The 72,089-nt window shown below is 32.0% G+C and overlaps 5 protein-coding genes and 1 long non-coding RNA gene across 6 annotated transcripts; 5 read left to right on the top strand and 1 right to left on the bottom strand.

The window, feature by feature from the left end:
- Positions 1-26,196: 26,196 nt before the first annotated feature.
- LOC141669024 (acyltransferase GLAUCE) lies at positions 26,197-29,786 on the top strand. Its single transcript, XM_074476068.1, has 2 exons — positions 26,197-26,745; positions 28,528-29,786. Exons 1-2 carry the CDS (start codon positions 26,278-26,280, stop codon positions 29,431-29,433), a joined length of 1,374 nt encoding a protein of 457 aa, XP_074332169.1. The 5' UTR covers positions 26,197-26,277; the 3' UTR covers positions 29,434-29,786.
- A 3,149-nt stretch (positions 29,787-32,935) lies between these two features.
- LOC141708819 (uncharacterized) lies at positions 32,936-35,198 on the top strand. The gene is made up of 7 exons (XM_074512630.1): positions 32,936-33,194; positions 33,284-33,579; positions 33,655-33,834; positions 33,918-34,051; positions 34,381-34,495; positions 34,587-34,817; positions 34,893-35,198. The coding sequence occupies exons 1-7, from the start codon at positions 32,936-32,938 to the stop codon at positions 35,196-35,198; spliced, it is 1,521 nt and encodes a 506-aa protein (XP_074368731.1).
- A 13,688-nt stretch (positions 35,199-48,886) lies between these two features.
- On the top strand, positions 48,887-50,850 carry LOC141721406 (protein FAR1-RELATED SEQUENCE 5-like). Its single transcript, XM_074524334.1, has 3 exons — positions 48,887-49,057; positions 49,641-50,504; positions 50,588-50,850. Exons 1-2 carry the CDS (start codon positions 49,018-49,020, stop codon positions 50,495-50,497), a joined length of 897 nt encoding a protein of 298 aa, XP_074380435.1. The 5' UTR covers positions 48,887-49,017; the 3' UTR covers positions 50,498-50,504; positions 50,588-50,850.
- Positions 50,851-51,051: 201 nt separating this feature from the next.
- On the top strand, positions 51,052-52,450 carry LOC141708812 (protein FAR1-RELATED SEQUENCE 5-like). The gene is made up of 4 exons (XM_074512618.1): positions 51,052-51,072; positions 51,219-51,227; positions 51,313-51,903; positions 52,148-52,450. The coding sequence occupies exons 1-4, from the start codon at positions 51,052-51,054 to the stop codon at positions 52,448-52,450; spliced, it is 924 nt and encodes a 307-aa protein (XP_074368719.1).
- A 1,432-nt stretch (positions 52,451-53,882) lies between these two features.
- Positions 53,883-54,707, bottom strand: LOC141724661 (uncharacterized). The gene is made up of 3 exons (XR_012576842.1): positions 54,582-54,707; positions 54,128-54,328; positions 53,883-53,981 (listed from the first exon to the last, which is right to left on the bottom strand). It is a non-coding gene; the product is annotated as an uncharacterized LOC141724661 (long non-coding RNA).
- A 7,973-nt stretch (positions 54,708-62,680) lies between these two features.
- LOC141721397 (protein VERNALIZATION 3-like) lies at positions 62,681-65,191 on the top strand. The gene is made up of 4 exons (XM_074524323.1): positions 62,681-62,957; positions 63,352-63,413; positions 64,587-64,627; positions 64,740-65,191. Exons 1-4 carry the CDS (start codon positions 62,757-62,759, stop codon positions 64,970-64,972), a joined length of 537 nt encoding a protein of 178 aa, XP_074380424.1. The 5' UTR covers positions 62,681-62,756; the 3' UTR covers positions 64,973-65,191.
- Positions 65,192-72,089: the final 6,898 nt, after the last annotated feature.

The following is a 72,089-nucleotide window of genomic DNA, read 5'->3' as shown; positions in this document are numbered from 1 at the left end:
TATGCTATTTGTGTAACATGTTTTGCAAAATAACACGTTTTACAATATATTTTATTTGCAGAACGTAGATGGACGCCGAGGACTCCGATAAAAGGTGGACTGCATAGTAATTGAAAAGTATTCTTGCGTGACTTGAAATAAAAGTCTTAGTAATGGATGACCCAAGGCTCAAGCATTGAAGAGAAGCGGTGTTCACATGACCCTACCGTGAAACGCCCAGGGTAAAACAAAGGGGAACTATAACTTGTATGAAAACAGACTGCCTGCTACAAATTTGAGCAAAGCCTATGTACCTAACAAAAATTCTAATTTAATTATTATCTACTTCTATATATTAGATGATAATTATGGGCAAATTGAGCCATTTTATTAGTAATAAAATTACGAATTTGTCCTTTCATTTTAACAAATTACACAAATGCCAACGCCATCCTTATATAATATACGAACAATTAGAAGAACTTGGGTACACACAAATAATCGAACATTTATCCTCCAATTGATAAATTAGATGTCTACCACTGTGCTACATAGATTGGTGAGTTCACTTTTAAAATCTTATTACATAAGTACATTATCTCCTTGTATCATTTTTTTTATTATTTTAACTTGTGAGTAAGTAAAATGTTACTTTATATTATTTATGTAACTCTCATTTTTTCACTTTTCTTAGTTTTACTTATAATCATATATCAATCATTTTGATGAATTTTATTGCACTTGACTTTTTATGATTAAATTGATATTAATTATATTATATTTTTATTTTTTTATAATAATTTTTTTTATTTTTATAATTTTGAATAGTCAAATTTTGATAGGGATGTAAAATGAGGTAAAATCGAACATTCTTTTACTCAAATTTGTCATCAAAATATTTTTTTATATCCATCTAGGGTTTAACTCCGTTTTATTCGGATATAAGCCAATATCATGTATTACACAATTAAGGTTTAAACTAAATATATGAGTCAATATCTTATTATTTTTGTCTAAATTAATATTTTGTGATCCATCTAACCCGAGTCGAGTATGATCAACTAATATATAGTACCATCTTTAGTTAGACTACATAGATAAACATTAATATGAAATTTATGAATTTTCCACTAGCTATTAATAATTACAAAAAAGCTACACCGATATTTAACAAAAAATATAAAAATATATATGCAAACTATTTATGAATAAATATGGTAAGCTAAATGATAAAATTCTATATTCTAATACTAATTAATATTTAATTCAAAACTAATGTTTTATGATCGACATGATAAACATATACCAAGTTATTATTTTTTATATGAAAAATTATGTAATACTTATATCAAATAACTCACTAGAGGATTACTCATGCAATTCATCTTTGATCATATCACACAAGTACATAACATAATTTTTTGATTAAAATTTTTAAAATATGTTTGGTCAACAAGTTATTTAGAATTAAATGTAAAAACCGAAACAACGTGCGTTCTATAAACTGACCAGTTTTCTAACATTAATACATGTTTGTTAGTCCCTTAACAATATAGCAAGAATTACAGAAGGGGGGGGGGTTAAATGGAATTCTTGAACCTTTTTCTTGAAATAAAAATGTTCAACTCGATTATGGATATATTTGTTTTGATTAGCACAATGCGAAATGTAAACTTGAATGAATCAAAACATAAGTAATTAAAAACAAGAGTCTTTAAAAACTTTCTGGTAGATTTAAACAATTCCACCAGAGATATATTTAATATATCGAGAGGACTCTGTGTGCTGAAATGCTCACAGCTGCTTACACAAATAGAACTGCTAAGAACACAGGAAATGCTAAAGATAGTGCTTACAAAGATTTCTCTGTTGTTGTTTCTTAGCTATCTCAGTTATTTTTCTATTTGCTATTCTCTTGGTTTATATATTACCAAGATTACAAAGTCAAAAGAACTGAATAAATATAAAATCTAACAGTCTTGATCTTTGCTGCTTTTCATCCTCTATTACCCTGTTAATGGGCTTCCACAGTCTACTTGTATCCAACTCAACGGCTGTGTGTCAGCTTTCACTGTTCAACTGATGTTTGAATCTTGATATTATCATCTGTCGACTTTCAGATCATCCGTCGATGACTTAATTGATCATCCGTCGACTGCTATGTTAAACATCCGTTGATAGTCATTTGATCATCCGTCGAAGCTTTGTTAAGCATCCGTTGGTAGCTATTTTGGTCATCCGTCGAAGCTTTGTTAATCATCCGTTGGTAGCTATTTTGGCACTTGACTTCATTTCACTTATACAGAATTACAAGACATTGCTTTTGTACAGTTAATCAACCTATTCTGCATATCTAGTTAAAGTCAACATGACTTATATGCTACTCCAGATTCTATACAAAGGTGCATACAATACTGTGCTACAAACTTATTATTACATAAGCTACTCACTCGATGGATAATAAGTTAATCATCCGTCGGGACTATAATGAGTTATCCGTCGGGACTATAATTCTTATCCGTCGAGTGCTACATTATTTCACTAAGTAAAATCTACTTAGATGTTTTGTTTAGGTAATCATCAAGTACACAACATATTCACAACAATCTCCCCCAATTTATGTCTACTGGAATTGTAGCCATAAATTAAGAGATACTTGATGATAACAAAACATCCTAAACATATATCTTTAAAGATAAGTAGATAAAACTGAAAGTGCTTCAATTTAAACAAAAATGTACAAGGTTTGGCTCACAGTCAGTTCAAGATGCTCCTCTAGTCTGAGCAGATTTTTCTAGATTCTTGAAGGTCTGGATCTTCTTCCAAGCTTTCTGTTGTTTTCTTCAATTTGATTCTGGAGCTGTCTGTGGAATTCTAATTCATCAGATTCTGAGAGATCTAACATTTCTTGCATTTCCAAGAGAGTCTCATTGCTAGAGATACTCAATTGGTCTTCTAATATGAAGAATCTTCTCACACCCTTGTTATCCATGAATTCCATCAGTCAGTAGGGCCTTAGATGCACTCTTCTCCCTGTGTATGGGATGATAAGAGTTTTGGGTAGTGCATCTTTGGCTCTAACACTCCTTAGCTCTTCAATCTTCTTCAATACTAATCTTCTTGCAGTTACATTGAACCCAAAGTTTTTCTTGAAGGATGAATAGACTTTGATCAACACAGCTTGGCTTTCTTGAAGTATCTTGTGAAGAGGCCACTGAATCTCCCTTCCCCTTTTGTACTTTAACACCAACCTTTCAGGTAGGTTTCTATATGCATCAATTGCCCTTACCTCATCCAGCTCCTCCAGATAAAGGTTTAGATCTGAGAATTCTTTGATGTCACACAAGTACAAGTAGTCTCCCCTGGTGACCTTGGGTTGAGCTTTGACTACTGACTTGGATTTGAGAGGTGACAGCTTCACTTTCTTGACTGCCCTTGATTTTGTCCTTCTTGGCTTAGTAAGAATTGACAAGTTGAAGTCAGGAATTGGTAATTTATCCCACTCTATTGGCTCATCCTTTGGCACAATAGGCTCTCCATGTATGTTCCTGTAGGGGTCCACCACCCTTATGTCTTCAAACACCACAAAGGGCTTTGATGCTTGAGTTTCAGCTTGAGTGGATTCCTTTGGAAATTGATCTTCCAATTCCTTGTCAACAACATCCAACTTTCTTTTTGTTCTTTTAGCCAGTTCTTTCTTTCTTGGGGATTTCTTCTGTTTTTCAATCTTCTTCTCTGATTCAGTAGCTTGAGATGGTTGAGAGGGAATTTGTTGAGAAGAATTCACAGCCTGTAGCTTGGCCAAGATAGCAAACTGTTCTTTCTTTTATTTAGACTTCTTTGCATCTAGAGCAGCTTGCCTCTTTTCCTGCTTCAATCTGCCTTTTTCTTCTTCCTTTGCATGAGCAAATTGTGGATGTCCAGCTACCACACAAATTTCCTTCCCATTTCTGAATATCTTTGCAATTCTCTTTCTTGAGGCTGAATCAGCTGGATCTTTGTAGAGGAGAATAGATCTTGACAGAAGCTTCTTTTCATCAGGCTTGGGTATCTCATACACAGAATCCATAGGGTTCTTCAAAGATAACTTTGGATAGTTTGCCCTTGGTTTAAGAATTATCTCAGCCTCTGTAGTCTTGATGCAGGAAGATTGTCCTTTCTCCAGATAGTTCATGCTCATCTCATTCACATTAATTGGCTTGACATGAGAGTGATGGATGGCTGACTGATCTGGTTTCTTGACTAATTGAAACTTTTTCTGTATTTCCTCATCAATCTTTTTCCAGTTGATCAGAGTCAACTCTCCTTTATCAGCATCTTTCAAATTTGCTGCTGCTGCATTTATAAGATCTATACCATCTGCAATTGGTGGCTTGGAGATAGTAATTGAAGGTACAATTACTTTGCTGATTTGAACTAGAAGTTTCTCCCCCTCAGTTGGACCTTTCTCCCCCTTACTTGATTCTCTCTCCCCCTTTTTGTTATCATCAAGTGGAGGAGTTAGGCCTTGTGCTTTAGCCAGTTGCATAAGAAGATTTGTCTGAGTCTGTTGATTTTGAAGAAGTAGAGCCACTGAATTCTCAATAACCTGAACTCTGTTCTCCAGCTTGGCTATCTTCTTGTCAGAATCTAATTCTCTCCTTAATCTTAGTAATAGATCATGCATGGTACCATATGGCATTATTGAATCCAGCTTCTCAGAGTTATATGTCTTTAAGTCAGCTATCTCCTTTTTCAATTCATCCACACTGAGATTCTGTCTTGAGTGTTGGATCTTCATTAAATGTAAAGAGTCTAGGTGAGCTTGAAGAACAGCCTTGGTACCAGCATCTGAAGCTTCCTGAAGGGCCTGCTGAATAGCTATTACTTGTTTTACCAAAGACACCTCAAATTGCCCTGGTGAAAATTCCTTTGCCCATGCTCATTTAGGTAAACTGAAAGCAGAACTTGGGCCTTCAGCTCCCCCTAAGTTCATGCTTCCATTCAAAGAACCAGAGTCATCATCATCAGAATTTACTCCAAATTCTTCAGATGGCTCTCCAGCTTGAGAAGGCATTCTGTTCATAGCAGCTTTATCTCTTTGAAGAGATTTTGTGGTGTGCACTAAATTCAAAGTCTGCTCTGCCTCCACATTGCCCTGAACAGCCAACAGTTGATAGGCTGAAACAGGGTGAGTAAAAGTGTCAGCATCCAAGGAAATGTTATCAATTACAGCTTTGTAATGTTGCTGAAATTGTCTTTTCTTTTCAGCATCATCCACAATCATTGACTCACTAGCAATGGCTGGTTCCATCCTTATTTCTCCAGTACCTGCCTTTCTCTCATATTCTCTCTTTTGTTGCATCAGGGTCTCACACTGGCTCCCCACCCTCACACCCTCACCTTCACCTACTAAGGTGGGACTCCTCTCACTCACTTTTGCCAATCCTGAATGAATGGATTGCTGAGATTCACTCTTTTCCTCTCCTTTTTCCTGGGAGCAACCCAGCCTCTCACTCAATGCACTCTCCTCTCTCAGTCCTAAGAGTGATTGTATTACCACCAAATCTTATGCACTTGAAATTATTGAAGTTTGAAGTTGTGCAGAGACACTCGACGGATAAGTGATATCCGTCGGGTGAGTGGTAAAGCTATCTGACGGATAACTGCTGTTAAGCTTATCCGTCGGGATACAATCACTACTCGACGGATGAGCAATATCCATCGAGAGAGTAGAAATGAATGAGGTGGGAAGAGAAACTATTGTTGACTCTATGTTGATTGAAGTTATTTGAGGCACATATGTCACAATAGAATCAGAAAGAATTGGCAAGTGAGCCAACAAATCATCTAAAAGATGATGCTCACTTGCACTAGATTTTGGCTTCCCCAACAGAGTTAAAGAAGGGGAATCAGGAATTGAAGTGTTTATCATGTCCACTTCCAGTGAGTTAGTTGGTGAGTATTGTGTTTCTGTGGCTTTTATTATGAGAGATTTTGGCTGTGACTCCACATTTATTGGAGCCACATCAATCTGAATTTGAGAAGGTGCAGGGACTGTGTCTTTAGCACCAGTTTGCACTAAGTGTGTGCCCTGTGCATCCCCAGTTGTTTTGGATTTCTTCTTTCTAGTGTAGGTTTGGTGTGAGCTTGTGTCACTAACCCTCTTGGCCTGTGCTCTTAGATGAGAGCTTTGTTCAATAGCCACATCCTTTTGGGAGGATGCAGCTAGAAGTGAGCTTTTGTCCTTTTTAAGCACTACAGTTTATTGGGAAACTGCAGTGTGGCTAGGCTGGGATTCACTCAACTCTCCAACCTTATCCTTGGGGTTTCTTTGATGTTCACCCCTTCCCTCACCTATCTTACCCTCCTTCACACTCCCCTCTTTGGTTTTGGTAGATTTTTGAACTGGTACCTTTTGAGAGATACCAGAGGGGGTTTTCTTTGATTTAGATTTAGAAATTGCAGTTGTTTTGGCAGCTTTGGTAGGCAACTGTTTGGTCATTGTCACAGTTGCCATAGCTATGCCTGAAGTCAAAGAAATAGAAGAGATTGGAATAGTTAAGGGTCTGGATGAACTTACCTCACTTACCTGAGGTGTCAGCATTACAGGAAAATAGAACATTGGCATATCCTTGTGATGGTTGGCTCTGTTCAAGTCTGCAATAATTCTTCTCTCTTGAATTCAACAAGCTAATTTGTTGTTTAGGTTCTCAAGTTCAATCTCTTGACAAAGATGGTTAGCCAAAAGCATAAAAAATCTAGCATAGTAAATATTCTTTCCTCTTTTGGCTAAGTCACCTAGTTTAAAACCTAACTCATACACAACAAGGTCACTGAAATTGTAATATTTGTCTGTAACTAGCATGTATAGTATGTTAAGCATGAAAATGTTCACAGAATCAAAATTACTGATTTTTCCAGAAAAGACTTTAGTTACTACATCACACAAGTAACTCCATTCCTTCCTAAGACCTTGTCTTCTAATTTCACTTAGTTTTGTAGTAGGAAGTGCATAATGAATGGAATTGAGCATATTGACAATATCAGTGTCAGTGTGTGGTGCAGTTATATTATCATCAGGAATCTTGAAACATGCTTTTATGACATCACTATTGATACATAAATCATTACCTTTGATGGTTAGAGTGATGGTTTTGTCAGTAGAGTTATAGATTGCTGTTGTCCACATCTCCTCAACAACTTCACAATAAATTGTGGGTGATTCCAGCATGGCAAAACTTAACTTACAGTTGCTCACGAAGTCCATCATCTTATGATAGTCTTCAGATTGCTGAATCCCCTTATTGACCAAGGCAGTGAAGTTGTTCTTCTCATAGATGAACCCAGTCTGTGACATGATCTTAACTACGGGTGCCATTGTTAGAGAAGAAAAGCTTGAAGAGAAATAGGATTTTTGCTTGAGAGAGAATGAAATAACACAGTTGAATTTGAGAGTGATAAAAGAAAATGATTAGAATGAAATAAGCTTTTATACTTTACTCAAAATCAACGGATAAAAATAATAAAGAGAAGTAAATTACCCAAAAGAAATTGCCTAAAACAGCCATTTTAAAATAAACTGTAAAAATTCTACCTATTATCCGTCATGTAATGCTTACAAACTGTAAGTATACTCGATGGATAATGTTCAGGGAATTAACGGTTAAGATTTAGACACTTCGACGGATGAGGATAAGCTGTTATCCGTCGAGCTTTAAATACTCCAGACAAGTAATTAATTTTTATTTACAATTTGTATACCGACGGATGACTCAACTCGATGGATAATGGTCATCCGTCGAGATGCAAATTTTGACTTAGCCAAAATTTTCATCTAAGACTAAAATCAGTTAAATTTCTGGCTACTTTTCAACTTGCAAAATAATTCAGATAAATTCAAGAGTAATTAAGCATACCTAACTCACATACCAACCTAGAAAAGGTGGATTCATCCAGTGGCTTGTTAAAAATATCTGCAAGTTGCTTCTCACTTGGAACAAAATGTAACTCTACAGTACCATTTATTACATGTTCCCTTATGAAATGGTACTTGATGTCTATATGCTTTGTCCTTGAATGTTGCACTGGATTTTCAGTGATGGCAATTGCACTTGTCTTGTCACAGAAAATAGGAATCCTTTCAACTTGCAAACCATAGTCTAGCAATTAATTTTTCATCCATAAAATTTGTGCACAGCAACTGCCAGCAGCAATATATTCAGCTTCAGCTGTAGAAGTAAAAACTGAATTTTGCTTTTTACTGAACCAGGACACAAGCTTGTCTCCTAAAAATTGACAGGTTCCTGTTGTGCTTTTTCTATCAATTCTGCAACCTGCATAATCTGCATCTGAATAACCAGTTAGATCAAAACCAGAATCTCTAGGATACCAAATGCCAAGGTTTGGTGTTCCTTTGAGATATCTGAAAATTCTCTTAATTGCTATCAAATGAGACTCTCTAGGATCAGCCTGAAATCTTGCACATAAACATGTAGCAAACATTATATCTGGCCTACTAGCTGTTAAGTATAAAAGTGAGCCAACCATGCCTCTATAACTTGAAATATCCACAGACTTTTCAGTAGTGTTTAGTTCAAGCTTAGTTGCAGTGGCCATAGGAGTTTTTGCAGATGTACAATCCATTAGATCAAACTTCTTTAAAAGATCAAAAATATATTTAGTTTGACTAATGAATATTCCATCACTAACTTGCTTAACTTGTAAACCAAGAAAGTAAGTTAGTTCTCCCATCATACTCATTTCATACTTGCTTTGCATCAGTTTGGCAAACTTTTTACAAAGATTCTCATCTGTAGAGCCAAAAATAATATCATCTACATAAATTTGAACAAGTATGCTAGAGCCATTCACATTTCTGAAAAATAAAGTTTTACCTACAGTACCTCTTGTGAAGTGATTTTCCAAAAGGAACTTTGATAAAGTGTCATACCAGGCTCTAGGTGATTGCTTCAGTCCATAAAGTGCTTTCCGTAGATAATAGACATACTCTGGGAAATTTGGATCTTCAAAGCCAGGAGGTTGACTTACATACACTTCTTCCTCCAAATCTCCATTCAGAAAGGCACTTTTGACATCCATTTAATAGACCTTGAAATTGGCATGGGCTGCATAGGCTAAGAAAATTCTGATGGCTTCAAGTCTTGCAACAGGAGCAAATGTTTCATCAAAATCTATTCCTGCTTGCTGACAATAGCCTTTAGCAACCAATCTTGCTTTGTTCCTTACTACTATGCCATTTTCATCCATCTTGTTTCTGAATACCCATTTGGTGTCTATTGGATTCTTTCCTGTAGGCTTGGGTACCACCTTCCATACTTTATTCCTTTCAAATTGGTTTAGCTCCTCCTGCATAGATACAATCCAATCAGGATCTAACAAGGCTTCTTCTACCTTCTTTGGTTCTTCCTTAGACAGGAAGCTGCTGTATAGACATTCTTCTTGAGTTGCTCTCCTGGTTTGAACTCTGGAAGACACATCACCAATAATCAGTTCAAAGGGGTGATCTTTTGTCCATTTTCTTGGTTGAGGTAGATTAGCCCTAGATGAAGAGACCTCAATGTTGTCTTGATGTGTGATTGAGTTTTGATTGCTAGAAACTCCCCCTGAGTTTGTGGATCTTTGATTTGAGATTGGGGTGCTTTCTATGGGTGATCTGCCTTGACTTCCTGCTCCTTTTGATAACCCGACGGATGGTGAATTTTGAGTACCGACGGATGAGGCAGGTTGTCTTCCGACGGATAATACAGATTGCCTTCCAACGGATGAAGTGTTATGTAACTCGACGGATGTTGAGTTTTGTGCTTCATTTGTAGTAGATTTGTCTGCATTATCCTTAGACACTGTTTCTTGATTATTCTCATCATCACTTTCATCACTGACCATCTCAACATTGTCGAATTTGAGGCTCTCATGGTAATCTCCATCTTTTAGTCCTTCAATCTTTTTATCATCAAACACAACATGTATAGATTCAACAACAATGTTGGTTCTTAGATTGTAGACTCTATATGCTTTACCAACAGCATATCCACCAAAAATTCCTTCATCTGCTTTAACATCAAACTTCCCATTTTGATCAGTTTGATTTCTCAGAATATAACATTTACAGCCAAAGACATGAAGAAAGTTCAGAGTTGGCTTCTTGTTCTTGAACAATTGATAAGGTGTCATGCATCTTGCTTGATTAATCAGAGAGATGTTCTGAGTGTAGCATGCAGTGTTTACAGCTTCAGCCCAAAAGTATGTTGGTGAAAGGAATATGTCCTAAGTCCAATCATGTATTAGGATTTAGGAATAACTTTTTATATATTCTGTTTTTGATTTCATTGATTTTAATAAAAGACTTATTTTGTTTTTATTATGGGCTCTATCTATTTAAGTGTTTAAATAAGATATACCATAGTTTAGAGTAAAGCTTTTTATGGATTATGATGAGATCATAATAGTGAGACCTAAAAAGATGATAACTCTAAATTTAAATAGTTCCTGGTCATAGAATTACTAACTGGTAATTAATAATCCGCAAAGATCGGTACATACTATGCTTGCTTCATTATGAAGGATGTCTGTTCTCATAGACATTTGTATGGTGACACTATAGCTAGTATGTAGGTGCTTATTATAGAATAAGTTCGCTGAACATGACTCGCACAGCTGAACAACTGATGGAGTTCACTCACGTGTCAGCAGTTGTTCACATAGTGATAGTTGTACAAGTATCCTTAGACTTGAGGTCATCATAGTCATCTTGTGTACACTGAACTATGCTTTGGTTTAGTTCTTAGTCTCCAGGAACAATTATTAGGGCTCTTCTGGGTATAGGAATTTGTACACGAAGATAGTGTATGATCAATAAAGGATCTACCCCTTCCAGTGAAGGAAGCGAATGTTCAAGGCTGATCCACTTATGCTAGTTCAGGAATCTCTGGCCAGAGTGAATGAAATTAGAAAGGAGTTTCTAATTTGCATAGAACTAAGCATAGTAAATGGTAAGCAAGTGATTGAATTAGATAGGCTTGACACGAGATCCATGCCTTGTATTTAATCGGGACATTGTAGGGTAGAAGGAGTTTATTGTACGATAACTATTCACTGAATAGGTTCTTGGTATTCTAAACAGTGAATTCATATTATCCGGATAGTCGCGATATGCTGAGAAGTATCCCTCACGATGTAGAATAAATGTGATTAATTAATTAATCATATTTAATAAATTAGAGAATTTATATAAATAATGATAAAATAGTTTTATTATTATTTATTTCTACTACCGGCTTAATATTGAACCTACAGGGTCACACCATAAAAAGAGAATGATTTAATGGTGGAGGAATTAATTAATAATGGCTGATAATTATTTATTTATGAAATAAATAATTAATTGGCAAATTTAATAATTGATTAAATGAGATTTAATTGATTATAAATTAATTAAGAAACGTTCTTAATATTATTAATTAAACGATTTAATTTTTGGAAATTAAATCAAGAGAGAGAATTATTTCTAAAGTGTTTAGAAAAAGGATTAATAATTAAAAGGTGTTTTAATTATTAATAAGAATAATAAATGGGATAATAATAATATTATTTATGGGAAAATTTCAGCTGAAAATTTTGCCTATAAATACACTATTATAGACCCTAATTTTGATTCTAACCCGAAAACCCAAAAAGTTTGGAAAACCCAATTCTCTCCACCTCCTTCCTCCTCCTTAACATCGTTTTCTTGGTGGATACCGGTGGAGTGCTTCACACTTGAGGAGCAACTGCTAAGGATCTCTGATCGTTGTCTCCGAATTATTTTAAAAGGTTAGATTCGATCCCTCGAATTTTTATTCACGATTTATATGCTTTTATTTGGATTTTGTATGTGTAAAAGTGTTTTGCCATGACTCCGCTGCGTTTAAAATCCAACAATGGTATCAGAGCACAGGTTGTATGCATATAGATCTGTGGTAAAAATTTCAGAATTTTATGTGCTTGTATGAATTAATTATGATTTTTACAAGTTATATCATGGATTAATTTTGTCTGATGAGAAATCGTTTCTCAAAATAATTTTGAATGTTGATCTGGGTTCTACAAGTGTTGTAGATCGTCTGGGTATTTTTTTTCATAATTTTATGATGTATAGATTTTTTATTATGAATTTTTGAAGTTGTTGTAATTAAAATTCGTAATTAAATGAATCATATATATATATATAAATTGTTTATAAGTATGTATATATATCTGTACAACATCTGTATGTTGTCTGTTGATGCTGTTGGCATGGAGAAGGATTGTCAGTACGGCGGCACGCAGATCGAGGAAGAAGTGACGGCTGCTGCAGAAAAACAAAAAAAAATAATAGGGGTGTCACGTATTCTGGGAATGCGTTACACACCTGTGACGCATTCACGGAATGCGTTACACCCTTAAATGGCTTAAAAGGTGTGTAACGCATCACCGGAATGCGTTACAGGGCTTGTAACGCGTTCCTGTAATGCGTTACAGCCCGACTGTTGATTTTAAAATTGATTTTCTGGGAGTTTCGTAACTCCGTTTTGGGCGTGCAATATACCGTTGGATTCGTTTTTCCGAGACGGATCTAATGGAGTGATAAATTTTAGTTTATATAAAAGTTTTGAACTGTTTATATTTCCATGAAGTGTTTTAAAGATGTTTTTGACTGTTTTAATTGCTTTTAAATGCTTCATGTGATACATAGGGATGTATAATGCTTAGACTAATGTGCTAGATGATATAAAATGCCTACCTTGATGTTTATTCATGTTGATATATGTGATATATGCTTAGTTTATCATGCGATGATAGATTTAGGTGAACTTAAATGAACATAAGGCGTTTGTTAGAAAACCTAGTATAGTGAAATTGTTTCATAACCTTAAGAATAATATTATGAATACAATCATGAGATTCTTGTATTTATGAAACACGTAATTGAATATGAATTTTCGATATGAGAGAAAGGATGATTCTGTCAACAACAGATTTCTATCTGTAAGAAAGAGTTATTAAGAGACGCCTCTTGACAATGCTCCACCCGATCTGGGAATCATCTGATTATTGATTATTGATTTGAAATATTTAATTTAAAAGGAAGAATCTCTTTATAATATGATTATGATTGTAACGTAATATAATCCCTCTAAAATTAAATAATATCAAGTAGTAATTGGCCAATGATACAACGGGCTTGTGTCGGTCATAGCCTTCCAACATGATAGAAAGTAGTTCTTATTTTTGAATCATTGTCGTTTCGTGCCACAGCCGAGGGCTTTGATTTCGAAATAAGAAATACTTGTCTATTACATAGAGATGTGTACATTGAATAAGAATCTAAAGGTCGTTACGTGCCACAGCCGTGGGCCTTTGGGGACTGATTCAATTGTACGGAATGTTGGGTTAGACTTGACTTAGAATATTGAGTTTGTCGTGCCACAGCCGTGACTCAATTATTCAAGAGACTAAAGTTTGATTAGGGAATAACATGAGATGTAATTGACAAGAGTTGTCTGCCTATTGAACATTACATGGTGTTTCGTGCCGCAGCCGGGGTTGTGTAATGGAATGTAGGATCCCTATTCCCACTAGCATTATGAATGCTTAATTTTTCACGTAGGGGGTTGAATAAATTAGGAAAACTAGTGGGAGCCACTTATGAATAAAGACCCGATTCATATAGTGTTTTGAAATGAAATTGAATATTTGCTAAGTGTTGTTATGTGTTTATCATTTACAGATTTACTTTGTACGTTATGTCTTCTGCACTATCACTCAGGAGCATACTAGATGCTCACAAATTGACTGGTCCTAATTATGCTGACTGGCTTCGAAACTTGAGAATTGTTCTCAGGATTGAGAAGCTGGAATACGTGATTGACTCACCTAAGCCTACTGAACCTGCTAGTGATGCACATAATGATGAACATGTTGTGTATCGTAAGTGGATAGATGATGCAAATGTTGCTCAATAAATCATGCTAGCTTCCATAAACATTGAGCTACAGAAGCAACATGAGCATATGGATGCTCACACTATCCTCATGCATCTACAAGAGTTGTATGATGTGGCGGGGAGGACAGCTCGATATGAGATATCGAAGGAGCTGTTCGGGTGTAGGATGTCTGAGGGATCATCTGTGAATGACCATGTACTTAAGATGATCAATTTGATTGAACGTCTTGGACAACTTGGTTTTGCCATGGATGGGGAGCTGAGCCAAAACTTGGTCTTGCAATCGCTTCCGAGTTCGTTCTCACAGTTTGTTGTGAACTTTCACATGAATAAGTTGGATGTCAGCCTGCCTGAACTCCATAACATGTTGAAGACTGCGGAATCGAATTTTCCCCCTAAGAAGAGTTATGTTCTTCTAATTGGTGAAGGTTCCAATCCTAAGAAAAGGAAGAGGAACTCTTCCAAGAAGAAGAAAGTAGGTGAGAAAACGCCGGTTCCACCAAAAGCTGAAGACCCCAGAGCAAAGTTGTTTGCTTTCACTGTAATAATGTGGGGCACTGGAAGAGTAACTGCAAGGTTTACCTTGCAGAATTGAAGAAGAAGAAGGGTAGTGAGACTACCGTTTCTGATTCAGGTATGTTCATGATAGAAGTGAATATGTCATTAAATCAAATTTCTACTTGGGTATTAGATACCGCCTGTGGTTCTCAAATCTGCAATTTGTTGCATGGACCAAGGAGAAGTAGGACTCTTGAGGAAGAGGAGGTGATTCTACTGATGGGAAATGGAGCAAGAGTTGCTGCTGAAGATGTAGAATCATTTCATTTACATATGCCTACGGGCAAGACTATTGTTTTAAATAATTGTTATTTTGTTCCCTCGATTGTGAGGAATATTATTCCCATGTTAGACTTGGCTGGATTTTCATTTATTATTGAGAATAATGAATGTTCTATTCTTAGAGATAATATTCTTTATGGACGTGGTACTTTAAATAATGGTCTGTATGTATGTGACATAATTTATTTCAGATTGAACAAACTAATAAAAGAAAAGGGATGATGAAAATCTCACTTTGTAGTGGCAATGCAGTCTCTATTTAGTAGACATGGAGAGAGGACTGCAAATTTGCTAGGGATGGTACACACAGATGTATGTGGACCAATGTCTACGCAAGCCATGGGTGGATTTTCATACTTCATTACTTTCATAGATGATAGATCTAGATTCGGATATGTGTTTGATGAAACACAAGTCTGAAGCCTTTGAAAAGTTCAAAGAGTATAAGTATGAAGTGGAGAAACAACCAAACATAGTATTATAATTCTTCGATTAGATCGAGATGGTGAATACTTGAATGGAGAGTTTCTGGATTATCTCAAAGTAAATGGTATAGTCTCCCAGTAGACTCCTCCAGATTGGTATCTGAAAGGAGAAATCGAACTTTGTTAGACATAGTTCGGTCCATGATGAGCTATGCAAATCTTCCAGTATTCCTATGGGGCTATGCATTGGAAACCTCAGCATATTAACTGAATAAGGTGCTTTCCAAAATCTGTTCCTCAAACTTCGTATGAGATATGGAAAGAAAGGAAACCGAGTCTTAAACACGTTAAGATTTGGGGATGTCCAACTTATGTCAAGTAAGTTGACCCAGATAAGCTGGAATATCGATCCGTAAAATGTAGTTTTGTGGGATATCCTAAAGAGACTTTAGGGTATTACTTTTACACCGATCATCGGGTGTTTGTCTCCCAGACATGCTACCTTCTTGGAAAAGGAGTTTATTCTTGAAGGAAACAGTGGGAGCAAAATTGAACTTGATGAAGTTCAAGAAGCACAAACTACTACAGATCGAGTGGAAACACCTGTTCTGACTGAACAACCTTTTGTGGAACAGCCCATTCATAGATCAGGGAGAGTGTCTCGCCAACCTGAGAGGTATTATGGCCTTGTCATTGAGAATGACAATGAGTTGTCGATCATTGATGATGACGACCCTGTAACCTATAATGAGGCTATGAGTAGTGTTGACTCAGAGAAATGGCATAGTGCCATGAAATCCGGAATGGAATCTATGTATACGGTATACAAAAGATAGATTATAGCAGATGGCCAGGTGGTGACCTATAAGGCCAGGCTTTTGGGAAAAGGATTCAAACAATGGCAATGGATTGACTTGGATGAAACCTTTTACCTGTAGCCCTGTTATAATCAGTTCGGATTTTGCTTGCGATTGCTGCTTACTACGACTATGAGATCTGGCAAATAGCCAGATGGTTTTCTTTCCAAGAGAAATGAAAACCTAGTGTGTAAGCTACTGCGGACCATATGTGGTTTAAAAGCAAGCTTCTCGTAGATGGAACATACGTTTTGATGAGACAATCAAAGAGTTTGATTTTATCAAAAACGAAGATGAACCATGCGTCTACAAAAGGGTTAGTGGGAGCGCGGTAACATTTCTTGTATTGTATTGAAATAGAGTTGACACACATAACAACATAGCAAACCCACTCACAAAGCTACTTTCTGAAAGTCACTTTGATCGTCATAAAGACAAGATGGGTATTAGATACCAGAGTGATTGGCTTTAGTACAAGTGGGAGATTGAAAGGAATATGTCCTAAGTCCAATCATGTATTAGGATTTAGGAATAACTTTTTATATAATCTATTTTTGATTTCATTGATTTTAATAAAAGACTTATTTTGTTTTTATTACGGGCTCTATCTATTTAAGTGTTTAAATAAGATATACCATAGTTTAGAGTAAAGCTTTTTATGGATTATGATGAGATCATAATAGTGAGACCTAAAAAGATGATAACTCTAAATTTAAATAGTTCCTGGTCATAGGATTACTAACTGGTAATTAATAATCCACAAAGATCAGTACATACTATACTTGCTTCATTATGAAGTATGTCTGTTCTCATAGACATTTGTGTGGTGACACTATAGCTAGTATGTAGGTGCTTATTATAGAATAAGTTCACTGAACATGACTCGCATAGCTGAACAACTGATGGAGTTCACTCACGTATCAGCAGTTGTTCACATAGTGATAGTTGTACAAGTATCCTTAGACTTGAGGTCATCATAGTCATCTTGTGTACACTGAACTATGCTTTAGTTTAGTTCTTCGTCTCCAGGGATAATTATTAGGGCTCTTCTGGGTATAGGAATTTGTACACGAAGATAGTGTATGATCAATAAAGGATCTACCCCTTCCAGTGAAGGAAGCGAATGTTCAAGGCTGATCCACTTATGCTAGTTCAGGAATCTCTGGCCAGAGTGAATGAAATTAGAAAAGAGTTTCTAATTTGCATAGAACTAAGCATAGTAAATGGTAAGCAAGTGATTGAATTAGATAGGCTTGACACGAGATCCATGCCTTGTATTTAATCGGGACATTGTAGGGTAGAAGGAGTTTATTGTACGGTAACTATTCACTGAATAGGTTCTTGGTATTCTAAACAGTGAATTCATATTATCCAGATAGTCGCGATATGCTGAGAAGTATCCCTCACGATGTAGAATAAATGTGATTAATTAATTAATCATATTTAATAAATTAGAGAATTTATATAAATAATGATAAAATAGTTTTATTATTATTTATTTCTACTACCGGCTTAATATTGAACCTACAGGGTCACACCATAAAAAGAGAATGATTTAATGGTGGAGGAATTAATTAATAATGGCTGATAATTATTTATTTGTGAAATAAATAATTAATTGGCAAATTTAATAATTGATTAAATGAGATTTAATTTATTATAAATTAATTAAGAAAAGTTCTTAATATTATTAATTAAAGGATTTAATTTTTGGAAATTAAATCAAGAGAGAATTATTGCTAAAGTGTTTAGAAAAAGGATTAATAATTAAAAGGTGTTTTAATTATTAATAAGAATAATAAATAGGATAATAATAATATTATTTATGGGAAAATTTCAGCTGAAAATTTTGCCTATAAATACACTATTATAGACCCTAATTTTGATTCTAACCCGAAAACCCAAAAAGTTTGGAAAACCCAATTCTCTCCACCTCCTTCCTCCTCCTTAACATCGTTTTCTTGGTGGATACCGGTGGAGTGCTTCACACTTGAGGAGCAACTGCTAAGGATCTCTGATCGTTGTCTCCGAATTATTTTAAAAGGTTAGATTCGATCCCTCGAATTTTTATTCACGATTTATATGCTTTTATTTGGATTTTGTATGTGTAAAAGTGTTTTGCCATGACCCCGCTGCGTTTAAAATCTAACAGTTGGTAGTTTTGATTCTTCAAGCATTGTCCTTGCAGCTTCAATAAGAAATCTATTCTTTCTTTCCACTACTCCATTCTGTTGTGGAGTCCTTGCTGCTGAAAACTCATGCAAGATTCCATTTTCCTCACAAAATGCTCTCATGACATAGTTCTTGAACTCAGTTCCATTATCACTCATGATTCTTCTAACTTTGAAATCAGGATGATTGTTAACTTTCCTTATGTGATTGATGATGATTTCACTAGCCTCATCTTTGGACTTTAGGAAATAGGTCCAAGAGAACTTTGAGAAATCATCTACAATTACTAGGCAAAATCTTTTCTTCGAGATTGACAATATATTGACTGGTCCAAACAAATCCATGTGAAGCAGTTGTAGAGGCTCTTCAATTGATGAATCAAGTTTCTTCCTGAATGATGCTTTAATCTGCTTCCCTTTTTGGCAGGCATCACACAGTCCATCCTTTGTAAACTCCAGCATAGGAATGCCTCTAACTAACTCTTTCTTTACCAGCTCATTCATGGTCTTGAAGTTCAAATGAGATAGTTTCTTGTGCCATAGCCAACTTTCATCTTGACTTGCTTTACTGAGAAGACAAGTTACATATTCTGCTTTAGTTGAGTTGAAGTCAGCTAGATACACATTTCCTCTTCTCACACCAGTGAGAACCACTTTGTTGTTTTGATTATTAATCACAACACAGGTTTCTTTGTTGAAGGTTACTGAGTTGCCTTTATCACAAAGCTGGCTGATACTCAACAGATTGTGTTTGAGACCATCCATTAAGGCAACCTCTTCAATGATGACATTGTCCTTTGAAATCAAGCCATATCCCACAGTATAACCTTTGCTGTCATCTCCAAAAGTGATACTTGGGCCAGCTCTCTCTTCAAACTCTGTGAGCAGTGTAGAATCACCAGTCATGTGTCTTGAACAACCACTATCCAAGTACCAAAGATTCCTTCTGTTTCCCGGCACACAGCAAAATCAAATCAAGTTGATTTTGGTACCCAAGTTTCCTTGGGTCCTGCCTTGTTAGTTTTCTTCTTCTGTTTCTTAGGTCTTAACTCATTTGACTTAGGAATTTCAGATTCTTCCTTAGTCATTTGGGTTGGGCCTTTAAAACCACTAGATGCACCAGAATTATCATGCATGTTATGGCTAACAGGAAATGGCATGCTTGGTGCAAACATGCTATTCCAGTAAGGCATACTAAATGACATTTGAGGCATATTGTATGCAGCATAATATGGATTATGTGCAAATGGCATGTTAGCAAACTGTGCATTCATGTTCTGTGTAGGCATAGCATTAACAGGCATGGGAGGCATGGCATTCATGTTAGAGAATTGAGGCTGAACAGACATGGGAGTAGGCATGGCAGATTTGCAATTAACAGACAAATGATTTACACTACCACACTTGACACAGATTTTTCTAGGAGCATATTTGTCAGGTGTGTAGTTATTATGTTTGTTAATCCCTACTTTACCATTCCTATTGTTTTTCCTTTTAGTCTCTGTTTTTACCTCTATCTTCTCAAGTCTGTCACTTAACTGTTTGACAGTCATGTGACCAACATTAGCCTTCTTCCCTTTCTTGGCTTGACTTGACTCTCCTGAAACAAAGTTCTTGGAAACAGACCCATACTTTTCATTTAGCTTGGTTAATTTGGCTTTGCTAATGGGTTTGCTCACAGCCGACGGATGAGGATTTTTATCATTCGACGGATAGCACTTTTTGTTATCCGACGGATAGTCCTCATCATCCGTCGAGTCTACATCTGTCAGCAATCCATCTACCAAAGTAGGTTCTAGTTTCTCCTTATTCTTTTTCCAGGCTTCATCACAGAAAGACTCAATTCCTTGAACCTTGGTGATTTGAGCATGAACATCTCTGGATGTTTTCCATGCTTTAATCACCTCCTGTTCACGATCGAGCTGCTTCTTTAAAATTTCTTCCTTTTTCAAGGACTCGGTTAATTCCTCCTTGGCAATTCTACACTCAATTTTTAGTTTCTCAAACTCAACAAACTGAGACTCAAGCACATTATTCCTCTCACTCAAAAACAAGTTATTTTCTTTGATTTTAGCATTTTCTTTAGTGAGGGACTTAAGTGTAACACGCAAATGATACAATTCTGTAGACATGTCATTTATTGCATCATTACACTCAACTTTAGATAAATGTGCAAGATTTGTAGTGATTACCTGATTGCTTGAGGAACTTGTCTCTGTTTCATCAGACTTGGCCATAAGGGCTAGATTGACATAGCTGACATCCTCATCTTCATCCAAACCATCAGTTGCTCAGTCATTCTCTTGTGTAATAAAAGCCCTTTCCTTCTGTTTGAGTAGATCAAAGTATTTTTGCTTATAATCCACAGACTCAAATCTTTTCTTACTGGAATCTGACTTTCTACACTCATTTGCAAAATGCCCTGCCAAGCCACATTTGAAACACTTGAATTTTGATTTATCCACCATATTTCTATTTGGCTTGACAGCTCCAAAGTTCTTCTTGAACTTGATCTTGGCAAATCTTCTTGAAAGGAATGCTAGGTGCAAATCAATGTCCTCCATGTCATCTTGACTCAATGAATCTTCACTTTCTGCAGCTAGCCCTTTACCCTTGCTTTCACAGGCCTTTGAAGTTGATTCCACAGCTTCCATCTTCACTTCCTTCTCCTTTTCCAGTTCAGCCACTAGTGCAATGGATCCTCCTTTCTTCTTTCCTCTCTCCATTCTTTCATCTTGCTCTATCTCAAGCTCATAGGTCTTCAGAATGCCATACTCTCCAAAGTAAACTCCTTATAATCTTGTGAGTTTCTCAATGAGACTGTCATTGGTTTCCATTTCTTTGGAAGAGATCTGAGAAATTTCAGATTGGAGTCTTTAGTCTGATAGACTCTTCCATGCAATTTAAGAGCATTTAGTAGCTTTTGGAATCTACTAAAAATGTCAGTGAGTGACTCACTTTCTTCATTGTGAAAATGCTCATATTGCTGAATCAGGAGCTGTATTTTATTTTCTCTTACTTGCTCAGTACCATCACAGATTATCTGTATTGTGTCCCAAACTTCCTTGGCAGTCTTGCAGTTGATGATGTTATCAAACATGTCTGCATCAACACCATTGAACAGAATGTTCATGGCCTTTTTATCTTTCCTGACTTGTTCAATATCAGGATCAGACCATTCATACCTTGGCTTTGGAACAGATGGTACATTTCCTGTTGCAGCTCTCATTGGAACATGAGGGCCTCTTTCTATGCAGTCCACATAGGCCTCATCTTGAGAAAGCATATGAAGATGCATCTTTACCTTCCAATGATGGTAATCATCTTTATCAAGAAAAGGAATCTTGACTCCAACATCTTTCTTGTTCATCTTGCTGAATTGTTTTGATCTTTAAACTCTTTGTAGATTAAGAGCTTGCTCTGATACCAATTGTTAGTCTCTTAACAATATTGCAAGAATTACAGAAGGGGGGGTTGAATGGAATTCTTGAACTTTTTTCTTGAAATAAAAATGTTCAACTCGATTATGGATATATTTATTTTGATTAGCACAATGCGGAATGTAAACTTGAATGAATCAAAATATAAGTAATTAAAAACAAGAGTCTTTAAAAACTTTCTGGTGGATTTAAACAATTCCACCAGAGATAGATTTAATATATCGAGAGGACTCTGTGTGCTGAAATGCTCACAGCTGCTTACACAAATAGAACTGCTAAGAACACAGGAAATGCTAAAGATAGTGCTTACAAAGATTTCTCTATTGTTTTTTCTTAGCTATCTCAGTTATTTTTCTATTTGCTACTCTCTTGGTTTATATATTACCAAGATTACAAAGTCAAAAGAACTGAACAAATATAAAATCTAACAGTCTTGATCTTTGCTGCTTTTCGTCCTCTATTACCCAGTTAATGGGCTTTCACAGTGTACTTGTATCCAACTCAACGGCTGTGTGTCAGCTTTCACTGTTCAACTGATATTTGAATCTTGATCTGATCATCTGTCGACTTTCAGATCATCCGTCGATGACTTAATTGATCATCCGTCGACTGCTATGTTAAACATCCGTTGATAGTCATTTGATCATCCGTCGAAGCTTTGTTAAGCATCCGTTGGTAGCTATTTTGGTCATCCGTCGAAGCTTTGTTAATCATCCGTTGGTAGCTATTTTGGCACTTGACTTCATTTCACTTATACAGAATTACAAGATATTGCTTTTGTACAGTTAATCAACATATTCTGCATATCTAGTTAAAGTCAACATGACTTATATGCTACTCCAGATTCTATACAAAGGTGCATACAACACCGTGCTACAAACTTATTATTACATAAGCTACTCACTCGATGGATAATAAGTTAATTATCCGTCGGGACTATAATGAGTTATCCGTCGGGACTATAATTTTTATCCGTCGGGTGCTACATTATTTTACTAAGTAAAATCTACTTAGATATTTTGTTTAGGTAATCATCAAGTACACAACATATTCACAACAGTGTTACATAGTGTACTTCACAAATATACAAGATTTTCAATAAAATAGTAATATTTGTAGAACATAACTTGTAAAATAATATGTTTAACACTATTTAACGTAGTATTTAACTTGACGTGTATATATGGTAATAAAAATAATGATAATAGCATAGAAATCATATGTAATAATGTGAATATCAGACACAATGCATTAGATAGAGTTTGCACAAATTATATAAAAACTCATACTTGGTGTACTATTGTGGAGTGGGCTTATATGTAAAATTAATCATGACACTAAATTAATAATGAGTTATTAGTTGGATATTGCAATATTTTTTGATAAGCTTTTCAAACATTTAGTTAAAATGCTAGGAAATTTTTTTTGGCCATTACATTTCTCAACCAAGGTGTTAAACATCTTTTGAAAAATATCTAGTTGGAAAAGGAAATCCAATTAAAGATAAGCTGCCCAATAAAATAGTAATTTTCATATAAATTAACTCTAAGAAAAATAAGACATGTATATGTATGTATACGTAAGACATGATTTATACATTTAATAGAATTAAGAATATGTGTTAAGACTTAATGTTACGTGTATGACCATTTTATATTTTACAAATGTACTAGCATTATGTTAAAACCATATTAATTAATAAATGTTCTATATTATACGTGGATGATTATACAGATATAATTATTTTCTTATACTTAATTATTTTATTTGATGAATTTGATTTCATCTTTTAAAAAATTAATTATTTTAGCAATAAAAAACCATTATGTAATTTTTATAGCAGAAATATGTATCCAAAATATATAAAATTTAATGAAATTAATAAGAAAATTATGTATCAAAATGATATGTAATCTTAGAAAATATAACATAAATAAACCATAAAATAGGAAAATTACTATAAATTATATTTTTGTTATAAAATTATAATGATATATACTCAAAATTATGTGCAAGAAATTACTTAAAAAAATTACAGTCTCATGTCTGGCACAGATTTTTAGGTTTTATCTGTAAGATTCATCTTAATACGTGAGGTACAAAAGTATACTGCAAAAGAGAAAACTCGATTGTTATAGGTAGCTTAAATTTCGGGTGGCAAAGGATTGAATATGTCACATTAATTACGTAGTTGTCAATTTGTAGGTTTTTAGACAAATCACCAGTACAGTTAGAAATTACAAATTAGTGGTAGTTGTGATTTTTAATTAGTAGTTATTTAGTTGAGTCGCGCTATCAGTTTTTATTGCTAGCCTAATAGGTTGGGTCATTAATTAATTTTGGCACAAGTATAATATTTTCGTGCAATTATATATATATATATGTATATATACTTTTGCACAATATAATATTAATATTATAGTAGCTCATCGTTGCAAGTGTTCAAAAAATCAAGTTTTTTCTATCATCATTGTTTCCAACTCTCTAATTTAATATTTTATAATGCATTTTATTTTTCATTTCATAGGGGCACTTACGTAACATCCCACACTTCCGGACTATTTACTCAAAATTAAAATTAATACAAAATACAATTTAATAATCCAAAATTCTATTATAAAAGTTCAATTACAACGCGTAGCTAAAAGCGGAAGTCCAAAAATTAATCTACTTCAATATTAAGTCCTGCAACTTCAATGCTATCTAACTCGAATTTTAGACGAAACCTGAAAACTGAAAGAATGAGATATGAAACCCAACAAGCAACTACCGTCTAACGGCTCAAAATAGTATATATTTTTTTCAAAACACTATTTAGACATGCGACAAAATAACATAGATCACATAAGATTGCACAAATATTCGATAAAAAAAATCACACAATATATTTTCTATGACAAGGATCAAAACGAATTACACAACATATACTATAGTCCACATCATCAAAAATCTTAATAGATCAATAAACCTTAATAACAAATTCTTATCTTTAGTCCCACAGTCTTAAATCACACTTTATGCCACACTTTGTCAGTAACCGGCATCTTATACTTTATGCCACACTTTTCCGGTGACTGGGTTTTTATTCTTATTCGATGGGGGGCTAGTTTATGTACCTCATCAAGTGAAACTGAAACGTGACAAGGTATTAATATGTACCGGAATGTGCGCAAACTAGTTCTAAGTTCTATGTATCACAATATCCAATAATCGGAATATACATGACTAAGATCGGAAATTATCGAAAATCCGTTATCTTATTAATCACATATCGATATCACACTTATAATAAACAAACAAATATCAGAGAACATCTTATCACACAACACATGATACACTACACAATAATACAGACTATCGAATAGTTACGCACTAAATAATTAAAAACATGTAGTCAAACAAACATTACATAATAATTTGGAGCAACAGATAATAACTTACAGAACACGTAAGGAAATAAGTAATACGGAGTAACGAGCAGTTACTTACCTCAATCACGAAAATAGATAATTCACATTAGAGCACACATACAATCCTTCGTAATCCATCAAACACGAAACATCTAAAATTTCAAATTTCTCCACGGTTCTAATTCTGATCAGATACTGACTTAGCCTTTTTGACCCTGTAAATGGTGTTTTCTTGCAAAAAATGAATGATAAAAGTTGTAGAATGAAAAGATCTTTCCGAAAAGTCCAAGATCAACGAATTCTGATTTACGATTAATTTTTTAAGAATTTTACAAGATTGTTGATTTTTATGTAAAAAAGCCTTACGAATTTTGGTTTTAAAAACGAAAAAAATGAATATGATGTATTTAGAACGCTATAAAATCCTATTTCTTAACCTACAAGTTATCGTTATTAGATCAAAATTTTAGGCCCATTAATCTAATTTAAATTATAAATATTCTAATTTTTATCTAACTATAATTTTTTTATTCTATTATTCTATTATTATTATTCTAAAAAATGGGGATATTATAACTTTTCAAGGGGACTACTGTTTTGTTTAGCCTTGTTCACGCGTTGTAGTTTAAATTTTTTGTATTTGATTTGGAGAACCTTTTTTTCTTAACAATTTTGGTGAAACGTTAATTTTAGAATCATATATAATTTTATTCAGGGAATGGTTTCTATTATTACATTGTGCTGCATGTTATATGCAAAATTAAATACAGGTCAAATTAGAAACAAAAAAGATTGTTATGACAATATATAAGATGGAACTTTGTTATTGGAAAAATATAAAAACAATTTAAACATGTACAGTCGTTTTGTAAGCTAAGAAAAATACTAATCATTTATCGGCTAACGATGATATATAAGAGAAAGGTTTGTAACATGTAACAATTATTCTTGAAAGGAAAGTAGGTAGAAGTGTATTATGTTTATGATGTTATTTGTGAAAAGACTTCTGAAGATCAATAAAAAGTTGCCAACAGTAGTACTGTTATAATGAGGGGCCATGTAGAAACAACAAAACTAATGGTACAACACTTAAACTCATTTGAAGCAAAGTAATAAGAGCCTAAATGGATTATAAATACCCTTGAAACATTCGCTTACTACTACTATATTTAAAACAAAACCAAAGTATACAATGGGCACACTTTATGATCAGAAGCACTTGGAAACTCCTGCCATACTCCAGGACCTCAAAATCACCTACCATGACTCATCCCTTATATTTCCATCTCAAGAAACTGAAAAAAGATCTATGTTCTTGTCCAACGTCGATAAGATTCTTAATTTTAACGTACAGACCGTACATTTCTTCCCTCACAACTCCAAATTCCCACCGGAAGTGGTAACACAGAAGCTAAAAGACGCATTTAGCAAAGTGCTGGTGCATTATGATTTCTTGGCTGGAAGGTTGAAGACAAATCCTGAATCGGGTCGAATGGAGATCGATTGTAATGCAGCTGGAGCTGGATTTGTGGTGGCTTCCACTGAGTATGCATTAGATGAGATCGGAGACTTAGTTAATCCGAATCCGGTGTTTCAAGGTTTTGCTGTCCAGAGTATGGAAGGGTTTAAAGCTGAGGATCAGCCTCTTTCCATTATGCAGGTAGAGTAAACTCTGGTCACACTTCTTTAAATTATCTTTACTCATGAATTCTTGGTCATATATTTTATTTTTAGTACTCTCAACTTTTTCTTCACTGTAGTATGATTCATTCAGGAGTCAACTCTCTCCACAATTAGTTGAGGTGTGAGTAGACCCTCGTGTCTGATTTACATCATTTAGAGATAACCTTTTTAAATAATGTTACACAAGTACAGTAGCTACTATAAATAGTATATATTTCACTTATGTAAACATCATATGTGTTATATATATCAAGTACTCCCTCCGTCCCTCCCAAATGTTTACATTTGGGTGGGGCGCGGAGTTTAAGAAAAATGATAAAGTAGTGGAGAAAAGTTGAAAAAGTGAGTAAAGTAGTGGGACCGATTAATATTATATGTATAAAGTGGGTATAGTGGAGGAAAGTAGTGGATGTAGTTAATTTAAAAATTATAAAAACTTTACTATTTTTGGAAAATTTTGAAATGTAAACAATTGGAAGGGACATCCAAAAAGGAAAGTGTAAACAAATGGGAGGGACAGAGGGAGTACATTAGTACATGTGTAAAGAAATGTTACTAGTTGTAATGTATAGTCGCGGTTACCGGTAATAAATAAAGCAAGGCACGGAGTGAGAAAGAAAGGTGTGTAATTTAAGAGAAACACATTCTTGGACGGTTAGAATTAAATATTAAAATTCTGTGACGAGATTACAGATCTTGAAGTATCATGCGAAACGAATGTATGTATAATTGAAGAAATTATGTAACGAGTAAATGGTGCTGGTACGTACGCCAAATATTTGCGGCCGCCATATATATGAAGTGAAAAACTATCCTAGACTCTACTCTGTATTAAAGGTGGCCTTAATACAAAATCCCCTATACTCAATGATCAAAACTAACTGCCGTTATTTTTGTACTCCATTACTCCCTTCATCCTCTTTTTTTATAAGTTAGACTAAAATAAAACATAAATTTAAAGTAGATATATTTCATGTAATTTACATAGATTTAAAAATACGAGTACTAAATGTATAATATATTTGTAAGAAATGATTGAGTATATATATAACCAATTTCTGTAAAATATAACACCAACATCAGCTGAACTAATGAAGAAAGCTTCATGTATGTATGCATTAAAAACTCCATATTAATGATCATAAGGGCGAGTAGATAGAACCGCCATATTAGGTCTTTTGACATTTACGTTTATGACAATCATCAAGACATGTATATTCATGCGAAAGAGACAAGGTAGCGCTTTATATCACACAAGGGATGAACTCCTTAAATATTCGATACATCAGTAGTGTTAATTTGTTATTTAATATTTACTGTACACGAGTACTTGACAAATATTTCAGTGTCCTTAGGAAACCCGAAATGTGTCTGTATGTAAATCAGTGAACAGCTAGCATTAAAATTTAATTAGAAACTAAGACAGGGTACTGTTAATGTTTGTACACATTGTCTGCTTGCGCCCAGCAGGAAGATCTCAATTTCATTTACTTTTTAGATTTCATTCTTGTTTACTAATCATATGGCTTTTTAATGACATTCTTCTTTTTCCACCTAAATATGTTCACACACTCACCTTGTTTTTAAAAAAATTACTACTCAGATATTCTTTAAAAGGAAGCGACGGAAATTCAATTATAACAAGAGGGGTTGGGTCTGAGTTTTCCATATATATCATTGTATTACCTTCTCTCTTCTTCTTTTTTTTTTTGATGTAGTACTGATCTGTAAGAAAACACAATAAATTTGAGATTTACAGGTAACTTCATTTAAATGTGGTGGCTTTGTCCTAGGCTTCTCAAACAACCATTGCACATCTGATGGTTTAAGTTTCAAACACTTCCTAGAAAACTTGGCTTCTCAAGCTTATGATCATCACAAACCCTTACCCTTCATCCCATGCAATGATCGTAACTTACTAGCCGCTCGATCACCGCCACGTGTCACCTTCACACACCCTGAACTCCTGAATATCAAGCTCACTGGAGGAGAAGACACATGCCCTTCTGTCTTTGACTGCTCAACTCCAGAAAACCTCGATACTAAAGTTTTTCGATTAAGCTCCGCCGACATTGCTCATCTCAAACTCATGGCTAAAATGGGCCCTAATAATGGAGCATCTAAAATCACAGGTTTTAATGTGGTGACAGCTCACATTTGGCGCTGCAAGGCTTTATCATGCAATGAAACCATGCAAAACCCTAGTAGGATATCCACCGTACTTTATGCGGTGGATATCCGGTCAAGGCTCAAGCCACCACTCCCAATGTCTTACTCCGGAAATGCTGTTCTCAGTGCCTATGCAAAGGCTCCATGCACGGATCTTGAAATAGGGCCCTTTTCGAAAATAGTCGATACAGTGACCGAAGGGTCGAGTAGAATTACGGAAGAGTATGCAAGGTCGGTCATAGATTATGGAGAAACATATATAGGGTTTCCAAATGGAGAGTTCCTAGTATCTTCATGGTGGAGATTAGGGTTTCAAGAAGTGGAATATCCATGGGGAAAGCCAAAATACAGTTGCCCTATTGTGTACCACAGAAAGGACATTATATTGTTGTTTCCTGATATTAATGAAGGGGTCAATGCTGTCAATGTTTTGGTGGCTTTACCTGCAGATGAGATGGAGAAATTTGAAGCCCTTTTCTACAAGTTTCTCAAGTGATCGTCCACATCAGATAAATATAGATATAAATATAAATATGGTTTACATAGAAAATTATACTGATGCGGTAAAATATGTCCTCAATACCCGGGCCCCTATTTCGTTACAGTGGCATACACTATGTTTTATGTTGTAAAATGCGTAGTAAATGTTCTGTTTCGTTATATTGGCATACACTATAATGAATCGGATCATATATTCATATATGTATTAATGTTTGATGCGGTGGCTTGTGTTAAGAATGTGTAATGTAATGCAGATGATCAGGACATATAATTATGTATCCACAACGGTATGATTAATGAATGATATTATTATATGTTTATAATTAATAAAATATTTTATTTTTTTAATTTGTGCGCATACATGAAAATTGATTGGGCCCAAAAAGCTAGCAGTAGCAGGCTGAGGTTTATAAGCCTGTGTCGTTGGAATTGTTTGGTTTTAAGCTAGCAGTGAAGCCCTTTTACTTTGAGGCCGGTCCAGCCCTCTTGTATATTCGGCATGACACGAGAAGGCGACTGATATCATTAACATTTAACACCATACGGGTAAGTGTTCAAAATTGGATCACTGTACTGTTTATATCGATGTACGTAAGGTCTGCACTGAAGAGTTTAGGACTTCAATTCAGTGTTATGAATTATGAGAGGAATTGTATTCAATATTCGACAATACCACTTCATTCGAATATTTTACTCGATCAATTCTTTTAGTAGACTTGCGGACGCACACTTTATATTAGCCAGTGCTACCGACGCACACTTTATATAGTTTCATTAATATTTGTATCTAAAATACTAAAAATAAAAAGAAGAAGCGCACTATACTCAAAGATAAAACACTCATGCTCATTTTTTGATTAAATTTGTTTGTAAAACAACTTTCATTTTTACCCTTAATCGTTATGTTTGCATGCATTTTTTCTAGATCCGCACATGATACGAAATTAAGTGTTTGTATTTGTATTTTAAATACACGAAACGAAAATACACAAACATAAAGTACAAGATCAAGATATAGTGTCGATTTTGTATTTACCTTTTGGATACACGACACAACACACACGACATACATGAAATAAATATATTTTTAATTAAATATTACTCCGTCTGTCCCATTAATTTCTATACATTTTCCTTTTTGGATGTCCCATTTAATTCTATACATTTCAAACTTACCAAAAATAATAAAAATTTAATAATATAAAAATCAACTACATCCACTACTTTCTCCCACTACACAACACTCACTTTATTCATTAAATATTGATTGGTCCCAACACTTTACCCAACTTTATACTTTTGTCACTAAATTACACTTTTTCTTTCTCTCTCATCCCACTACCTTACTAAAACTAATATTATTTTAATGGATTTCTTGTCCTCCGTGCCCCAACCATTTGTATAGAAATGGTTGGGACGGAGGGAGTAATATTTATTATAAATATGTGTATTTATAATAAATAAATGTAAATATTATATGTATTTATAATAAATAATTTTAAAATATTGCATAGTTTTATAATATTGTAAGTATAATTGATTTAAATGTATATATTTCATATAATTCTATAATTTTTAAAGTAAATTGCAAAGTGGTGGCTAAATTTTACCCGCTTTTACATTTTGATTGCCAAAATTTCAAAGTTGTAATATAGTGGCCAAATATTTCTTTAACTCTTCTAAAAGGTGGTTAAGCGCCATTTTTTGAAGAAGAACGGTAGTTTTTTTCTCAAAAAAGGGGCTATTATCCAATTTTTTGAAATATAAAAGTAATGTTTGGCCACTATATTGTGAAGTTGACATTTCGACCACCAAAATGTAAAATTGGGTAAAGTTTAGCCACACCTTTATGATTTACTCCTTTTTATCAAAAAAAATCCAATATTTACATTTATTTATTTCTATTAATATTTGGTTTCATTAAAGTTCTAAGCCAAAAAAGTAGTATAAATTCTGATAATTTTATGGTGAGAACTATATAATTGAACAAATTGTACATATTAAAAGAATTATAGAAACAAGAATTTTTAAAAGATTTTTTTGCACTTTGATGGCTTGTACTAATTATTTGTTTCACTTTGGTGGCCGACTTTAGAAACTGAACAACTGTTTGGCTATAAAAATAATTTTAAGCCATTTGTATGGCTCCGCATATGGGTCATTAACGCCATTAACGGCGTTTACTGTTTTTCCTTGAATTATTAATAGAAAAACTAAAAAACCAGACAAAGACACATCATTTTGCCTCCAAAACGCATTGTTGGTTTGCCCCCTTTTCAGAAGAGCCGATCAAAACCCTAATTGAAGAGGCAATCGTGTGAAGATGAGTTGGTATAAGCGATTGAAGGAAGATGAACATGTATACGCTCCTCGTGAATGCCCTGATTACAGTGGTATGTCTGAAATCTTTGTTCTTTGCATGCAATTGGGTAAATGTTTAAGTTGCTTTGAACTTCGAAGTATTTGTTTAAGTGGTAGATTATAGTTTATTTTGCCTTAATCGAACTGTTTTACTTTTTAAATGCCCCACTACATGTTTTTGCATACTTGTTTAAAGTGTAAATTATTTTCTATTGTGTGTCAATTTGCAGAAATTGAGTATTTTACTATTAAATTTCATCATGGTGGTGAAATGACTGAAAACCCTAGGTCTTATGTTGGGGGTAAAGTTGATTATATTGATTATGTGAGTTCAGATCAAATAAGTTTAATTGAAATCACCAAGAATATGTTAAAAGAAATAGGATGCATTGGTGGATTTGCCCAGTTATGGTATAAATTACCTAGTACAAATATGGAAAGAGGATGCTTTGTATTATATTCAGATGATGAGATAATGTTAATGTGTGAACTGATGCCTAAGGAAAGATATGTTGACATCTTTGTGAAATTTGAAGCTCCACTATTTTCTTCACAAAACTTAGAATTTAGGGAACCCATACCCCCTGAACATGATGAAACTGATTTGAATGGTACTCAGTTCCCTTGCACTACACAACAAGAAATTGACACTGAACAAGAGTTTAGGAAATTAGAGGGCTTAGTCAAAGACTTTTCAGATCCTGACAGTGACGAGGATTATGAAATTAGAGAAAAGGAAAGTAGTGATGAAATATTTCATTCAGACAGTTCCAATGTAGAAGAATTAGATGATGATTTAATCTTTGAGCAAAATGTGGATGATATCAATTATGATAAGGTAGATAATGCTTCTGATGGTAATTCAAGTGTGTATGCTGATAGTGAAGATGAGAGAATGGTAGGTAATTCAACTGATGATGATGAATTAAGTTATCATATTTTTAGTTGAAAAGATTGACATGATAAAACCTGCCTTCCAATTAGGAATGTGCTTTAGGGATTCCAAACTACCTAGACAAGCAGTAAAGAAACATGCAATTATAGAATGAAGGCCAATCAGTAATTGTAGGAATTTTGGAAAGAAAGTGCAGTATGTGTGTGAAAAACCCTGTGAATGAAAGCTTTATGCTTCAGCAATGCATAAAGGAAGCCCCACATTTCAGATCAAGACTTTAAATAACAAACAGAGTTGCTCACCCACATTTAAGCAGAAACAAATCAATTCAGCTTGGATAGCTGATTATTATGAGACTGAGCTCAGAATGAACCCAACATGGCCTGTGAATGCTTTTCATAGGAAAATTGTGAATGATTTGAAATGTGATGTAAGCAAGCATGCTGTTTATAGAGCTAAAAGGAGGGCTTTGATGAAAATTAGTGAACACATGAGGAGCAGTACACACATGTTTGGAAGTATACTCATGAGGTGAAAAGAGTGCTACCATCTTCAACCATTAAGATTCTGACTGAGAACCCTGAACCAGAAACAGATAGAGGTAGGTTTATGAGATTTTATGTTTGTCTGGGACCACTCAAAGAAGCATTCAGTCAACATGGTAGAAGGATTATTGGGTTGGATGGTTGTCACCTGAAAGGGCCCTATGGTGGACATCTTCTAGCAGCTGTTGGAGTGGATGCAACTGATGGAATATATCCAATTGCATGGGAAATTGTGGAGGCTGAAAATACAGATGCTTGGAACTGGTTCTTGCATTACTTTTGCCAGGATATTAAAATTGTGAATGACAAGGATTGGACTTTTATTTCAGATAGGCAAAAGGTATTTGTAATTGTATTTCCCTTTTAATTTCTTCCACTATTTGTAGTAGCACTAATGTGTAATGGTCTTATGCAGAGATTAATTAATGCTTTGGAATCTGTTGTGCCAAATGTTGAACACAGATTTTGTGTAATGCATCTTTTTCAAAATATGGTCAAAGAGCACAAAAGTGTTGCACAGAAAGATTTGTTATGGAAGGCTGCAAGGGCAAGCACTGCATGGGAGTTTAACCTATACATGGATAAGATGAAGGAGGTATGGTCAATCACCATCTATTTATATCTATAATTTATATGCAATGTCACTGAGCTATGCATTTATGTCTATAATTAATGAAGGTATCTAGAAAGTGTTATGAGTGGCTGAATCAAAAACCTAGACAACAATGGACTAGGTCTGCTTTTAGAACAACACCTTGCAGTGATATGTTTGTTAACAATCATTGTGAGGTGTTCAATAGCAGTATTAGAAAGTACAGGGATCTACCAGTGTTAACAATGTTGAGAGAGATTCATAAAGCAGTGATGAGAAGGATATAAGTGAGAAGGGATAAAATGATGGAAAAGCAACTGATTATATGTCCCAGTACACAAAAAAAATTTAACAAGTATGTACAATTCTTTATGCCTCTATTTGTCTTACATATGACTCTATATGTTTATGACTTAAAATATGGTTTTTTAGGGCCCTACATTATTCTCCTGGTTGTGTGGTAACATGGTCTGGAGGAACCGAATACAGTGTAATATGCTCTAAGGGGGGACATGAATTAGTGGTGGCATAATAAAACTTGTTTTGCAGGAAATGGGATCTGACAGGGATTCCTTGTTATCATGCATGTGCATGTATAAAATTTAGGAATGACCCTTGGGAAATTCATGTTAATGATCATTACAAAAAACCTCAGTACATGAAGGTAATATATTTCCTTCAAATTCTTTACTAATTTTTCTATACTACATTAGTAATTTCTCTATACTACATTACTAATTTCTTGAATTTAACAGCTTTACAGTTACACACTAGAACCAATAGCTGGTCCTGAATTTTGGGAAGAGGCCCCTGAACCAACGCCTCTACCACCAACTATAAGGCCTCAGATTGGTAGGCCCAAGAAGAAAAGAAATACCAAGAATGATATACCTGCAAATACAACCAAATTGTCAAGGACTGGAATGAAGATGAATTGTAAATATTGCAAGGCAGAAAGCCATAACACAAGAACATGTTATGCCAAGGTATGCTCTTCTTCTTTGTGCATTTACATATTTTCAGTATTTTTGCTAATCAAATGTATAAAATTGTTTAAATAGAAAAGTGATGAAATAAAGAAGGCTGCAGAGGAAGGAAGAGAGCCAAATATTGCCAAGACAACAGTTAGTTGCAAAACTTGTAAAAAGACAGGCCATAACTCAAGGACTTGTTCTGCAAATGACAGGGTTGAAGCTCCTGTGCAGAAACTTAAAATAAGAAGAATGACCAGACAACAAGGTCAAAATGATGGAGCTGAAGGCAGTAAAAGAGATGAAGTAACTACTTTAAGACAACTTGAAGCAGCAAAAAGAAAGAAGGTTGGTAAGAAAGATAATATGGCTGCAAGACCAGGATGGAGGATTTAAGTTTCTTTGTATGACTACTTATGTTTGTGCATTATGTTAGTGATCAAAACTTTAGATTATGGCTGATGATCAAAAATGTCTATGATCATTTTGTTAGTGACTATTTTTCTTTGTATGACTGATTTTGTATGACTGAGTTGAAGATTATGGTAATGTTGCTCTTTTGGCATAATATTTTACTAACATAACATCACTACTACAATAACACATACAACAACTTTAATAGCAGAAACCAAAGTACATCACTACATCACTAATACAAGACTAGTCCTAATACAATAACATAACATCCTTCCTTAAAATCCATATTACAACAGAAAAACATACAACAAGAGCAACACTAGATATCACCTTTTTCCTCAGCAACTGAGCTAAACCATGTATGAAAAAACATACAACATGAGCAACACAACAAATGCACGCCATTTCGTGACTTCATTTCTCAACTGCTTGATCTCCTCACTATACTCATTTCGAGCTGTCACCAACTCCATGATATAATCATTATCCTTCCTCCTTATATTCCTCAACAGACCATTAATCACACATCTGCTTCGACCATTGAACTCCGGCTCAGCCCATTTGAAGAAATTGCAGGTTTGGGTAGCACATGTTAGAAATCGACGACCCGGATTATACTCAGACCATGACGTTTTCTCCACTGCCCAATTTCTGCATAAACATTGGTGGTTCATTCTTGGTTTAGATCTGCTTCAATTTTGGAGATTATCTGATTTGGGTATGCAAAACTGAGGGTTATACTCGCATATATATATACACAATATAGCTGTTGAAATATGAACTTACCAAATATGTCCTGCCTCACCGTTAACGGCGTTAATGGCCCATATGCGGAGTCGTGCAAATGGCTTATAATTATTTTTATAGTCACACAGTTGCTCAGTTTCTAAAGTCGGCCACCAAAGTGAAAAAAATAATTAGTGCAAGCCACCAAAGTGCAAAAAAAACTTTTTAAAACTCTATAAAAAGGAGCTCCACGGGCTAACTCGGTTGAAGTGACAAGTGACAGCTATTAAGACAATTCAAAATTCGACTTCCTGGAAAGATGCTTGACACGCTTATTCTTTTAATTGTGCTTGAATTTACCCGATTATGGATAAGTACAATCCGTAATCCGAGTTTTAAAATCACGCAGGAACGTGGGAGTAGTTTCTGGTTAAAAAATCCAAATTATGATAAGAAATGGGTGTTAGTTGAACAAGGATCTGCAACCCCACATATAAAGTATAGATAGATACAGGAGAAACAAACAGGGCATTTCAGGCATTTTAACTTGTACAAAGAAATTCGTATATGGACTGCCCATATCCATATTCGAATTTCACTCCAATCTTTTTCAAATTTATCATTTATTCAAAGGGTCCTACGTAGTATTACTAGATAAGCCTTTGTGTCTGATTTGTATGACTTGCTTAGCTTCAAAGGGAATCTATACTATAAATAGAAAGTTCGTCTGCAGCCAATAGTTTCCTAAAGCTGGAAACTTTTTTCATCCACTCAGATTCGCCATCTTTCTTTTCTCTTCCATCACTATAAAAATCTTGACAACTCAACTGGGCCCCATCTGGAGAAATATTACTCCGTCACCGAAGTGTCATACAGTGTTCATAACTTGACACGTGGATGTATCAACTTATATCAGATTGTTCAATTCCGGTCGTAAATAGAGATGTGCAGTGGCTTTAGCACTGAACAACCGGTCCCAACCGGAATTGAATGAACCGAAAATCACCGGACCCATGTATACCGAAAAATCTTACCGGTTTTTTTTTAAAAATTATATTTATATATTTTTTTATTTTAATATTTTAAATTTTCCCTAACCTCGATTTTTGTTAAAAATAGCTTAGCGAAATAAGATTTCTTTTTAATAGTAAATCATTTTCATTCAACTACTTTATAAGATTTAATAAAAAAATATATTTATAAAAATGATAGAAACATCATACATCTATACTAAACTATAATAACCGAACATGGGTATAATTTGTAGTTTGGTTAACCCTGTTTTTGATTATCCCTTTCGATAACGACCGTCAGATCTCTTAACCAAATGATCATAACCGTTAGATCCGAATACTAAAAAAATACACCAACCAAGCTTACAGGTTCGAATCCCGCCAACAACAAACATTTATATTATTATTTATAAAATTACAAATAAATTTCTAGATTCGAATCCTGCCAATAACAAACATTTATATTAATATTTATAAAAAAAATAAACTAACCAAGTTCACAGATTCGAACCCTGCCAATATCAAACATTTAATTATTATTTATAAATAAGGTTAATGGTTCAAATCTCATCAACCATATACTATTTTATACTATACTATTTGATTTAACTTAAGTTATACACAACCAAATTATAATTATATTGTTATTAATTTACGTATTTAATTATTTATAGTAGAATTTCAATAAAAATATATAAAATAAAAAAAAATCTAGATATTAACGGAACTCGTACATGCACGGGTTTTAAGCTAGTATCTATAATATACTATTATAAGCGAAACATGATTTCGTTTATTCGGTTGGTTAACACCTTAGTATAATAAGTAGTATAATTATCATAAACTTTCCAAAATTAACAAAACAATACGTCTAATCTCCAAATTCTACTAAATAACTGTTACTCTTTAATTTCTGTTAACTTACGTACATATGCATACTGAAATATATAAACAACTTATAAAAATAAAAATTCCCCAAAAATAAATCTAACCACCTATGCATATAGCAACGAAACCTCCTGTACGACCACAAGACACTCCTAGACAAACATAACACAACTGCTGCTTCCGACTTCTAACTAAATGAATAAATTTAATTATTTATTTAAACACGTCTCTTTAATACTTTTTTTAAAATAGTACATAATATTTCGTTAATTTGGTTGATTAACGTCTTTCAAAAAAATAATTAACACCTTATGAAAATTGTAATATAAAAATTTTATAAATTTATTTGCAAAATTTTGTTCCGTGTATATTTAAAAACACTTAATTTCTTTTAACATTAATGTTCTATGGAAATATCTCTATTTTAGATTTCAGTATCCGGAGTCCACAATTCATGTTACGCCTCAAACAAAGCTCACCTTTGTTTTTTTTTAAATTTAGGGCAATTTTTTTTAATAATTTGAAAAGATTCGATGAGGACAAACCCATAATTGATCATACAATCAGGATGAAAAACAAACAAATGAGCTAAATAATTAGCCTCTTTGTTTAACTAAATTGATACAAATATTCTGAAAATTAAAAATAAAGATAATGGTTTCCCGATCAATCCAGCTTAAATCTCATCTGAAAACAGTAACTTCACAATTAACCATTACATTACTTCCATTAACAATAATTTTCAGAGGACTCAGTTGTAAAAACTGAGTTTAGAGGAACAAATATTTTTTGTGAGAGATGGACGCATATTTTCACCACCGTTTTAAAAGCATCCAGACTATCTACCTTCAAGATACTAACTATAAACTTGTCGAAAGTGTTGTTGATACGAGATATCTAAATCTCACAATAGATTATAAAATTAATTTTAACACAACCACAACATCGCATAAAACAAGACACGTCGTATAAAGCAAGACAATCAAATACACAAATAATAGCTCAAACAGTACGATACGAAAAAACTCAAAATTCGAAGATCTCGGGATGCCACCAAATTTTAATATATTGTTAGATAAGAGATTTTGAATCCAAAAATTAAATTTTATTATAAAATTCGAACTCTTACATTAGTAAATCTAAAAACTAAATTGAAGAATCCAAATTAATTTTTCCAGTTTTGGGGAACAAAACTCAATTTTATTGAAAAATAAGCAAACAAGTATAGGATGTTGATTGAAAAAAAATTAAAAAACAAAAGAAGAGGTGTTGTGTGGATGAAGACAGGGTGACTAGGGATTGAGATAGTATAAAAGATAGGGAATTGAGATAAGAAAAAGGGAGATGCACATGGAGAGGGAGATGGGTAGAAGGGGTGGAAAAGGTGATGGGGTGACCGATTCTCGTAAAAGGGTAAATTCAAAAATATAAACTAAATTAAAATAAAATATATTTATTTAAAGATAATAACAATATAAAGTGTATTCATTTTATTTAAAATCTACCAATCGCCTAAATACAATCTACCTTCCCAAAAATATAGTACTAAAAAATTATTTATTTTTATAAACGAATTTAACATATATATTAAAATAATATATACACATGTGCTTTGGGAGATAAATATATTTTAAAAAATATGAAAAACCTTAAATAAAATTAAATTGTAAATAAAAATATATATTATACTATAATATAAATTGTAAATAAAAATATATATTATACTATAATATCAAAAGCAAAATGAGATGTATCCCATATATTAAAGTTTTGGTAGATAGGGCAGTGGTGATACTTACACCGTGTAATGTGTCTATTTATTGTTAATTACTTGAATAATTGATTATTAAAAAAATATTTTAAATTAAAATAAATTCAACAAATCTAATTTAAAACACATATATAATATCAATTTTTAAGATGTACATTTTTAAGAGCCGGGACCCAGACATATGAATTTATTTATAAGTTTAAAATAAACATATTAATAGTAGACCTGGCAAAATGGGTCTGAATCCGAACAACCGAATCGAAATTCATGAAACCGAGATATGATCCGAGATCCGAATCATACAATCCGATAATTATCCGAAAACCGATTTAAACCGATCCGAAAAATATTTGAACCGAATATTTAACCGAAAATGATCTGAAATACAAGATCCGATTATAATTTGGAACCGGTTAAAACCGAATAATATATTACTCGAACCGAATATGACCCGAAATAAGCAAAATTATATTTTAAACAATTTTATGTTTATGATGTCATACTTATTTAATCATATTCTTTTGTAAAAGTACATTATATTACATTAAAAATACAAAATTAATTAAAAAGGATATTTTTTGAATCTCAAAAATTGAAAAAGTAAAATAAGTTATAATCCAAAAATATCCGAACTGAATTTGATCCGAACATAATTTTGTCCAATCTTAATCCGAATTTTATCCGATTTTAATCTGAATTAGACCTGAACCGAATCATATCTGATCCGATCCGAATAGTCTTCAAATATATCATAATCCGAAAGTAGATCCGATCCGAAATTGATCCGATCCGAAACCGAACCGGTTATCCGAATTGCCAGGTCTAATTAATAATAAAATATGTTATATGAAAATAACTTATATAAATAGAACTTAAATTATAGAATCACGAAACTACTAATTCTACATGTATGTATTTATTTCAACTAAAGCAAGTTTTTTAAAAGAATGAAAACCTCTTATCAAAATATTATACTATATTTAACATGAAATAATATTAAAAATAAATATGTTATGCGTACAAGAAAAAAAAACTACCAAGAAAAAACTAGGTAGTCTCTGCATCGCACGTGTCACCTTCTTAAAATAGTTGTTAACACTTTTCAAAACAAAGTTAAAATAAATATATTTTATTTAGAAAAATTAAATCATGTATTTGATATAATTACAAACTCTTTGAATGATAATTCGACTTGATTTCTAATCGCACTCAATTTCTTTTTCACCTTTTTCGTAGGGAACCAAACACTTCCAAAATTAATTTTAATAATTTAAATTTAAAAATAATAATTTATTAACAAATCAAGAACAAATTAAAAAAAATCTTTATCACATCATCCGCATACACCAAGTCAACCGCATACGCTGCTCCGATAAGCGCCCACGGCCGGATGACTTTTTATTATTTTAACTATTTAAAATTTGAATCAGTCGATAACATGATATATAAATTATTAACTTTGTTATGAATTTCAATAATACATATTTATTATCTGCTATAATTTAATTCTATATAATAAAAAATAATCAAATAATAAATATTATAATCATTCCGTGCATCGCACGGGTTATAGGCTAGTGTATATATATATATACTAATGAATAATACACCAAAATTATAAATTTCTTGAAGTTTATTATAATATTATGAATGAGAAAAATTATAAAACATGATATTATATATATATATATATATATCTATTTATTTATTTATAAACGATCTCTGTTCGGTTTTTACGGTTCTAAGATGTTAAGAACCAAACCGAACAGAACACGATAAATCAATATTTTTGAAAAATTAAGAATTGACTCGGACCCGAATTAATAAAAAATTGATCCGAACCGGAACCACAATTTCGGTTCCATTCTCGGTTTCGGGACAGGAAATGCTTACTCCTCAGTTTTTGCATTAATTGAATATTCGCTATTTTGTGATTCAAAAGTAGTGGCATGCACGGACATTTCTTAATATTCTAAAAGTTTTTTTGAAATTATTTTTAAATTGAACTTAAATATATGTTTAATAATTTAATTAATTTTTATAATAAAATGATACTAATAATTTATATCAATCAAAATTGTATCTTAAGGGAATTATAATCTTAATAATATGGTAAAAAATTAAATAAAAATATTTTTTATTCTTAGAAATAGACCTGATAGCTCTTATTTATTTGGTGAATAATTAGAGATTATGATAGTTTGTATAGTTGAACTAAATACCAATAATTATACAATATTATACAATCTTCATTTTATATATATTGGAGACGAGAACTAGATACACACTTTAATACCCTTATTAAATATAGTTATATTTAATCTTTTTTAATTCTATTTTCTTCTAAAACAAGAAAATTTTAAAAATAAATTAAAACATACTTTATAGGTGCCTTAAAATGCTATATGAAAAAAATGTAAAGTGATTAGGGGGGAGGAGATAGTATTAAACTCCAACATAACTAACAACCCTAATTTATGAGTAAATTAATTTTTAGCAAACCTGATTTATGATCTAATTTTGATTTATGATCTAATTTATTAGCTTCCAAACCTAACGTATGAGTCAATTTATTTGTTCCCCAGCCTTACACATTCTACCAAACCTAAATTTGATTTATGACCCAATTTATAAGATTTCAAACATTATTCTCCGGCCAATTTATTTGATTCCCAACCTTACACTTCTTAAACAAATATATTATTAGTTTCTGAATCTAATTAGAGGGTATGTACGAAAATGTTGATATAAAAAGAACTCGAACACATGGGACATGAAACTTAATACACCATCAACTAATCTATGAAAGTATTTAACCTTATGTTTAAATTCATTAATTAGGTATATAAATATTTACTTATTTATAATATCTTTCATGTAGACGTGAATGACAAATTTACCCATATGTTTATTTAAATATTTTCATGCATACCTCATTACTATTATGCCAATTATCCATATTAATTTTAAATAATATACTTAATATGTGTGTACGTGTGTCGTGGGTCATTAATTCATATAAAGTAATAATTGTACTCTTTTGTTTAATAATTTTAAAAAAATATATATTATTATAAAAATTGAACTTGAGTGTAACAATTAACATGCATACCTCAATAATTCCATACAATGTACCCATATTTGTTTTAAACAATGTAATTAATATGTATATGTATGTGCGTCAAATTTAATTTTTTATTAACATTTTTCTTGTCATATTTTTTTTTAATTTATTAATTCATTTTCATAATATATTTATAAAAAAATTATTAAATTGATTATATATTTATTATAAAAATAATTGGTTCAAATATGATATTAGATTGCATTTGTATATAATGATTGATTAATCGAGTTAAGACCTTAAAAATATTTAGATTAATAGTCACAAGTTATTAATATAGCATCTTTAATTATTTATAAAAAATATAGTTAGACTTTAAGCAAAAACAATGAATTTTTCAAAAAAAAGGAAGAACTATATGAGATATATTTACACAACTATTATTATTTTATAGAGTTAATTTTAAAAATTGGGCTTATTTGGAAAGTACCCAAATCTAAAAATATTTTTACAAAACTAGTGTCATTAAATATTTTTTTTATTTGAAAAAATATTATTTTCAAATTTGTTTTTGCAAAAATATGATTTTTCGCAACTGGAATCAACTAAATGCAATTTTCGACGAGTTTCTACAACTAGATGTAACCTCAAATACAAAAAAAATCGATTCAACTAGTTGCATATCTGCGTGATTTTGGTTGATTCCGCTTTTTTGCAAAAAAAAAACAGAAAATAGTAAAATTGCAAAAAAAAAATTAGAAAAGTTAGTATTTTTTGTAACTTCTCTTAAAATTTTAATTTAAATATAAAATCAAACATTATATATATTTATCACTTAATTATTTATTATATATTTATTAAATTTATAAGGCTTATTTTAAAAATTAATGTACATATATTAAATTTAGAAGAATTATTTTAAAAAATAATATATATATATAGGATTTTACTCCAAAGAGAACATATAATTTTATTAAGATATGAAATCTAATTCTAATCACTCATATGAATACATCATATTCATCTATCATCATTCATTTTAATATTTAAATATTTAACCATCTTCTTTCTAATTCAAGGATATGTCACTTTAGATCACCATAAAATATAATCGCCACCTGTAAATCTAAAATCACCAACAGAAAATAAAAATCAGCTCAGGAAACTAAAAATCACCACAACCAACTACTTTTTCTGCCTATTAACACCTCATCATCATTAATCACCTGTCACCATTCAAACCAACACTAATCACAATCATCACCAAGTAAATCATGAAAATCGAAACAAATTTCCAGTTCCTTAATTTAATCAATTTCAATTGAAATTCGACTTTGATTGATTTATATGTTTTTTTGTTTCTTTATATGTTCAACAACACTATCTATCGTTACTGTTCTAGACTAAACATGTTTAATGAAATGACTTTTCATTACGGGAGCCCAGGAACTATATTGATGTAAAATTTTAAGATTGATGTTATATTACAGATTTTAAAATATAAATATAATTTGAATTTTGAAAATAAAAATTGTGATAAATAAACTAGTATTGGAGAGATAATATTAAAATAACAACATAAACAACTATCTTTTTTATATTTATATAAAAATTTGCATAACAAAAATGGTGTCACTATAGTATACATGTTTAACGAGAGAACGGTTTTTCAAAATTATATATTCGTTATATTTATTATTCAAAATTTTTGAATAAAAAATATAAAATATAATTTAAAAAAACAATCAAAATATTAAGTAAACTAGTTGGATTCTGGTATGTAAACTTGTTCTTTTACTCTCTTTGATTTGAACACGTTCAACTTCAAATTCCTACTACTTTTTTTTAGGCAGGAAATTCTTACTACTTTCGTTTGATCAGATATTTGAAATGATCCTTTTTTTTCTTTTGTGCAAGTTGACCATAACTTTTTTAAGAAACCGTTAAGTAATGATGGGCTGTTTATTTTGTGGGATTATAATCCGAGGATAACTAATTTGATCAAAATTAGTTTTATAGATAAAATAATCTTATCATATATTTTTTTGAAAGTATTAAGTGTAAGATTATAGTATAATTTTTTTAAATTTTATTTTATATTTATTTTGAGGGATGGTCTTTGGAATTGAAATATAATCCTTAAAAATTTTCGAATCATATATTTGTTTCACAAGTATTAATAATAATGAGTGGATTATAATCATTTATAAAATAACTTATAGGAGATGATGAAACAATACCTCCTATCATCAAGTATTGGAGGGAATTACAGTCATATCATTTACTTCAACAAACATGAATAAGATAATTTAAAAGATTGTTTAAAAAAAAGATAATTTAAAAGATTATAATATTTAATAACCATTCACTATTTTTTATTAATAAAGGATTACAATTATATCCCCTGCTTAATATTATAAAACAAACACGGACTAGAATTAGAAGATGTCTCGTAGTAGATTCGACTCACTTATGTTCCCGATGGCATATAATTTGATTTTCGGTCAAACGTATTTTATTAATTAATAATATTTTGAACTTTGCTAATTATTTCGTGTTGGCTGAGAATCTTGGGGTACACCCCAACAAAAACTGGTTCTTTCCTCGACATATAAGAATATTTTCCTATAGGTCATAGGATGTATAAGAATTCATATTAATGGTGGTAGGAAATGGTAAGCCGGGCCGACTTCGTCATCTCATTCTTCTCAGCCTGACACAAATAAAATGACATTATTTTGGGCAAAGTAGTTTGTACACTTACTTCATTTTACAATACGAGAGAGAATATATTCAATAAATCTTTGGCTACCTGGTAAGACAATGAGCTCTCAGCTCTAGATACCTAGATATCATGAAATGAACGAATTTTCATAAAGGTAGCAGAATCCCAAATCCTCGAATCATAGCGTCCGGTGTGTTAACTTTGATTATGCGGACTAGGTTTGTGACAAAGATATACTGTCATACATATGCTTCCGGCACTACAAAAGTATAGATGCAGTTAGTATCAAGTTTCGTAAAAATCGAAAATCGGCTTAACTCGATGTTATTCTTACAAAATTATACATGAAAATTGCTCGAAATAAGTACTAGTGAACTGATTGAAAATTTTGTTATATAATATATAGTTATATAGTTTTTATAGTGTGTACAAACTAATTATTACTAAATTTAATAAATTTAATCATTTTAATCGATTCATATTTTTTAATAATAATGAACCCCTATATACATAAAAATTATATCAATCAAATTAAGCTAAATTTATAATTTTCGGTATTTAACCATTTAGGCATGTTCACACTAAAAAAATTCGTAGTTATATATTAATAAAATTGACTTTACAAAACATATCTTTCAAAATAACATGTTTCTACTCATTAGGGGTGATCGCGTTCCGGTTTGATTCGGTTTAAAAATTAAACCGGAACCAAACCGCATAATTGTAGTTTAAAAAAATTCAAAGCAACACGAATCTCGTAACCCAATAAAACCAAATCACTCGTTTCGATTTTATTTGATATGATTTAACGGATTTTGGCGGTTTATAACATTTCTTATTAGTGAGCTAGGAAAATAAAATAACATTTCTTCATTTTTCTTGCCATGCATCTTTTTCTTCTATTTAAACTTTCCTTCTTACTATTTACATGATTAATAATATATATTTTTTATCGTAACTAACCCGCAGCCGCTAGCCTTCGGGTGCGTACTGGGTAAAATCTACGGGTTCACTTTCATAATATATTTATTAATAAAACCTACGGGGGCCATGATTAATAATATATTTATGTATTCTTTCATAATAAATATATCACTTTTATTAATTGAAAATGACTGACATTAATGACATGTTGATCAAATAGTTACAATAACGATTGTTCAATGTAAAAGAAAGAAAAAAGTTTTCAACATTATTTTAAAAGAAAAGCAATACACGATCTATTGAAATGTATGATAAGTTCGCGATTATTTGATGAGGTTTAACACGAATGTAGTTATTAATTATAGGATATAATTATTTTATGTTGTATAATTATAAATGTAAACAGTATGTATTTATATATATATATGTATATCTTGATGCGGTTCGAATCTGAAGTAGGTTGGGTTGAGGTCAAACCAAAATTAACTCATAACCTGCGAATTTTTAAAGCAATTGAACTGTAACTGAAAATTACATTTCGGTTTGATCAATTTAATATGGGTTTGTTTATGCGGATTATATGGTTTAAACCGAAATGTGATCATCCCTACTACTCATACTAGTTGGTAACCCGTGCCAATCACGGGCCGAAATTAAAAATAATAGTATCACATTATTATTTACATAAAATTGAACTCTGCAAAATACAGATCTAAATATAATATAGAAAATGCTGTTAAAATATGTAGTTAAAAAAATCGAAGTTACGTATAACTCTAAAATTTCACCCGTATAGTTCTAGCTGTGCATGCACCTAATTATTAACTTATATAAATCTGACATGTTAACTTACTAATACGATTATTTTAAATTAAACTGACGCTTGGATATTCAACAACAAATAAAAATTGAAGGAAAATAAAATTTACAAAGAGTAGAAGTTAATTTTTGTCGGTTCAGATTTTATTACATAAATTTTAAAAATAGTTGTATAATTTTCTAGTGAGTGCCAATATTTAGGACCTAAACATGATTTTCTTATTAGTATAGATAGTTGATAATCCGTGCGACACACGGGTCCGACACTAAAAATATTGAATTAATATTTGTAGAGAATTATACATCATCCATGCGAAACATGAATTAAAATTAATATATTAATATCAATATTAAATTTGTACCGGTAAAAAATAGTTATGTGGTTAAAAAAAATTGAATAAGTTATGAAATTTTCCACCATAATTCTAGTTTTGCATTGTTTTACTTGATATAAAAATATAACATATTAGTTTTATTTTTGTGAAACGAATTGTGTCTCTATCTTATGAACCAGATATATGTTCTTTAGATAATTTAATATTAATTAATATAATTTGATAAATATCTTATAATTAGCCTTTTCAATATAATTTATTTAATATTAAATAATTATCGATAAAATTTAATTTACAAATTAAAAGTAAATAGATGTTATTAAACTTAATTTAATATTACTTAATATAATCTAAATACAACCCATAAATTTGTTACTGTTAAAATATAATTTTTAATTTAAAGTAATTATACGTTGTGATGGACATTAACAAATACAATCGTTAAATCAATAATTTTCAGTTTAAAAGTTAATAAATGTTACTAAATTCATTTGTTATTACTTAATTATTTTTAAAATAATACTATGGAAAATAAAGTTTACAGAGAATATAAGTCAATTCGTGTTAATATTTTATTTTGTAGTTAGTAGTTTTTCAAAATGAAAGTAAATATATGTTATTTTACTTAATTTAACGTAACTTAATAAATATTTAATATAATTTTTAAATAAATTAAATTTACACAGAATATAAGTCAATTCGTGTTAGTAATTTACTTAATCTATTTATAGTTTTTCTAAAAATTAAAAATAAATATAAGTTATTTTACTTAATTTAACGTAACTTAATAAATTTTTAATATAATTTACAAATTGTTTAAAAAATATTTTTATTTTATAAAGTAAATAGATGATTGGATAAACACTAACTAAAAAGAAAAGAAAATTTAAAAAGAATAGAAGTCGATTTGTTTTAAAAACAAAGTTTATTGAGAATAGAAGTCAACTTATATCAGGTAAGTACCAAAATTTGGTACTTTGGTACTTTTTGCACCAAATTATACATAGTTTCGCTTATTAATAAAGAGTATAAATTGGTTAGCACAACTGCTTGAACCTAAAAATTTAGGGAGTTACCAACTCAAGGTGTTAGGTTCGAATTTAAATGTACTCTTAAATTTAAGTAGCTGTCATGAGAATAAGACGTTGTGCACAATTAGAAGAGGTTGGTGGTCCTTAACACCTAATTATATATATATATATAGGCAAATGATCAAATAGAAACCTAATTTAAAATAAAAACTAAAAAGCAATCCTCCACCATTGATCTATTAGCTCCCTGATTAATCACAGCCGTTCATTTCCTTTATTAAAAAAAAAAGAAAAAGACAGAGATACGCGTATTAATCACATCATAACCGTTTTCAGTTTCTCTCTCTACTCTTTCTCTCTCCTCAATCTGTCTCTCTCTTTCGTACATCTCTATCTCTCAAATCTCTATTTGGATACAATCTCTCTCGAAGCTATCTTGCATACTATCTCTGTTTCTTCGTCTCATTCGTATGCGCTTGGATCATTAATTAGCTTTTTGAAGATGATAATAGCGGTTTTGTTGAAAATCAGTAATAATCAAGGTAAATATGTATTGTTTTGTTTATGTTACTATTTTTGTTGATTAAATTTGTGTTTTTTTTTATTTAATACTTTAACTCGATATAATTTCCAGTCAATTATTGTTTCTAACTTTTTTAGTGATTGGTTGCTTTTTAAAACTGTTTTAGTGATTTTTTTTGTGAATACTTGATATTGTTATCTAATACTTTAATTCGAAGATATTTTAATGTTGAACTGATTTGAAAGTTGAATTAGATGAAAGTTAGATTCATTGTTTTGTATATTTATTTGAGTATTTTTACTGATTCATTGTTTAATTATTTCAATGCTTGAGTTAGATTTAGCTGTTTAAATGATGAAAGTTATCTTTTTGTTGAACTTATTCGAAAGTTAAATTAGATGAAAGTTATATTCATTAGTTAGATTGAGTATTTGAGCTGTTTATATTAATGTTTCTTATGAAAGTGTTTAAAGTATTAATGAATCAGTTACGGATTATATGTTTTAGTTGAGTTTTTCACTTATTTTTTAGTTATTTATAATTTTTATACATTTTTAATCCATTTATAATTATTTTAATCAAGGATATGTTTCTATGCTTAGGTTCGAGTTGTGGCGACTCGTCTCAGATTAATTCTGGTCTAATTAGTAGTGGAGGTTCAGAAGTTGGTGAAAGTTCTGTTACAGATTATATTGTTTCACCTGGTGGTATGAAGTATTATTTGCCTAGTTATGTAGGTGATATTAGTGTGCCATTCGAGAATCAGGTCTTTGACAATTTAAATAAAGGTTACTATTTTTACAAAGAATATGCTCGGTTGAGTAGTTTTGGGGTTCGCAAGACAGCAGAGAAGAAAGATGTTGATCAGACTATTACACTTAAACATTTTGTTTGTAGTTGTGAAGGATTCAACGATCCTTATGATGAAAAGAAAGCTCTTAAGAAAAGACGCACAGTTTCTCAAAGGTGTGGATGCAAAGCCAAAATGATCTTGAAGTACATGGGTAATAACAAGTATTTTATTAAAACTTTCGATGGATTGCACAACCATCCATTAGCTAGTGAAACTCGTCGACAGTTTTTGAAGGCTAATAGGGAGATGAATATTAGTCTTAGAACTATTTGTTTTGATGCTTCGAAAGTGAATATTGGTGCCAGCAAAAGTTTTTATTTTGCGAAGGAAATGGCTGGTGGTTATGGGAATGTAGGTGTCAACTTACGTGATTTTAAAAATTTTAGTAGGGATATTAAATCATTTGTTGGTGAAAGAGATGGGCAAATGATCATTGACAAGTTTAAAGTCATTCAAGAAACTTTGGAATCTTTTTATTTTGCTTATGAGGTTGATTCTGATGGGCACTTGACGAAACTTTTTTGGGCTGATGCAATTGGTCGACGAAATTTTGAGCTTTATGGTGACGCGGTATCTTTTGATGCGACTTTTGATACAAATAATTAAGAAAAATGTACATTTTATAGAATAACTAGTTAACTTTTCTATAGTATTTAGTGATTCTGTTAGTAATTACTATTGATTTTCATGATACAGGTACAATATGATATTAGCCCATTTCACTGGTGTAGATAAACATGACAAGTGTATTACTTTTGGTGCTTGCCTTTTGTCACATGAGAATATTGAGGATTATACTTGGGCTTTTGATCACTTTGTCAAAGCTATGTGAAGAAATCCAGTTGTCATTCTTACTGACCAGTGTCCTACTATGAAGGTCGCCGTACATAATTCATTTTCTGACAAAAATGGTTTAATTGCTAGTAAGCATCGTCTATGCATGTGGCACATTATGTAAAAATTCCCTATCAAGGTATTGTTCATGTAAAGATTTTTTTTTTATTAATCTTTGTTACATTATTTCATAGTTAGATACTAAATGTTAATTACCGTATTAATATTATAGTGGATTATATTTTACAAGCAATCACTAATGCTCTCTAAGAAATATCACCTCTTTACTCATGTGGTATCTTTTGGGGAAAAATATACACGGATACATGGAGTTATACAGTCCAATGGTACTCTGCCTTTGAGAATAGCAATGCAAAGCATATTTTTTTCATTTGTGGAGCCTGTATTACCAATAGATACATGATACGGATCAACTGATGTATGGGAAGTATGTTGTATACTATATAGCACCCACTGTTTTATATTGTATTAGACATTACAGGTTAGAAATAATAGGATATGCAGAATTGTATGGTCACCTATTAATTATATTACTGATAGTATGTTTCTTGTGAAATAAATTACAGCTTGGTAATCGTTTATGTAAAGAGACAGATTTTATGGAGAAAATGAAGACTTACATATGGTCTTCAATTTTAGAGACTGATGAGTTTGAGAGAAGCTGGACGGAAGTTTTAAAGGAGTTCAAATTAGATGAGCATAAGTGGCTTTCAGACATGTATTCTATCAGATCTTCTTGGATTCCATCATTTTTTAGAGATGAGCCTATGTTTGGTCTAATGAGGACAACATCAAGATCGGAGAGTGAGAATTTCTTTTTTGGGCAGTTTCATAGGCAAGGAGATACTCTATGTGAATTTGGGTTGCGTTTCCAAAGTGCAATGGAACGGCAAAGGAATGAAACTGAAAGGCTGGATCATGAGTCAAAAACTTGCATTCCGGAGACATTATCAACATGGTTTATTGAAGATGATGCAGCAACTTTGTTCACTCGTGCAATATTTTATAAAGTTCGGGAAGAAATAATTTCTTCTTGTTTAGATATGCAAATAAAGCGAATGAGTGAGGAGATAAATGGGGTTACGCACTTGGAAATCAGGGATGTCAAAGTTAAAGATAAACTATTCAAGTTGACATTTTTTACTGGTTTTAAAAAGGTTGATGTTTTATAAATGACAGTAAGTGCTTATATGTTTAATGGTATTAAGTTAATTTAATATTGCTTGGTTTTATTTGTTTGTAAATATCTTTTAGTTGCCCTAAATATTCTTGTATTCTATTAAAATTATTTAAGTATATTTTAGTTGCAGGCTTTAATTAGTTTTCTTTTAAGATTTATAATTATTTCTAATGAGTTCTTAATTTAGTTTTTAACTTTTATATTTGAATTTTTTGACGCAGGTGTCTGTTTGTAAGGATCATGCTGTTTGTTCATGTAAAATATTTGTAATGTGTGGAATAGTTTGTAGACATGCCTTTTGTGGTTTGAAACAAATAGGAGTTACGAAGTTTCCTATGAGCCTTGCTCTAAATCGTTGGATGAAAATTGATAATTCAGGGACTATGTCTAATTCAGTTTCAATATCAAATGATTACATAAGGATGCAACAAGCCTCTCTGAAATTGACAAATATCTGGTTTGATTTTCATCAAGCTGTTAGCAAGACAGGAATGGTGTTTGAGAAGCTCGATTTTGTACATTAAACTATAAAACAGTTGAATACGGATTTGGATGTTCAAGGTGGTTGTAATGTATTTACTAAGAGAGATCACATTGCTGCTACGGTTGAGGAACAGCCTAGCGAAGAAATTTCTGTACTCGTGCCAAATGTGTGCAAGAACAAAGAAAACTACTTCAAAAGACTGATTGGTGCGAGAGAGAAAGCTTTGAATAAATCCAAAAAAAGAAGTCGGCAATGTTCTTTGTGTAAGGCATATACTCATGATGCGAGGAGATGTGTTAAGAGGAATAAAGTTGTGGCAGAGTAAATTGTTGAACTATATTAGTTAGATTACTCTGATATGATAAATTTAGTTTAGAAGGTAGTAACATTACTTTAAATTTTTTGATACAATTTTAAACTAGTCATGTCTCATAATTTTCTCTTTTATTGTTTTTGGTTTGTTACTGGAAATCTGTATATACTACTGTTTTTGTTATTGATGGAAAATCTGATTGGATTTTAACAATTATTTTGGAAATCAGTTGTGAATGTGATATTTACAAGAGAGAAAGACAGAGAGAGAGAGAGAGAGAGAGAGAGAGAGAGAGATTGGAACAATTTAACCTCAATATCAAAATGCTGCTAAAAAATCTCTAACTATATATGATTGTCAAATATATTGATTATTACTGATTTGTATGATATATTATACTGATCAAGACAATAGACAATACTGATTTGTTGTTTATGTATTAGTGATTGACAACAAATATATTGATTGGTCTTACATATTTATACTAACAAGCATAAATATAAAAGACTAAATACATAATAGACAAAAATAAATAAATATCAAAGCACTATTTCAGTTTTAATATGGATTCATTCAATCATGAATGATAAAAATAATCATAAAATTACTAACTCATTGTACTGAAATACAATTTCATGCTTGATTAAAATCAAAATGCTGTTAAAAAAGTTGTAACTGTATATGATTGTCATATATTTGTTTTATTACTGATTTGTATCATATGTTATAGTGATTAAATCAATAGAAAATACTAATTTGTTGTTATGTATTAGTGATTGACAACTTTATACAGATTTGTCTTATATAAAACACTAAGTACAGAATTCCTGGAGTAATCAATAGACAAAAAACAAAATAATTGAAACATTAATTTCAGTTTTAAAATGGATTCATTTCGGTCATGAATAATAACAATGGCAATCACAATCTAAAAATCAACAATTTTTGGGTGTTATGACAGACATCCCAAAAATTACGAAGTCATTGTACAATTACTAATTCAATGTACTGAAATACAATTTCAAGCTTGATCAAATTTCTCAGTGAGGTTAGATGCAAATGTAACCATCTTTTTTTTACTTGGACCAGCACTGTGAAGTTTATTATTAGCCACCTTCATCATTGTCTTCTCAGCATCATCTTTGAACAATTTCTCTGCTTCTGATATGATTGCACTGCTCTTTTCATTAATGTGAGATGTCAATATAGCAGTGTTATATTTTGTTTGAAGCTTTACCATTTGTGTGAACTGACCACACTGCAATGAAAATAAATATAATATACACAAGTTCTCAAAAACTAATGTAAACAAATACTGATTATATATTTATCAAAATAACAATACCAAAACAAATGTACTAATCAAACTAACATATAAACATAGAAGTGTTTGATTTTTCTTACCCCTTCAGTCTTCAAATTACTTTTTCAACTCTGTGTATTTCCCATAAATGTCTCCATATGTCTCATTAAAAAAATAGCACAGTCATTTGCATTTTCTTGTGTTTGCCACGACATCCTCAAGCAAGAAATCTTTAACTTGTGAAGCGTCTGAGATATAGCTTCAAGACCTTTCCCTTGCAAATATTTGATGAAGTGAGAGTGCTGCAATTTAAACAATAGGTAAGTTTATTACATTCAGTATGAGTTTCTACTTCTAACGCTAATTATATCACCAAGGACTAATTGCAATTTTATCATATATCTGTGTTGTATGGGTGTAGTAATCATACATGCACATGATTATTATCAATAATGAAGGTGACCCGACAGCTGAATATAGACATAAGCAATCTCGTACTACATTATTAATTTAGTTCTACATTATCGATTAAAATGATTAAGATAATTAGATTACCAGAATATTTGGTATTTTTCCATAGTACTTCTTTGGTTCTTCATCACGCTTCATGTTGTCAATGAGAACATAAGCTGGGTTTTTCAAATTATAACATATCAAATAGTAGTGTTCATATGCATAAAAAGGGAAGAACACCTGTAAAGATACAAAAAAAACTTGTCAATGATGTGTACAAAATCAGTAACTAATTAAAAAGATTTAATCAGTAATATACCATGTCTACATCCTGAAGTTTCCTTGTGGGGTATTTCTCTAGAATAACATCCATATTATTAAAGAAGATATGATATGTTTGAGCAACTTTCCTATTTGGATCAAGGCTCCAATTCTGTATGTAAGAATAATGTTAATATAATGAAAAATATTGGAAATATTTATTTATTAATCAAAATATAGTAAATTACCAAACCACCAATAGAACAAAAGAAACGCAGTGGCGATTCTTCTGCCTTATAGTTCTCAGTATCATTCAGTATTGTAGACCATGTGTCGACTACAGAGTAGTACACTTTCGCATCAGATTTCAATGTATACAAATGCTCTCTTATGCATTTTATTCCGTACAATCAAATACCTCTTCCCTGTAAAACAGAACATAAAAGAAGAATAGATCAAAACTTAAGAAAATAATAAATAAAGCACCTTGTATTCCACATATTTAATATTCTCCTAATTTTACGGTTAAAAATAAATGAATTACTTACAGTCCATCTCTACTTTGTCATTGACATATATCTCCACATTGTAATATCTTCAGAAGTATATTTCGCATTAATATCAATAATTCTATTGATATATGGAGACTTTGCATATGGACCCAACTTTATCACTCTTGTACTTTTCTCTCTAAGCATCTGTTTTGGGGTCACAAAATCTTCATTTCCAACATCATGTTCATGTTCTTTATTAATATCGTCACAGACTTGGTTCACGATATCATAATCCACTCCAAGTGCAAATGATGGAACGAATGCAAGATCTTTCTTCTCACTCTCAGATAACTCGATGTTTGGTATGATCCCCTATTCTAAATATAATATATCTATAATATCCATTCGACTTAGAGGATCTCAATCCAAATTAACTACACCATCACTCTCAGAAAACTCGATGTTCGGAGTGCACACCTCTTTATCAGTTGTTACTTCTGCCCCTTGTGTTCTTTCATCACTAAAACTTGCAGTTGCATTCTTTGTAGCAACTTCTGCATTTGGATTGCAAGGTTCTTCACCATTTTTTACTTCTTCCTGTTTATCCTCCTCATTTACACTTGCAGATCCACTTTTTCTAGCAACTTCAGCATTTGTTTTATCAAAAATTTCATTGAACACATCTTTAACAACTCCGAGTTCCATATTATCTGGATATTTTTCCATAGCACTCAAAAGATCCTTCTCAAATTGAATTTTTGAATTAATAATATTTGTTGTTCTGTCACGCAACAAATCGACATAATCCTGACAATGAACATTGTATTAAAAATGGACATTCAATAAGTTTTCTTATATATGTTACATATATCAATAAACATTACTAACAGAATCAATAAATTAATAAATTACAGTTTAATGATTAGTGAAATGTACTTCTGTGACCAGCTACTACTTGTAGTTAGCTTATTGGTTGAATTTTACACGGTTTTTAACTTAGCTAAAATATTGGTTGAATGAACATGATTTAGTATTATAAATTATACACAGTTAATGAAGATAAAGTCATCTTGAAACACTTGATTATAATTTCATTATTCAATCGTGTATTAATCTATAGTACGGTTATTAATCTATTCTTTTTTATACGTGTGTAGCTGCTGTTGGAAAAGAATTCATGGCAAAAGACAGGGTGTTCAAGAACACAACAGAAGCATAAAAGCACCAGATTACAGATCAGGGTTCTAGAGCACAAATTACAGATAGTCAAGTTAAATTACTAATCAAGAAGTGTATGCGAATAATCTACAATATTACCTGCTCTGCCATGTCATTAATGTTGTCTTCTGATTTGTCATCTTCTTCATTTTCAATCGGTATAGATTCATTGCACTCCTGACCATCTTTTCTGTGTTCACCCATTTCATCAGTATTGCAATTCTGTTGCATAAAAATATAAAATACAATTAGTTCATTGATATGTAGTAATTTAATCAGATAGAGATATAGTTTTTGATGTTTTCCTACTTTAAATATTTACATATTTCACACTAGTTAATTGTTTTTAATATCATATTTCTGATTTTACCTTAGCTTATGGCCAATCATTCCATCCGTCATAAACATGTTCTTAACTAGGCAAATTATCATCATCAAGAGAAGTATATTGATCCCAAGTCTTCTATAAATAAAATAAGTAAGTCTAAAAATTTATTTTAAAAAACTGTGAGAAAAATCTTTAAATTATTCATGAACTATGTTACCTTTTTGACATTTCAGTAATATTCTCTTCATTTGGCCATGATCCGTCATTATTGTCGATATCATTTGTTACTTTCTGTTGTGCCGATTTCCCATCATCATTCAACTCTTTATCATCTTTCTCTCCTTCACTCATATTGCCATTCAATAAATTCTTCTATATAGATAAATATAATACATTGTAAATATAACGACTAACTGCACTATATATATTAATATTGTACGATATGCAACAAATGAACTTATAAATTATGTTTTACCCTCTCCAGAGTTGGACTTTTTTGTGATTGTGATTGTGATTGTGAAAAGTACTCCTTTAGCGTAGATAGAATTCTTCCTTTCCCAAACTCTCCAGTATAAACCTCCATTGCCTGCCTTTCTTTCAGTTTTCCTCTGTCCATCCTTTAAAAGTGGGAAATCTTCTCTCAACTAGCTGAACAGCCCTGTGCTTCACTCGGTCAACATAGAACAACTAATAATCATAAATAAAATAAATTTTATTAGTGAAGATTAATAATAATATATATCAGTAAGTAATTATTTTAACGGAACAAAAGAATTATCTTACAGTAAGAAATATTTGTGAGCCTCTGAAAAATGTTGAAGCTGTATTATTCCAACTGTCTTTTGCCATTACTAGATATTGAATCAGAAAAGCAGCCCAGTTGTATGAAACACAACTATCCAAGCCATCAAATTTTACTAATTGTTTATCAATGTACGAATGAGTAGCCGTTCCTATGAGAACGTTTGATAGAACAACTAAAAAATTGATTTTAAACATCTCTGTCACATTCTTTTCTTCTCTAATCTTCTCAACAACTTGAGTTGTTGTTATTTGCTCATTTGGAAACTAAGATAGCCATTCTTTCATTCTTCTGGAAGTTTCTTCATTTGATACTGGTTGAGGTAGTCCAAGTACATAGAATATATCCTCTTCAATGATCTCAATATTTCCTTTCTCAATTTCTATCATCACACTCTTATGGTCAAATGCTTGAACTACTTTTGAACTTAATTTTGATGGTATCATCTTCAAATCAAAATCAAGCAATGCACCAAATCCAGACTTTTCCACCCATTTTTTCTGATCATCGGGCAGATGAAACACTACTTCGCTAAAAAGTCTTGGAGAGTTTCTAATTACAGCTTTTTTCTGATTGTCATTTTCCTAATAAAATTCAATAATAACAAAATTAATATTGCTAGCTAAAAAGTAATGTCTAGTCTCTTAACTATAAATATGATAATTATACAGTGTTCTTTTTGTGATTTTTTTGTTATTAAATACTGATGTACGACAACTAAAATACATATAATACAATTTAATACCTGATCATCCATATTTGATTTTCTTTTGTAGGTTTTTCTTTTTTTTTGTTCTTGATCTTTATTCATCATTAATCTCTGAAAAACAGGAAAATATACATATATATATATATATAAAGATTGTCAGTTATACTGATTGTATAGTTAACACTAATTAGTAATTATTTATTATTATAAATACCTTTCGACATAATTTTATTTTTTTTATCTTCTCATGTGCTCCTTCTTCATCACCTGTTGTTTGTTCAGTAATATCTTCATCTCTATTTTATCCACAGATTTGTCTTCAACCTGTTATATTAATGGCACATAACATTTTTTTGGTTTAAAATATTGTTTGGGAACAAGGCATGAATAAAATTGTCAATTAGACTTTAGCTATATATATGAACCTTGCTGGAATCTTATGAATGAGTGTTAGGAAGAATATATAACATTCTTCATTCAGATGAGGCAAGTCTGGAATGTAGGTACATGTGTTCTCTATATACAAACTAGGCTAAACAAGTTCACCAAATCATACAAAAATTTTGTATTTGTCTAATTCGAGGCAGATACAATCTTTCATGCTCAGCTAATAATCTGTCATCACTACTCACAAGTTAAATCCCCTGTACTACACTCACAACCATTAAAAAAAAGGTATGATATTCTTGGCCTATATGTGTTTGTAGGAAGTATACTTCCATTCTGTTTTTGAAATCATTAGTGAAAGTTCTAATTAGCTTTTCTGATCACCACCATCTTAACTTTGAAGACCAGAATTGTGTCAAATCACAAATATGACATATATTTCTATACTACACATACACGGGTAGAATTTGAGTTTCTTTTGAATGAGTTCAGAAGATGGTGCGAAAAAATTATGTTAAAATCATGTGAGCTACCCAAAAATCATTCCCTTGTTTCTAGTTCTAAATAAGGTTGGCCTTGAAGTTTACATCATTCAAGTCAAAATCAGTTTACAAGACCCTAACTAATATACAAGCTGCAGTTTTCATATAACTAGTATTTAAAAAGAACTCAGAAAATCACTAAAAAATTGATTATTTTCACGCGTTTACAGAAAAATACCTCACGAAAAGGACTTAGTTGAGGTCTTTTAGCTCTTGCTTTCTTCCATTTAACTGGTGGCATTGTAACATTTTCTTCCATAGAAGAATTCTTGTCTCTCCTTTTATTGTTATGTTGATTCTCTACACATATTAAATTAATGATTAAATCCTTTTATTAAAAAAACACTAGATTCAAGTTATTAATTTAAAATTCTATATACCTTTGGGTACTTCTTTCATTATATCTTCATCTGTGCTTTCAGAGTCTGTATAAGTAACCAACTCAACAACTTTTCCTTTTGATGGCGATCTTAATTTTTGAAGGCGTGGACTTCTGCGTGCTTCCATTTTTTTCCTGCAAAAAATGTCATTACATATTATCATACAAAAATTAAACATATCTCAAAACATTGGTAACTGGAATCATATTTCATTTTATTTATTTTTTAAATAAACAAGCTTCAGATCTAAGACACATAGTTTTTTAATAGAAACATCTAATACAACTCTTAGAAAAATATAATATTGCACTATAAACGCATTCCACTAAAATATTTAGTCACAAAAACCGAAATTAATTGAATGTAAAGTAACGTTCAAATAACACTATCCAACTAATTATGTTCATTGTTCATAGATATCTCCCAGGCATCCATACACAAACTCACAAAATAATTAGTATAAACTCGAATTCTATTCTAACTAAAAAGCTCAACTCAACTTTTTATCCGGGCGTCCAAGCAAAATTCAGTCAATCCAAGCTCAAATTATCAATCTGAGTCTATTCCATTCCTTAAACAACCCTAATTTCTAATAAATATCTCAACAAGTAATGCATTCCCCGTTTCAAAATATATCTTGAAAATCAGTATAATCAGTATAATACAAACATTCAAACACATTAATCTAAGAAACAATATGAACCTAATCAGTAAAATACACAACACTTTTTGTTCACATAATCAAATCAGTAAGAGCATAAAAATTAGAATCACAAATTTTGAATACATACTCTATTAGCAGTTAAATTAGTCTTAGATCAGTGATTAAATACTAATTAACATCTATTTCAACAATACAATAACAACATCACTTTATAGTTTAATGACAAAAATTAATTAAAAACCACAACAATAAAAAAAATTATTGAGTAATAATCAACTAATAAAAGTGATAATCGATTGATGTTTACTGTCGATAAATTTTGCACATAGAAACATCTGATGTTTTCAAACTATATCTTAAAAATAGGTAAAATCAATAAAACTCAAACATGCAAACAAATTAATCTAAGAAACATTATAAACCTAAATTGTAAAATACCGAACACTTTTTGTTCACATAAATACTGATTTAGACACAAATTAGAAACACAGAGTTTCAAAACATACTCTATTATTAGTTAGATCAGTGATTAAATACCGATTAATATCTATTTCAACAAAACACAACATCAATTAGGAAGAGTATTAATCAGTAAGAGTATAAAATTTTAGAAACACAAATTAGGAAGAGTATTAATCACTAAAACATACTCTATTAGTATTTAGATCAGTGATTAAATACTGATTAACATCTTTTCAACAACACAAAAACATCATCAATCAATATTTTCATGACAAAAATTAATTAAAACCTACAGAAATCACAAAAAAAATAACATGCATCTATGAATACAACTTTATATCAACCAATACAACACATATCAACTAATAATCTACTAATGCAAGTGATAATCGATTGATGTTTACCGTTGATAAGTTTTTACTGATTTTTCTAAGAACAAGCTTCAGATCTACAAATTTCGAGCGATTTGTTTGATATTTGAACAACTTCCTTCAAATTCGTACTGCTAATCTCTGTATAAAGTGATGAATATGAATTTTTTATTTGATTTTAGACTGTTTGTAGCGGTTGAATTGATAATAAATGATTTTCAAGTCGGTAACTGTTTTGTATGTATCGTGTGTGTATATGCGCCAAATATAATTTTGAACAATGGGTAACTACTTTTTATTTTGGGCTGGTCTGGATGGTCTTATTTTTGGGCCAAGTTTGGGTTGGGCTGGGGTTTTTAGTTTTTATTTTAATTTGGTTTGTAGCTGAGTAGGACTATATATATATATATAATATATAGGTTCTACGGAGTCCCCGGTTTTATTGGAGTCCTTGGAGTCCATATATATCCTGCAAGTAAAATATAGCTTACATTGTTGCAAAACGTATTATTTTTCGAATGATATTCTACAAGTATAACAATTTTATTGAAAATCTTGTAGATTGCATAGATTTTACAAGTAAAACGTTGCAAAATATATTATTCTACAAAACATGCTTAGTTTGCAGAACATAAATGTTTATGTTGCAGAACATAAATGTTGATGTTACAGAACATACATATTGTACTCGTAGATATATGAGATTTGCATGATTTTATTGAAATAATGATATTTGTCAAACATATTTTGTAAGATAACACGTTTTAGAAGATATTTTATTTACATAATATAGATGTACTCTGAGTACTCCAATTAAAAGGGGGACTCCATATAAATTTACTATATATATATATATTATATATGTGTGTGTGTCTCACAATATTTTGATCATGAAAAATTTATATTCTCAGGGTGGTCTCCATGTAATTTCCTCACACTATAAATTAAAATATGAATCAAAGTTGCTCTACGATATAAATTCTTTTTTAAAGTTTCATACTTCCTCCGTGAATTATAAAATTATTCAAATTCTCCCTCAAATAATTACGTCCTTATAAAGTTACATATAATTGATCGACTGAATTCATATCATCATGGCTTTTCGACAATTTTGTAGATAAAATCTTACTAACAATTTCTTGCACTAAAATTCTGAATAAGAAGTGAGGGAACATGGGATAAATGAAAAGAAAATGAGTGACAGCTTACATAACGATTCAATTTGAACAAAAAATTGACCAAAGCCGTTTGACCATTAAGCAATTGGCATGCTGAATGTTGACATATAATTCCTCCTCCTAATTGAAGAAATTTTCTGTTGGCTTAATTTAACTCCACTAATTACTACAGCCTGCTCACATAACTGTCCAATTCTTGAGAATTTAAAACGATAAAATGCCAAACTTGAGGGGATACTTTTGTCGTTACCCACGTGGGCAAGGGCCAGCTGATACCACCTAGAGCAGTATATAAGTAGATTTTGCAGAGATCCGAGAGCATGGATATCACAGCCACTAGACACGCTAGCGAGCTATGTGATACATAAGTTAAACACACATCAGTGTCTCGCTAAAATTGATATACATATAAGCGACTTGAGTTTGACACTCACGCACAGACATATTATATAATATATCATATTTTTTTGCCTTTTTAAGTATGCCTAGGGAGAGAGCTGATCCTCTTGTTGTTGGGAGGGTTATAGGGGATGTTTTGGATCCATTCACCAGATCAATTTCTCTACGTGTGACATTCAACAACAGAGAACTTAACAATGGTTGTGAACTAAGGCCTTCTCAAATTATCAACCAACCAAGGGTTGATGTTGGAGGAGATGATCTCAGAACTTTCTATACTCTTGTAATTTTCTCTCTCTCTCTCTCTCTCTCACACACACACACACATACACTCACTCACTCTCTTTTTTTCATCCCCCCCCCCTCTCTCTCTCTCTCTCTCTCTCTTTCCTCTCTCCAATCTCTCTCTCCCTCTCTCCAATCTCTCTCCCTCTCCAATCTCCCTCTCCCTCTCCCTCTCTCTATCTCTTTCCTCTCTCCCTCCCTCACTCTCTCCCTCTCTCTAATCTCTCTCTCACTCACACACAATGCTTGAGCTTCGTCTTCTCATGGAGCTCACTGTCACACAAACACACACATACTACTTTATATCTTCTTGTTAAGCCTCATACTCACACATCAGAAAAAGTGATTATGTATACATTTATGATAAGTTGTATTATTGAATTTGATTGTAGATTATGGTGGATCCTGATGCTCCTAGTCCAAGTTATCCAAGCTTGAGAGAATACTTACACTGGTCAGTACTAGTCCTCTTTACAATTTCCACAAGTACTTAAGATTCCTAAAAACTGCATAAGCACCATTTTATTTTCTAAAACGTACAGTTTCAATACATAAACAAAAAAAAATACAGTGTTGTGAAGTAAGACTGGAATAGTACAGCAAGGTATGGGCATTAGCCGAAAGTAAAAAGCTCTGGTTGTCATCCCAACCTCCACACAACTCATTCAAATAGTAGTTTGATACTCCAACACAATATATATCTTCAATCTTCATATGTGTACTTAGATGGAAAAAACAGTGTTTTGAAAAATTTTCAAAAACACCAAGTGAACAAATTCATGTCCGCAAACAATCACCTCTTGCTCTCTACTGAGATATCATTCTCGCTTTTCATCCAAAGACCAGATTATAAATTTTTCTCAACAAAATGTTCGGTACCACCTCTTGTGTGAACGAATTCTAGTTTACTACATACAAATTATTATTATTATTAGTTGTTTTTAGCTATTTTTTATATTAAAAAAAAAATCCCACCCCTAGAACTAAATAATACTACTAGTAGTAATATAGAAGTTGCATTGACTGATGGATTTATACGCTGACATTTCTTCGCCCACTAGTTAAAAGAAAATGAGTGTGCCTTTTTGATTGACAAGGTTCCTCGGATTTGGGCCCTACGAACTGGTACCTTCTTCTCCGTGCCCACATCTCTTTTACTAGATTCACTCCTTAGAATATCGTAAAAAGCCAATATTGTCCTTGCCCCCATTAGGGTACAAAAACACACTACACATCACCGTTCCTTTATATTCTTCACTCAAATATGGTACTTATGTTTTTATTAATTGCACCGCCACTTGTAATTTTTTCTTTCTTTTCTTCATTCCCTTAATTTGTTGTTGAGTGAATCTTCGGAATCGCACTGTTTGTACTTGAAAATATACACATATATATATATATAATGAATACACTCGTCAAAATTACGGTGATTCGTATCACTCAAGTTTGTAACTGATGATTCGCATCGGTATAATCCGTAAATTTGATGATTAGTATAGCATTTTATTTTTTGATAATCAGGTGGTTTTTTTGCATAATTGTGTAAGTGTGTTATATGCATGTTAATAGTGCAGCTAGTATGTGGATTCTTCTAACATATATATGACATTGTGGTCTTCATGAGTAGGTTGGTGACTGACATTCCTGCTACTACTGGGACACACTTCGGTGAGCACTGTACTTTCTACTTCAATTACCTCTGTTTTTAGAATTTACTCTAGCTAGCTTATTAATCCCTGATTAGTAACATTAATTATGTTTACAATATGTTTAACTACAGGACATGAGGCGATGTGTTACGAGAGTCCGAGGCCATCGAGCGGAATCCACAGATTTGTTTTTGTGCTGTTCAGACAATTGGGGCGACAGACAGTTTACGCTCCGTCATGGCGTCAGAATTTCAACACCAGAGAGTTTGCAGAGACTTATAATCTTGCTTCGCCTGTGGCTGCTCTGTATTTTAATTGCCAGCGAGAGACTGGTTCTGGAGGCCGAAGAAGACATGATAACTAGAGTTTTGTACAAGCATTATTATTATATATCTACAGCTTTTCAAATCAAGCTTTATGGTACCCCGGTTGATGTTAGCTAAAGGTTGTAATATTGAGGTTTTGTGGTACGGGGTAGAGAATAAAATACCATATTACAGTTGTATTAATTACGAGTGTTTTAATAAGGTCTATTTTGCTGCTAATAACAAAATATATGTAATCCCAGTTATCCTTTATTATATATGCATGCTTGCTTCTCTAACATGTTCTTTTTCAGTTTCTTGTTAAAATTTGCGAGAATCGAATAAGTTGGTACGAAGAAAATTAAATTTTTATAGTTTGTAAGCTCTTGTTTGTATCATACTAAAACACAAAACACAAAGGACCTTTTACGACATAATTTTTAGATAACTTATATCGTTTCTAGTGGAGTTGGTATAGATATGATAAAAAAATCCAATAGGCAAAATGATTAATGTAACTATTTTATATATATAAGATATTAAAATAACGTGATCATATAATATTCATTTTTCTTGCTAACGGAAATGAAGCGGTACAAACAAAGGATTCATTCATTAACCCTTATTATCAACCCTGCAGATATTCCTGAAGGACTTGGGGCCTTGGAGAAAAGGCCCGTGAATAAATAAGCTAGTTATTACAATATATAAAAAAATAATTCTCTTTCTTGCTCGTCAGTTCGTCACTGGGGGAATGATAAACCGGGTTATGTTTTTTATGTTTAAGACAATAAGTTATATATATATATATATATATATATATATATATATATATATATATATATATATATACTAACTTAAAACTCTGTGATGCATCGATACACAAATATTTTTTAATATTATATATTTTAAAAAAAAATTGAATTCAATTCTTAATTTTGTTCATTTAAAACTTTAAATGATATGACTTCATAATAATTATATTAGTATACGTATATATTCATAACTTTTTAAAACATTTAAACTTATTTAAAGTGATACCATTAGTAAGGGGGAAATGTTGTTATAACCAAATTATTTTTTATTGAGAGTAAAAATATAATGTCTCCATTATATTCGGACCTTAAAAAATATTAATTTAGTATGCTGATAACTTAATCGATTAACTATAATTCTATAAAAGATATTTGAAAAAGATAATAATAATAATTGAACGATATAATTTTATTGATAAATCTATGTATATTTTTAAAAAAAATAATATTTATGTTTTGATTAAATTTTGATTTTTTAGTTCGCATCAATAGGATACGAATTATACTTAATATAATATTAATTTGATTTATCTCGGGTCAATGGTTTACATTATTTTATTTTAGCCCGATGCCCAATACACCGACCAAATCAAACTAATTATTTTTAGTCTAATTTTTTTTTTAAAATGTCTGGATCAATAAGATAATTTTGTTTTAGACTGAATAATTAGTATATATGATTTTATTTTTGTTGATCGAATTGTATTTTTATTTTAGTTTTGTGTTACTCTGAATCAATTATATAATGTATTTTTTATCCTGAATAAATAAAAAATATTATTTTGTTTATCTAAGATCATTAGTATAATTTTTTTCGGAGGATGGATAATATTATTATTTTATCTTAGCCCGATTCACATGATATATCAACTGAATATTAATAATTATATTTAATTTGCTTAAATTTAATTTAGCCCAAAATAACAAATTAGAATAATATTGAACTCGATATGAATTAAAATATAAATTTATAAAAGAAGTTGAATTTAATATAAATTATAATGATATAGAGTACGATATAAAATAGAATTAAAATTGGTAAAGCTATAGAGGAAGTTGACTTTAATATCAATTAGAATTAGAATCACTACAAGAAAGTAAGCCTAAATTCAACTGCATAAATTCAACCGGCCTAAATTCGACTGATTTCGGCTGTTTCATTGGGCACGGCTAAATACAACCGCCCGCGGTTGAATTTAATAATAAATGCGACCGTATTTTTTGTGCAGTTGAATTTAACTCAACCAAAAATTGGAGGGAGTTTTCCCGCCAAGTTAATTATTTGGCGCTCCTAAATTCGACCGCTAGCGGTCGAATTTAGCCTTACCAAAATGGCGGGATATTTTCCCACTCTTTTTGTTTGAATTTGATGAAATTGCAAAAAATACGAATTCAATCAAAATCGGTTGAAATAATTAAAGTGACTGTAAGCGGTTATATTTAGTAAAAGAAAAGACACAAGAAATTAAAAATCTAAATAGTATTATATATAGTAAAAAAATTATATATTTATATACAAGTATAATATCCATCACATGTACAAAAATTTATGGTGGCGAAAAAATATCCATTTTGGAAGAATTTTAATTTTTTGTGTTTGATAATATTATAAAATTTAAATATTTGTTTAATATATTTGAAAAATTACAAAAAAAGTTACAACAGTTCCAAGTGAAATTATATTTTTCTAAAATTTTTATCATATGACTAATATATATAGGTCTTGACATTCGTACAATTGAATTATTCAAAAATATTTTTAAAAAATTCAAAACTTCAACATGAGACAAAACACTAGTAAGATGTACTAATCAAATTATTGATTGACTATGTTAGGTCACACACACTGTAGAAGGAGGTTGAATACAGTGTATACTACAATCAAATCGAATTAAGAACACAAGTATGAAACACAGAATAATCTTATTAATAAAATAGTATTACAAAGGAACCGTTCTCTCTCAGTGATGAACAAATATCACGAGAGCTGCTAGGGTTACAATGAATAATATTCTCGATTAATATAACACATATAGTGTAAACTCTATGTTGTGTTTATATAGACACACAGTTACAAGATAAACTTCTAATTGATATCGAACATAAGTCTGCATCCTAAAATATATCAACTAGTTATCTTTTCTTCCAAGTATTCTATTCTTCATCGAATTCTTCTCCATGCATACTCTTCTTGTGTTTGCCTTAATCTTCTTTCCTTCAATCAGCCGCCTTTCTTATTTGAACGTCTTCTTAAGTCCTGATATTATCTCCTAATAAATATCTTCTGATAACTTAAGTTCTGATAACTTAAGTTCTGATATCTTAAGTTCTGACTTCAGTATAAGTACTGATTTCCAGTTAAGTCCTGATTTGTCCTGTTAGTTAAGATCTGAAAACTAAACACAAATCATCATTAGACATGACATCACAAATATATCTATCAATCTCCCTCAACTTGTAAATTAGCATAATATACAAGTTTAATAGATATTTGATGATGTCAAAAACATTAAGTACAAATGCACATGAGAATTTGACTAAGTAACTACAACTCACAATCCTTGTAGCTTTTACCATCCTTAAAGTCTGATATCAGCTTTAACCTGTATATCCTTCAGAATTTATGAGCTGTAGTTCTTGACTTGGCTTCAGTGTGTGATCTCTTTAATGTCAGTAGTTGTTCTGAGATAGTTCTTCAACAGACTTCTCTCAGCATATTCAAGTTCATTATGCATCCTCCTTTTTGCATCTTTAAGTTCAACTATATCTTCACCTGTTTGAAAGATAGCAGCCCCGAGATCATTTATTTTTGCTTTCCTTATATCCTGGTCTAGTCTGATGACATAGGCTTTATCAGACTCTAGATTGAATTCAAGTCCCTTAATACCAAGAAATATAGTGATGATTTTGGCGGTATTAGGCTTCATCTCAACTATATCACCATTGTGAGCTCTGTACTTAGGATATTATGGTCTCTCAGACTTTATAGAGTAAAGTTTCTTCTGCCTTTCAATATCAGATTTTAAGTAACTGGCAGCACCATCTGTTGATCTGTTTTTCACTTGAAGTTGAAATAACACATGTTGCAATTATTCAAAATACTTCAAACGAATAGCATTCTTTCTAATCTGGAATACCCTCCCATCTGTCATGAAATATAGCATGATATCTTCTTTCAATACATAGTGGTAAACCATTTGTACAGACTCCAGTTGATTCAATCTTTCAGGAGTTGTTCCCACTCCGGGTTCACTCAAAGAAGTTGGATCAGAGGTAGTATTATTTACTCTCTTTTCTTTAGAACTACCCAATCCTGATTTATCTCTAGCTTCCTTTCCTCGAATAACTCTTGCTTCAAAACCACTTGATGTAATATTCAAAAGTTCAGTAGATTGTTGAGCTTTAGTAAACCTAGGTAGTAGAATTTTTGAAGGTTTAACATGAGCAATGTCAGAGGTTTCCTTTCCTTTATCTTCTGATATCAAGCCAACTTGAGCTCTGTCAGAGGTTGCTTGCTTCATTTTAATATCATAATTTACTAAGTCTTGATCTTGAACAACATGAGCTATGTCAGAAGTTGTTTGAATATTCTTTTTATTCAAAATCAGACTAGTATCTTCATCAGATTTTGCTTCCAGATCCATGATTGGCATATATACCTTTACAGGTTTATCAATTTTCGCTTTACCCTTGGATCTAGGATCAACTTCCACCTGTGATTTGGCTTTGGATTCAGATTTGATTGCCTCAGAGTTTGTCTTCTCTTTAATCACAATGCCCTTAGACTTTGAAGGTTTCTTTGCAGTAATAGAAGCTTTAGACTTGGATTTGTCATTTTCTGCTTTAAGTCTGGCTTCTTCTTTTTTCAGACTTTCAAAGTCCATTCCTGAATTATTTTTGAGAAATAGTCTTTTTGAAATTTCTTCATCCATCTTCTGTAACTTGGGGTCTTGATAGTATACTGATGCTTCCTTCCCCTTAAGCTTCATTGTCTGCATAAACTTCTGTGATTCTTGACTCTCACCATGTATCAGAACATCAGGCTTAGTCAAAACTTGATTATCAGAACTTTTTCTTCTATCAACATCAGAACTTGATCTCTGTGTAGAAGTTCATGCTTTCCTGGATAAAAACCTTTGTCTTGACCATGACCTCTACCCCTTTCAGAGTTTCCCTGGTCTTCATTATCATCATCCTTACCCTTCAGTGGTTGATCAGTTTTGCATTTGGACTTAATCACTTTCTCCCCCTTTTTGGCATCATCAGGTAGAAGGAGAGAGACAAGCAATTCCACAGAGTTTTGGATTTCATTGAGTTGATCTTGTTGAGAAGCTTGATTCTTCAAAATATCAGATATTTGAGCTTGCTGCTTCTCTTGAGTCTTTTCTATATACCTAATGCGGTCAAAGGCTGGCTTAAAAAACCTGTTCTTTTCCAATTTGGCATTCATGTCTTGCTGAATCAGAGTTTCTTGAATTTTTTTCACCTTGGCTTGAGTTATTGAGTGTTGACCTTGAAGGTGCCTTGTACTCAATATAGTAACTCTGAGCTGTGCTTTGAAATCATCATTCACCAGCATCTCATCAGCTTTAGCCAGGTGCTCAGCAAGAATTTTTTCAGTAGGAACAAAATCAACTTTGTTCCATTCCTTGGTCCACTCTTTTCCTCTTGGAGTTTCACTCCAAGGTACTGATGCATCCTCTCTAACAAACTTTTTAATCAAATCAGCTTTATTAACTGTTTGTAGAGGTGCATGTCCTGAAAGACCAGCTGCATCGTTATTTTCATTTATAGCAGCTTCACCAGTAGTATCAATATTTGCAGCATCAGAACTTACAGAGCCTGCAGAATCAGCTTCCTCTGATAAAATGATAGTAGATGAGGCTATAGAGGTTTCAAAATCATCCTCTAAGTTCTGATCAACATCCAAATTCTGATGCTCACCTAAAATCTGATCTTCATCATCTAGATTCAGAAGAGGTGTTGTTGGAATATCTGCATTGAAATCAGCATCTAAAATTAGTGTTGTTGGTGGAGTTTGTTGAGTGGTAGGTGGAGCTTCCAAGTACAGAACTTCAGGCACAACCAAGTTGTGAATATCTATTTCATCACTTGTACCTGTAGTTTCAGCATGTACTTGTTCAATGATAGGAGACACAGGAGGTGTAGGTACTCTGTCTTGAGCAGTTTCTTCAGCTTGAATTGGTGACAGTGGAGGTGTAGATTCAGTGGCTTCAGCAAATTCTGGTTGTGTAGAAGGAAGAGATTCAATCACAATTGGCTCCTTTCGGATAAGAGATTCATGATCCCCTTCCTTAGCCGATGCTTCCTCATCCTATGAATCTGACTCAACTGTGTCCCTGTTAGCTCTTTGTTTCTTTACTTTCTTCAAGGGTGGAGAGACCGTGGGAGCTTTGTCATCAAAATTTATCTTTCTAAGCCTTTTGAAGGGCCTAGAACTCCCAATTTCCTGAACTTTCTGAGAAGAGACCTTCTCAACTACTTTTACAACAGGTTCTGATGTGTGAACCTGTGCCTCATCTTCTGATTCATCTCTCAGAATAATTCTCCTTCTTTTCTGTTGTGTCTGAGGTACAGTCTTTGTCCTCTTTGCTCTAGATAAAGAAGGCTTCACTGTAGGTGCTGATGGTTGACTGGTATGTGCTGATGTTTTTGATTGCTGTGATTGAGTAATGGTTGGTTCTGGTGGCTGTTGTGTGTTGGTGGGTTGGACATCAGGATATAGCAATGAATATGTAGTAACATCAGCATTTACAAGAGCTTGCTTTACTGATAAAGGGATTTGTAAAGGTCTCAAAACTCCCTTCTTGTTGTCAGCAGTGAAAAGATCAGTAAAAGCCCTTTTTGCTAACCTAAAGGGTTCTATGAGTTCACCTGCTAATTTTGGTTCATCTTCTGTACAGTAATTGTAAATTAACTGACAGAACCTAGCAAAGTAAACTACATTCCTGTCCTCTTTCATTCTATCTCCTATAAAACATAACACAGTCTTTGCATAATCAAAATGAGACTGGTTTAGGAGTGCATACCCAATTTGTTGTGCCTGAATAGGAATGGCATCAAAATTTGAGCATTTGTTGGCAAACGTCTTCGTGATGTAATCGAAGAAGAAGCTCCATTCCTTTCGAATATATGGGCGTTTGAGTTGACCCAACTTAGCCAAACTCTGTTCATATCCAAGACTTGCCATCATTTGTTGTAGCAATGACTCCTCCACAGCAGAACTGAATTGACAGGATTCAGGTAGGTGTAGAGCTTTTCGAACTGCTCCTGGAGTAACAACATACTCAACCTCATTTGCTGTAAATACGATGCTTGGAGTCCCATGCTTACCACCATC

Source organism: Apium graveolens, chromosome 1, assembly GCF_009905375.1.
Source record: "Apium graveolens cultivar Ventura chromosome 1, ASM990537v1, whole genome shotgun sequence".
Lineage (NCBI taxonomy): Eukaryota > Viridiplantae > Streptophyta > Magnoliopsida > Apiales > Apiaceae > Apium > Apium graveolens.
The sequence above is the reverse complement of the archived record's forward strand: the minus strand, read 5'-3'. Positions and strand labels throughout refer to the sequence as shown.

Excerpts from the sequence above, each read along its gene's own strand:
- LOC141669024 (XM_074476068.1), top strand. The coding sequence starts at position 26,278 with ATGGGCACACTTTATGATCAGAAGCACTTGGAAACTCCTGCCATACTC. Across the intron at positions 26,746-28,527 it reads AGCCTCTTTCCATTATGCAG|GTAACTTCATTTAAATGTGG; the intron begins GTAGAGTAAACT and ends TGAGATTTACAG.
- LOC141708819 (XM_074512630.1), top strand. The coding sequence starts at position 32,936 with ATGCATAAAGGAAGCCCCACATTTCAGATCAAGACTTTAAATAACAAA. Across the intron at positions 34,496-34,586 it reads AAAAACCTCAGTACATGAAG|CTTTACAGTTACACACTAGA; the intron begins GTAATATATTTC and ends TGAATTTAACAG. Across the intron at positions 34,818-34,892 it reads CAAGAACATGTTATGCCAAG|AAAAGTGATGAAATAAAGAA; the intron begins GTATGCTCTTCT and ends TTGTTTAAATAG.
- LOC141721406 (XM_074524334.1), top strand. The coding sequence starts at position 49,018 with ATGATAATAGCGGTTTTGTTGAAAATCAGTAATAATCAAG. Across the intron at positions 49,058-49,640 it reads GAAAATCAGTAATAATCAAG|GTTCGAGTTGTGGCGACTCG; the intron begins GTAAATATGTAT and ends TTCTATGCTTAG.
- LOC141708812 (XM_074512618.1), top strand. The coding sequence starts at position 51,052 with ATGGAGTTATACAGTCCAATG. Across the intron at positions 51,904-52,147 it reads TTTTTACTGGTTTTAAAAAG|GTGTCTGTTTGTAAGGATCA; the intron begins GTTGATGTTTTA and ends TTTTTGACGCAG.
- LOC141721397 (XM_074524323.1), top strand. The coding sequence starts at position 62,757 with ATGCCTAGGGAGAGAGCTGATCCTCTTGTTGTTGGGAGGGTTATAGGG. Across the intron at positions 62,958-63,351 it reads TCAGAACTTTCTATACTCTT|ATTATGGTGGATCCTGATGC; the intron begins GTAATTTTCTCT and ends ATTTGATTGTAG. Across the intron at positions 63,414-64,586 it reads TTGAGAGAATACTTACACTG|GTTGGTGACTGACATTCCTG; the intron begins GTCAGTACTAGT and ends CTTCATGAGTAG.